Here is a 62454-nt window from a genome sequence, read left to right as displayed (position 1 = left end):
GCATGATAAATTTACAGCATGATGTTTTTAAATTAGTGTAGTGTATATAGTTTTAGTCTTGGACCTTACCTTGTCATAGATATTTTATTGTGTGCTGTACTGTATATGTGTTGTAACTGTAACTTTGAATGATCTGGATCCACAACGAATTTCAATTTGTATGTATCATTACAAATTGACTAAATAAAGTACTTATTATTATTATTATTATTATTATTATTATTATTATTATTATTATTATTATTATTATCATTATTATTATTATTATTATTATTATTATCATATTATTATTACTATTATTATTATTATTATTATTATTATAAAGGCAACGTTAATGATGGAAATGTTATTAAGAGTTAAGTAAGTAGAATTGATATTAGCATGGATGATAATGATAAATGGTTGTTACTGCTATGTTCTTTATTATCTATCGTTATTACTACTACTATTACTACCACTACAGCTATTATTATTATTATTATTATTATTATTATTATTATTATTATTAGTTATTATTATCATTATCATTATTATTATTATTATTATTATTATTATTATTATCATCATTGTTGTTGGTGTTGGTGTTGGTGTTGGTAATGGTGTTTGTTGGTGGTGTTTGTGTTTGCGTTTTTGGTGTTGATGTTGGGCGCGTATCATAGCCCAGTGTGATAGGGCCTTTTAAAGTGTCCACGTCGCTCCGTGGAGCGAATGATTCGTGCGTCTGGCAGGGCAGGTCTTTACTTCCCGTCTCGTCATGGTGGGACACTTCTTCATGCCACACCGGCGCCATTAGAGGGCAGTGGATGGAGGTCTTCCGTCACTGCCAAACGCACGAGGTGAGGTGCAGGCAGATCCACTCATTCCACTGATTACCACGCAGAGCTGCCAGATGCAGGGAGATATCCCTGTTGTAGGGAAATTTAGGTCTCAACAGGGAAACAGGGAAGAAAATTAAAAATGTTCCAAAATCTAGGGAAATTTTGACCAACAGACTCACACCCTTCATCCGCAGTCCCCACCCTTGTCCTCCTCCCATCCTCTTCACCCGTCATCCGTACAATAATTATTTGTATTAATTTTTATCAATTATTTATTGTTTCCTTTCCCTCTCAATTGAATTTCAATCCACTTCTGAGGTCTCTCTCGATCACTATATCCTTCCTCTACCGTTCACTCTTCCTTCCCTCATCCCCAAACAGCGTCATGACTTGTATGAGACCCGTATACCGTCCCTTCCCTTTCCTCCCTCGCCCTTGCTAGCTAGCTGAACCTGTTTTCTACGAGACCGATAGAGACCCATATTCACCCAAACAGTGTCATGACACGTATGAGATCCATATATCGTCCCTCCCCTTCCTTCCCTCGCCCCTGCTTGATAGCTGAACTTATGACAGCTATATTATATTCGTGTGTGTGTGTGTGTGTGTGTGTGTGTGTGTGTATATATATATATATATATATATATATATATATATATATATATATATATATATATATATATATACATAATATGTGTATGTACGTATGTAAGAAGTTAAAAATTACGACAGGGAAATGCTGCGCTAAATAGGGAAATATTTTTAGGCAAAACAGGGAACTTTTGGCAACTTGATCTGGCAGCACTGCTATCACGTCGGTAGTACCTAGACCATGTCCACACCGAGTACTAGTGGATATTGGTCACAAGACACTAGTACATTGATATATATATATAAATCACATGAATGTTTGTGGAATGTAAGGCATTTTGATTACAGAAATAGAGACAAACGTGCTGCAGCAATAAGAGATAGAGCACAGACAATAAGCAGGAGTGTTACAGAGCTACCCATTCTTTCACGTCTCTGCAACCACTCCCGGCACCAGACACGTCTCTGGTCTTTTTTCTTTTTAATGCAGGCACCAACTATGATAGAATAGAGTGCTTTCTTTCGAAGTATGGCGCACCATGGTGATCCTACCGTAGTGAACCACTCGCTCACAACTCCTGCTGGCGTCCGACTGCCCAGAGTATATACTTTGCGACTGCCCTCCAACCACCACAGACAGCCGTGTGGACACCTTACGCAGGCATAGTCAGCAGACTTTGTCGTGTCAGGCACAGCCTGCCAGGCACAGCCCGACCGTGTGGACGTGGCTATATAAGGAAGTGGAAGAGATAGAGATAGACAGAAAGGTGAAGTGTATTGGACTGAGCGAATGGAGGACTAGGATGGAACAAAAGAGTACTCTGGAGTGGTATAGGGAGAAAGAGGCCCCAATGTATGAAAAGTGGTATGATGGCAGCCTGGGGGGTGACCTCCTCTTCCAAGCTAGGGCACAGTGCATGAATATGAATGCAAGGAGTTACAGATGGTCAGAGTCCCACAGCAAGGTGTGTCAGATGTGTGACTAGGGAGAGGACGAGACGGTGGAGCATGTGATGCTGGGGTGTGTGAAGTATGCCAGAGACAGGAATGAGATGATGCAAGTGGTGCTGAGGGAATTGGGGGATGCCGGGGTGGAGAAGACTGGAAGGGAATGGATAGTGTTGCTGCTGGGACTGTGTGGAGACACGAGTGAAAGGATGATAGAAGCTGTCAAGGAGTTCCTGGAGAGAATGTGGTGTGCCAGATGCAGGAATTAGTAGTATTAAGGATGGTGTCTGGTTTAGGTTCTTGACGCCTTTATTCTTCTTTTTTTTTTTTCTTCTTCTTCTTCTTCTTTTTATCCCCTACAGGAGCTGCCGATACTAAGGCCTGCCTCGAGAAATCCTGACACCTGTAGAATCAAGATCAAGATCAAGTTATTGGTAGTTTCACAGCAGATAAAGTACTAAAAGGAAAATACAGAAGAAGGAACATTGGTGCAGAACGAAAACAAGAGGAACCAGTATGGTTCACGGACGAAATAAGAAGCCAGATTAAGGAACGGAAAACATACAACAGACTACGAAGGAAAGCAGGAAAAGAAGGAAACAAGGAAGAGGAAGAAAAGTGAAAGATGTACCTGGAACAAAAAATGAAAGCTCAAAAATCAATAAGGGCAGCAATGATCATGGACGAGGAAAATTTTAATATTACCTCATTGTTTTATGCTGATGATGGGTTGCTACTGGCAAGCAGTATAGAGGATGCTGAGAGAGTGGTGGAAGAGGTAGTAGCCATAGCAAGAGCATGGTACAATAACGAGAGTTATTGTACCATGAGCAAGAGAATGTGGACTTGAAATTAATAAAGAGAAAAGTACGGTTCTAATATTTAATATGAAGGATAAGCCACAGGAGATAACAGGAATAAGAACAAGTAACACAGTTAAATATCTGGGAATAACTATAAATGGCACTAAGAATCTATTTAAAGAACATAAAAGACTTATGATAAGGAAAGCACTAAGGATGGCCAACATCACCTACTCAGTGGTGGCAAGGAGCTGTGCCAGGATGATGATAGGGAAAACATACTGGAAAAGTATTGTCCTCCCAGCAGTCCTGTATGGAGCCAACATAATGGATTTTAAGAAGCAGGAAGTGGAAAAGCTCCAAAGAATAGAGAACAGCGTGGCAAGGAAAATACTGGGAGCACCAAGTTATGCACAATAGGCAGCATTGAGAGGAGAATTAGGAATATCAAGTATGAAGGCGCAGTTAATGGAAGGACAGTTAAAGTACCTGCAATATGTATTGAAAGATCAAGGAAATGAATTACTGAGCAGAGTGGTGGAGGAAATGAGAAACTCAAACAAGAAAAATAAATGGATATCAGGACTCCTAGAATACAGACAGCTAATCGGATTAAGAGGGGAGGCTGAGAGTTACTTGGATATCAGTAGGAAGGTGAAGGAATGGGACACAAAGATGTGGAAACAGGAGATGGAAGGGAAAGTAAGCCTGAAGATGTACAGGGAGATGAGGCAAAGTATAGGAGGGCAGGATAAGATCTATGACAACAGGGAGGCTACCATCATACTCTTTCGATGTAGGACCAACAATATGGATCTTGGAGATAGGCAAAGGTTTATAAATGCGGCAACAGAATGTATTATGTGTGGTGACCCAGTGGAAGACCTAAAACATTTTATTCTTTACTGTCCAGCCTACAACTTAGAAAGACAGAGACACCCAATCCTACAACGACCATACCAAGAAGACACAGATGCCATACTAGGAGAGTTGCTATATGAAAACAGTGAAATTGAAAATACCAAAGACATATTGTTAGAATTTTGGACAAAAAGACAAAAACAGAAAAGAAATATGCAAAACTGAAAAAAAAAAAAAAAAAAACCAGACGGTGAATATAACAACAGTAAATAAACAGCAATATAAAAAACCCGGACCGACAGGAAAACACATCAGGAAGTGCCGTTCCAAAAGGCATTACTTCCGACACCAACCAGATCAATGCTTGTGTTTACTTGTTATTAATATTGAAATATAGCTGTTAAATTATATACTGATTTTAAGGTATGCCTGGCTGTAGGAAATCAATGCTTGTGTTTACTTTTATTAATATTGAAATATAGCTGTTAAATCAGTCATTATATTTACATTGATTTCATTTCCATGTTAGTAACTACCATTCCTGTAAATCTTTTTAATACAGCCGCAACAAATAATTACAGGCATGGAACTCGCATATGTAGAATGGTCAGTGATCTTAGTGTAAACGCAGAGAAATTGCGTTGCACGTGTGTAGTATGCCTGTAATAACACTCGGTCGTGTGGCAGAAATTCGAGATTTTCTAAGTTTAGCGGTGGAATTTTTTAGGTGTTTTGTTAGGATGAATTTATGTTTGATTAGGTTAATGCCCTAGCCGAAAGTCGGGAGGGCGCAACCACCTGGCTAGGATTGGTTATTTTAGAAGAATTCTGAATACTAAGTGGTAGTTGGGGGAAGGCGGATAATTTCAAAATGGTCAATTCTAGAATTACATTATAATCATGCCATTCCCTCAACGAGCTTGGGAACATGTGGGACTGCATGTGAGGGAAGTGAAATGACAAAATTTGGTGATTAAATGTAGCTTAGAAATCTAACACATCAAGTAATGTTAATATTATTTTGCTTGCTCGTGGAATAACCGCTTTTTTCACAATTCATCAGATAGACCCTTTTGCTTTTTAGCATTTTCAAGTACAAACTATATATACATATATACCTCGGAAATTTATTTAAGTGCCGCCAGCAACTTTTAAAATTTCATTTGTTCTGCCTTTTGTGATGAAAATTGTCTATTAGTTCCTGGTAATCTACACTTCGTTTTTTTATTCCTTCCTTACCTTCACAAAACCCATAGTGTATACATGTATGATAGTATAAGGTGATGCAAAAATGCCATTAATCAATCCTCTTGATGCTACAGGTGACTTGAGATTTCTCTTAAGCCAGGTCTTTGTATCTACCCAAATGGATCCTGTTGGAAATTAAACATTTCTTGCCTGAAAAATGAATCATTACCATACTTTACATACTCTATCCTAACCTAGGCTGCATGCCACCAAGTTCTATCCTCCTCAGTAAGGTAAAATTACTTCTGCTGGTTACATTAATGTTAGGTTAGGTTTATGTTAGAGGTTACTTTTGAGTATGTAAAGCATTCTAGTAAAGCTTATGTTAAGTTGAGGTTAGAGATTGGAGTATTACAGGAGAAAACTGTCCGTCTCACTGACATGAAAAAGTAGTGCACCCCTGGAAAGTTGACATCTTTTTAAGAGATTTTTCTTGTATGTATTACTCATTTAGTTTTAATACTAATAAATAACTTTTGTGTAGAAAAAAATCCCTGCATTAAGTTGGGTTAGGTGTTAGCTTAGATGAGGATAAGTTAGGGTTAGGTTTGATTAGAATGCATCGACAATTGTAAAAGCGTAGAAGATGAAAATCTCTGCATTTAGAAAAAAATCCCTAAATATAGTTTTTTTTTTTTTTTTTTTAAATCTATGGTATTTTTTTGTGATAGTCATGTTCTAGGCATGAAATAAAATTGATGTAATCCTTATTACTTAATATCAGACTGACACCTTTCTCCATATTTACCAAGGTTAGGTCAGGTTAGAATATGTAAAGTATGGTAGTGATTTATTTTAAGAACATAAGAACATAAGATAAGAGGGAAACTGCAAGAGGCCGCCAGGCCTATACGAGCCAGTCCTTGTGTGTTTTTGCTACCTAATTCCATCTATCATCCCCATCCATGAACTTATCTAACCTTCTTTTAAAGCTCCCTATTGACTCAGCTCTGAGTACATGACCACTGAGACCATTCCACTCATCAACCAATCTGTTTGAAAACCAGTTTCTTCCCATATCTTTCCTAAACCTGAATTTTTCAAGTTTAAACCCATTATTTTTGGTTCTGTCCCTGCTACTGATCCTAAGTATTACATTCATGTTCCCTTTGTTAAAACCCTTATTCCGCTTAAATACTTCTATCAGGTCTCCTCTTAACCTATGTCTCTCTAAGGAATGCAGGTTGAGTTTTTTCTAGAGATGTACCGATACCATAATTTTGGCCGATTCCGATACCGATACCACCTAATTGGGCCGATACCGATACCACCGATACCGATACTACTACTTATAGTAATTACTGCACTGGACACCAGGATGAGTTGGTGGACGGCGAGCGTTATCAAATGGGAGGCTTTGTTTTTTGGGGATGCTGTAAGTCCTTCTGAGAAAGTTTGTGAAATAGGAGCAATTCTAGAAGCTTTTTGAAGACATTTGCAAAGGTAAATTACTCAGTAATTGGAATGAATATCTTCTCAGTCTTCTGATTCTTGTCAGTTATTTTAAATTCTTACTTCTTATTCCTTTAGCGACCATTTGGTCTTGTGCATTTTCATTATTAATTTTATTGACAATATTGTGGCGATCAAAAATATTTTTAAAATTATTAAAATTGTAAAACAGACACAAAATATTAGCAAAAGAAACTCATTTTGTTGTGTATGTTTCTCTTTAATTAAATCTGACATCCTTTGATATTAATTCATTAGACATTAGTAGACCAATTCAGAAAAATGAGCTTTCACCTAATCTTTTCAATTAAATAGAAAAAGTTTAGTTTATTCTAAATTTCTAGTGTATTGCTATGATCTTAAATAATTAATATGCAACAAATTATACACAATGCACATGATTACAAAACAGAATCGTTACTTTCTTAGTTATGGAATTTTTACATCCTTAGGTTAACACAAGTAACTCAAAAATTAAACTTGCATTAAAATTAATATACATATATAATTCGAGCTTCCACCTATTCCAGTATGATATCTTGGAAAAGGCTAGCACTAGCACTGTTAATTATAAATCAAATAAGAATATGCTGTTATTTACAATAATGCAAAATGCCTAACTATATATATATATATATATATATATATATATATATATATATATATATATATATATATATATATATATATACCAAATCATTTTGTTGGATTCTCAATATATGAAGTTTGACATTCTTAGATTGTAGCTCAAAAACATAAGCTTTTCACCTGTGTGAACTTTGTGTGGTTCGAGGAGCAACGTCTGACTGAGAGACAGTGAGAATGCGTGGTGACTCATGACCGACCGTGTGACAGGATGCCGGAGTTCAGCGTATACGCGTTTCATACACGTCCAATTTAGAGGTTGTGGCTTATTACCACAGAAAACAGTATTCTATGACATACGATAATCACCACGGAAACTCAATACGCCATATTATATTAATTTGGTATCATCAATATCTTATATCGAATATATCACTAAGTAGTAAATTCCTTTTAGGTATCGGAAGTATCGGCATAAAATAAGCCGATACCGACACCGAAACCCCCCAAAAATGGCCGATACCGTCGATTCCGATACCAATACTGATGCATCAGTACATCTCTAGTTTTTTCTGTCTTTCTTCATAGGGAATATCCCTCATTCCCTGTATCTTTTTAGTCGTCCTCCTTTGCAATGACTCCAACAGAGCTATATCCTTCCTAAAATGTGGGGACCAGAATTGAGGCGTGTTATGCCAGAGGGGCTTAATTTGAAAAAACCTGTTTTGCGTAAAATGCGTCTAAAGTTAGGCAGTAATAACTCGTATGGAAACGGAAAAAATGCATTACTATTATATATCTAATGATTTCTCTGCTCAAAATCTATTAATCTATGCACAATTTGAGTGTTTTTTGTGTTTTGCCTTTGTACGTTTGTCTTTCTATCACCCTATTGCGTAGCCAACCCCAAAATATTGGATGATTTTGATATTTTACTGTATGAATGAAAGTTGAAACTAGACTATAACATAAGTATTATGTCCAAATTTTATCCTTGTATGTGCGAATCCCAATTTTTTAATGATTTTATTGAATTAGAAAATATAATTTTTTTCATCTTTGGTGAGCTGAAAGTACTTGTAAAAGATAAGTTTTAAAATATTATGATTAGTTATAATAAAGTATACACACTCACCATATCTTTTCAAAGCACTTGTTTGGGCATGAGCATGGGGCACCAATAGAATGGGCATTAACCTGCCGTTTTGTAGTCATGCTTATGTAGCTCTCCCCAGAGTCTCTTTGTTTCTTTGCTAGTCTTCTTTCACAGCTCGGGCTTGGTCACATGTTTACGGGAGGTCGAAGGGGCCTCCCCCTCTACACTGCTATCACTATCACTCTTCGTCGATGTATATAATCCACGTAAATCCACAATAATATGGGGACTAAAGAAAGAGTAATATGGCACGTAAGTTTAAAGGGAGGCACTGAGCGCGATTGCGAAGCAGCATGGGCTGGCTGAGCTGTGATTGGACGGTACGGGGTGTGTGTGCCGGCTGTGCTCTGCTATTGGCTGCCAGTTCCGCCCTTCTGGCGTTCCAGGCCAAACCTAGTCAGTACTTTCTCACGCGTATAAACACAGGATTTTAAACTCTCGTATAGGCTTCATAGGGACTGATTTTGCCTGGGAAATCTCACCACAGGCTAAGTTAGGGCTTCTAGTGGCTGCATCCATAACTAACTCAAAAAGTCCAGATTGTCAGTTATGCCCCTCTGGCATAACACATCTCAATTGTACCGCATAAGCCACCTCTAGCCCTAGCCCTAAGAAGCACAATTTTCTGCCTTTCAAAGATAAACTTGCACTTATAAGAAAGTGTGAGGCAGTTATAGCTCACAGTGTGGTTGTAGCACAAATGGGTGTCCCTAGATCAACAGTATCATCAATTTTGAAGAAGAGGGACAAGTACCGCAAGACCACTGCAAGTGTTTTTATTTCCAAAAATGTACTGTACAGCACCCTAATGTGTTTAATAAAAAAAAAGTTAGATATAAATGAAGCCTTTAATAGTACTGATTTAGAGGTTATAGTGATGATTTTGGGGATCTAGGCTGGAGGTTGGTCCCTATCCCCCCTAATTCTTAAGTATCCTATGGAAAAAATTGCTTCACGATTTGAATAAACGCTGATTCAGCTGGTGAAAAACCGCCCTAACCCCGTTGAATTGCGAGGATCCCATATATATATATATATATATATATATATATATATATATATATATATATATATATATATATATATTTATATATATACAGTAAGTCCTCGTTATACAGTAGTTCTTTATCTGGTAAATTCACAGTTACGGTATTTGGAAATTACTACCCTCAATTCGATATATGGTAGGAAAAATTCACAGATACGGTATCCGCTCATGTCATCCAAGAGGGCCCAGCGTTGGGGAGCAGGGGTGATGACGTCATCCACGCCACACCTCCCGCCACTCACAGTACTGACTTTAACTTGACCACCCTTGGAGCTAATTATCTCTTCCCCCCCCTTTTTAACTGCATTACATATTACTTACATGCATTACTAATAAGATGAATAAATAGAATATTAAAGGGTCTATTGTAAGCACAAATATATTCATAATGATCATGGCAAACACTAAAAATCTACTACCAGCGGCCACTATCAGAGAATGGTGGAAGTCGTATAACATCAAGTCATCTTGGGACGAAGTGAAGACGTCTACCATGAACTTGGCGTGCCACTCACAGTACTGACTTTAACTTGACCACCCTTGGAGCCAATTATCTCTTCCCCTCCCCCCCTTTTTTTTTAACTGCATTACATATTACTTACATGCATTACTAATTAGATGAATAAATGGAATATTAAAGGGTCTATTGTAAGCACAAATATATTCATAATAACCATGGCAAACAGTAAAAGCCTACTACCAGCGGCAAACCATGCAGCAACTGATAAAGGGCACAGATGGGCCTGGCAAGCCCACTATCATTGAATGGTGGAAGTTGTATAACATCAAGCACGCCTTAGATAACATCAAGTCATCTTGGGACAAAGTGAAGACGTCTACCATGAACTTGGCGTGGAATAAAGTATGGCCAGAATGCGGGCATGACTTCCCAGGCTTCGCTGAAGATGACATGGGTGCGATCAGAAGTGACATAGTAAATCTGTGCCATAGGGCTGGCTTCGATGAAGTTGATGATGATGATGTTCAAGATCTTTTGGAAAGCCATGCTGAATCTCTCTCAAATTATGGAACTTACAGAGCTAGACAAGGCATCACAGGAGGCAGAAAAAGGGAGACAAGGAAGAACCTGTGTGTGGCCTGGACATCAAAATTCTTAGAGAATGTCTTGGTGGTATGATGGAAACCCTGAAGGAATGTAACCCAAATCCTGCCAGGAGTAGCAAAGTGGCTCATGACGCAGAGAAAAGTGTCAAGATTTATCAAGAAATCTATGATGAAAACACAAGAAAAACTAAACAGTCCTCCATCTATTCGTTCTTGAAGCCAGTCAGACTTGTCGTCCCTATCACACCTGCCGACCCTGCTACAGCTGGCCCTTCTAGCTCTCGATAGTGTAGACGACGACGTCTTATCCTTGTCTGCCCACTCGGCGGAAGATGAGTAAGGGCTGGAATCCCTACTGTTCTAGGACATCATCTGATAGAATACATGGCGATTGAAAGGTAAATAAAAACATTTTCTGTTTATTTCTTTTGCGCAGTGTAATAGCTTCAGCAGGGCGAAACAAAAACCAGGCAGCGACAGGTGAGGTGTATTAGAGCTGAGCGACAAACGGTGTATCCGCCTACATGGCTGTAGCTGAACTGAGCCAAAGTTCACAGGTTTTACAATTGTCAGCTAGCTTGAAACAACGAAAGTAATTCGAATAAAACAGTAAAACATTTGAAGCCTCGAATGCTTCATTAAGTTTACAACACTCCTTCCCCTTTAAAATCAAATCTGAATAAAACATGAAACATCTACTATTCATATTAAGATAACTAGCAACTTTATCCTTACACATGGAATTAAACTCTTATTTCAACATAAAACAATAAACATACAAACTAAAAAACGTAACACCCAAAAAAACAAGAATATGAGACAGATTAATCCCAAGTGATCTGCAGACGATCTGGTTCCTTGCGAAGTCTCTCTGACCGACGACATGTCACCTCCCCCGAGGGTTGCTCCAGAGCTGGCTGTCGGGGCTTCGATCCATGCCCGGGCTGTTGTTCCCAAACCTGAGTTGGCACATTGTTCGGTGTGCCAAAACAGGTTCCTTGACTTCTCCTGTACTATATGGTGGCCAGTCATTCGAGCGTCCCGAAACAGTTAGGGGTGGCACGGAACTAGATGGTTCCGAACCTTGTTCACTGGCTCCCGATGCTGAATTCACGATGTCCACAACTGGTGGAGATAAATCATCCGCGTTGCCCTCCTCTTCATCCAGTCTATCTCTTCTTCTTACGTAGTCCAGATGACGTCGCACCGTTCGTCCATCCAGCAATTTCACCTTAAATGAAACTGGACCAGATTGTTGAATAATTACTCCAGGTAACCACTTTGCACCTGGACTAAAATTGATAACATACACCTTATCCCCTACTCCCAGTTCTCTCGGTGTGCCTTCCTATCATGATAATTTTTCTGCATTTCCTGTTTCCTTAATACTCTCTGACTTATCCCTGGCATTAATAGGTCCAGACAAGTTCTTAATTTCCTTCCCACTAAAAGTTCCGCCGGCGAAACCCCTGTGGTAGTGTGTGGTGTGACCCGATAACGTAATAAAAATTTCATTAATCGCGACTCTAAGGAACCCGCTGTCTCTTTTGTCATGGCCCTTTTCAAAGTCTGCACTGCCTTTTCTGCTAATCCGTTGGAAGCTGGGTGATAAGGGGAGGTTTTGATATGAACGATGCCATTTTGTTTTAGAAATGTTTCAAATTCCTCACTGCAGAAGTTCGTGCCATTATCCGTCACTACAATCTCGGGTAAACCTTGTGACGCAAAAGTAACTTGTAATTTTTCAATGGTAGCAGATGAAGTAGCCGAATTTGTGGCGTGAACATCAATCCACTTAGAATGTGCATCAATTACCACCAGAAACATCTTGCCCATAAATGGCCCTGCATAATCTAGATGTAATCTGGACCACGGCTTCTCTGGCCATTCCCAAGGCTGCAAAGGGGCGTCGGGAGGTAGATTCCTCAACTGCTGACACTGTGCACACTGCTGAACTACAGTCTCTATATCATAATCCATATTTGGCCACCAAACATAGCTACGTGCAATGCTTTTCATGCGTGACGTCCCTGGGTGTGTCTCATGAAGTTCTGCTAGCACTCTCTTCCTTGCTACCTCTGGTACCACCACCCTTGATCCCCATAATATTACTCCATCCTGCACACTTAACTCCCACTTCCTTCTAAAGAAGGGTTTTGTGCTTCCACGGTGACGTTTTCAGGCCACCCGTACTGAACGTTCCTCCTGACTATAGACAGTATAGGGTCTCGCTCCGTCCACCGCCTGATGTCCTTCGCTGTTACTGTCGTCCTGTCCTGCCTCTCCAGCACACACACAACGTCCCCTGGCACCGGCGTATCCTTAGGAGCTTCAGGAAGAGGAAGACGACTCAAAGCATCCGCATTGGTTATATACTTTTCCTGGTTTGTGGGTGATAGTGTAATCATATGCAGATAAAGTCAAGGCCCAACGCTGAATACGACTTGAAGCCATCACAGGAACGGGGCGACTCTCATTGAATAAACTCTTGAGTGGATGATGGTCAGAAATAATCTCAAAATGACGGCCATACAAGTAATTATGAAACTTTTTTTTACTCCAAAAATAACAGCTAGTCCCTCTTTCTCAATTTGCGCATACTTGCGTTCAGCCGATCCCAATGTCCTTGAAGCAAATGCAATCGGTCTCTCTTCTCCCGACTCCAGACGATGTGAAAGTACTGCTCCCAGGCCGTGTGAAGAGGCGTCACAGGTGAGCAAGAGCGACTTGCTGCTGTCGTAGTGCACCAGTACTCGGGAGCTCCCTAACAGCTGCTTAGACAGGGACAGCGCTCGCTGCTCGTTGTGCCCCCACTGCCACTTGACTTCTTTTTGCAACAATCTGTATAATGGTGCAAACACAGTACATAGGTTAGGGATAAATCTGCCATAATAATTCACAAGTCCTAGATATGACTTAAGCTCCGTGGTGTTGCTAGGTGTAGGAGCATTGACAATAGCTTTAACTTTTTCATCCGTGGGTGTAGTCCCTCTGCATTTATTTTGTGTCCTAAATAATTAACCTCTGGTGCCTGGAAAATACACTTCTTCAATTTCAGTCTTACGCCTGCCTTGTCCATACGCCTCAAAACTTCCGTCAGGTTACTAAGGTGCTCCTTATCCGTTTTCCCGGTTACCAAGATATCATCTAAATATACAACTACATGGGGAATACCTTGAAGTAAATTTTCCATGACTCTTTGGAAAATTCCAGGAGCAGAAGATACACCATATGGTAGTCTGTTATAACGAAACAGACCCTTGTGGGTGTTAATTGTCACAAATTTCTTTGACTCCTCATCAAGTGGTAGTTGTGAATAAGCGTGCGAAAGGTCCAACTTTGAAAAGTCTTTCCTCCCGCCAAATTAGCTAACAAGTCCTCTATTTTTGGAATTGGGTAACTGTCCACTTTGCAAACTCTGTTTACGGTCAACTTATAATCACCACAAATGCGTATGGAATTATCCACCTTCACTATGGGGACGATAGGCGCCGCCCACTCCGAAAACTGCACAGGTTCAATCACACCTTGCTTCAAAAGTCGTTCCAGCTCGAACTCCACTTTCTCTTTCAAGGCGTAGGGAAGTGGACGAGCCTTGAAGAATCTGGGTGAGGCTTCCTTATCCACGTAGAAAACTGCATTAGTGCTCTTGATGAGACCCAGTTCATCCTTGAAAACTTTATCAAATTTTCGAATGACATTATCACAGTCCGTGCTACAATTATAAACCGCACCCCAGTCCAACTTTATTTTCCGTAGCCAGTTACGTCCCAACAAATTAGGGCCGTCTCCATCAACTACCACCAACGGCAGAGTCTCTAGCTGGTTACCATACTCCACCTCCACCTCCACTTCCCCGAGTACTTTCAACATACTACCACTGTACGTGCGCAACACCACTTCAGAAACTTTCAACACAGGTTTTGATTTTCCTTTCCAACTTTCCTCGTACGTTTCCTTATTCAAGACTGACACTGCAGCACCGGTATCTATTTCCATGGGCACCATAACTTTGTTTAACCTTGGGTGAACAACAACAGGTGGATCGCGAGACTTACTCACTGTATACATAGCATATTCCTCCACACAACAGTCTTCACTGTCATTACTGGCACCATGCTCGATCTTATGCATCTTATTGTTCTTGTTACTCTTGCTCCGACACACCCTTGCCAAGTGCCCCACCTTCTTGCATACGTAGCAGGTAGAGCGCGAAAACGACAGTCTGGATCCATATGTTGACCCCCACACCTGAAACACTGCCGCCGAGGTGCAAACCGCCTTCCCTGAGTGTCCTCGCTCCTTTCCTCATCGCGTCGCTCAGTAATCCTATTCACGTGGTTTCCTCGCTGCTCCCCCGCCAGCTGTAGGTCTTGAGTGTCCCTCGCTGCTGCCTCCATAGCCAGTGCCGTTGCTTCTGCCTTCTTAAAGTCCAAGTTCCCGTCAGCCAATAATCTTGCTTGTATTTTTCTATCGTCGATTCCACAAACCAGTCTGTCTCGAAGCATGTCAGTCAGCTGGTCTCCATATTCACAATACTCTGCTAATTTCCGAAGATCAGCGATAAAGGTTGACACAGACTCACTCTGTAGTTTGAAACGAGAGTTGAATTTGAAGCGTTTCATGATGACAGATGGCTTCGGGCACATGTGATTCTCCAAGAGTGTTTTCAATTCCTTGTAGGACTTGTCGGCTGCCTTATCTGGGAGGCACAGGGACCGAATCAGCTCGTAGGTTTTGGCCCCGCACACGGCCAACAGCGTGGATTTTTTTCTTCTCTTCTTCTATGTCGTTGGCCACGAAGAAATGTTCCAATCGCTCTACATACTGAGTCCATACTTCAGTATCTTGATTAAACTCTTCGAGTTTGCCAATGGTTGCCATGTTGCTTGGTAATCCTCGTCGCCAATGTAATAGCTTCAGCAGGGCGAAACAAAAACCAGGCAGCGACAGGTGAGGTGTATTAGAGCTGAGCGACAAAAGGTGTATCCGCCTACATGGCTGTAGCTGAACTGAGCCAAAGTTCACAGGTTTTACAATTGTCAGCTAGCTTGAAACAACGAAAGTAATTCGAATAAAACAGTAAAACATTTGAAGCCTCGAATGCTTCATTAAGTTTACAACACGCAGTACTTTACTTTTTCTATTTATTTTTTTTAATGATTATTTTCATGTATTTTCATTTCTGTAGGGGTGACTTTTGACGTGCTAGAACGCATTCCCTATTATTACATGTTATAATGGGTTCGGTATACGGTAAATTTGATATGCGGTAAGGTTTTCAGGAATACATATGTACCGTATAATGAGGACTTACTGTATATATACTGTCATACCTCGCCGAACACGAATCTCGCGTATACACGAATCGGTAAAATATACCATATTTCGCCAAGCACGACTTTGACTCGCGATTGCACGATTTGGTCTCCATTTGAATCTCCCGCTGGTAATGGTGGATGCATGCAACCTCCTCTCCCAGGCGTCTTGGACTCGCCCCGGGGCTGGCGGTAGCACACTGCCTCGTGCGACTCACTCTCTCCTTGTCGTGCTGTTGTTGTGTGCAGATTGGGTGAGGTATGACTATATATATATATATACAGGCAACCCCCGTTTAACGAAGGTTCACACCGAAATTTCGCTACAACGAAGGTTTTGTTTTACTACCATCTGCTCGTTTAACAAACATCAAACTCGCTTTAACAAAGTTTTATCCAGGTAATTTTTTCCAAATTTGAAACCCCCACTGTATCATGCAAGCTGACAGGCTTTTGAATACATCAGGAGCTGCTGGTACTAAGGCCTGCCTCAGGAGAAATCCTGAGACACCTGTAGAATAAAGATCAAGATCAAGCCTCTCGTTGACAACACAGGTGCTGCCGATACAAAGGCCTGACTCAGAAGAAATTCTGCGTCACCTGTAGCATCAAGATCAAGATCAAGATCACGCGCACCACTCACTCCCCAGTCAAAACATAACAGCGCTGTGTCACCAGCAGCTCATCTTCCCTAGTTCAACTTACCACCAAAATGCCCTGCAATGTGGCCTAACATTCCTAAGAACACCAGGAAGTGTCTTACTCTTGAAGTGAAGCTGGGTATTATTCACAGACAAAAGAGAGGCCAGAAAACTAATAACATTGCTTGCCACCATCTTGACTCCACCTACTGCCTACTATTTTCAAGTCAGCAGACTCTATTAACCCGAAAACTGCTGTACGCCTTCTGGGTGGCTTGGCGGCAAACTGCTGTACGCCTTCTGGAAGCGCTCTTTTTAAACAGGCACCATAAAGTTCCCGTGATTCGTATTTCTTTGAAATTATTTTTTTGTGTTCTAATAACCTTTCTTTTAGTAATTTATATCCTTCTAATAAGAATTTGGTTATTTATATCATATTTATAAAGGAAAACAATGAAACACTATGTTTTTATTTTATTTAGTCGACATTGCATTCCTTTCATAGATATTAGAGATTGAGTCTCATGTATGGTAAGAGGAAGCTATAATGTAGTAGTATAGAAGTTGTTTTTGTACAATAGAAAAGAGATAAAGCGAATAAGATTATGGAAACAAGACCATCTTCACTAGACGTTTGTAACACTGTCAGACGTGTCGGCCCGCCCGCATCGCGTCATGAGACATGACTCATCGTCTCTCTCTCTCTCTCTCTCTCTCTCTCTCTCTCTCTCTCTCACACACACACACACACACACACACACACACACACACACAGATATATAGTATGATATGTATGTTATTGTGGCTTACACGGAACTAATATTTCGTTACTTTATTTATTGTGAACCAAGCAAAAGAGTAGTATTTTAGTTTCACTTATTTATTTTGAACAAAGTGTGAGAGAGAGAGAGAGAGAGAGAGAGAGAGAGAGAGAGAGAGAGAGAGAGAGAGAGAGAGAGAGAGAGAGAAAAAATGTAAAACAATAGGGGCTAGAACAATAACCAGTGCATATGCATTTTACTTAACCAATTTATCCATTCCATATGTATGTTGTTTACTCAATATACTTTGATGCCATTTACTTCATTTGCGATTCAAAATATTAGTGTCAGAATAATGGAAAGAATATTACTTATACGGAAATTGCCATTATAGAAATAAAATACTTTTGTTTTATCATTTATTTCTCTTGAAGCAAGCAAGAGAGAGAGAGAGAGAGAGAGAGAGAGAGAGAGAGAGAGAGAGAGAGAGAGAGAGAGAGAGACATTCGAGCGTTGAAAACACTGTCCCGTCGACGAACAGTGGCAATAAGCGGTCTGTGTGTATCCTCCCTGCCTCCTCCCCCTACCTCCCCCCTCCCATCCCGCTCTCCACAATGCCTCTAGATCCTGCCAGAAATCCATTTTTGTGGCGAAAAATACTTAGAAATATGGTAGCTACAGTAAATTTTGAGTTACAGAATTGTGAAATGAAGTATCTGTGACACATCTTTATAAAGTATATATCTTTCAGTGAAAGTCAATCGTTCGCTGATTTAGCCGCACCAGGAGACACCCTCTGAATGTGAATGCCGCAGTTTACGGGTTAAGAAGGCTGGTGAGACCGCATCTTCCTTGAAAGCTAAAAGAACCACCTGAACTCGTGACTCTACAATGGATAAAATGGAAAGCCTTGTGGAAATGTGGTACATAAGTTTTGTATGCGGTACCATGATGCGCACTTTGTTTACATTCCATAGGTTGCCGGTTAGTGTATTTTCCGTTTCACTCTCCCTCCCTTCATAAAGTTAAGATCATCAACATTATAAAGTTACGTACATACATACATTAGTGTACATTATAATGACTTAAATTAAATTACCTAAATGTTTAACTTCATAATTTTTACTTTCATTAACCCGTACAGTGTCAGCAGATCTGAGACTTTGTGATTTTGCCAGTGCTGGCCACATCATGGATTTTTTTTTTTTTTTGCTAAACCAGTCTTAAATGATGTGAAACAAATGAAAATGACAGTCATTCCTCCCAGAAATGACTGGAAGTGGTATTAATTGGTGCGAGATGTTTTGCGCTAAGGTTAGCGACTTAGCAAAGCCTTATGTGACTATAGTTTATTTGCTTCCTCGTTTCTCACCAGTCGATCCCTGAGTTGGACACATGCATAATATCGTTCCTGAGTTGAAAGAAAACAATATGTCATGTTTTGCTGTTTGGGAGTGTTTGTGGCTAAAAATAGACACGAGATATCACGAGGGAGTGTTGCCTTCGTGGTGCATGTATCTTCTGAGTAATATGGACTTGTTTTTCCTTATAACAAAGCGATTGGAAAATTCTTATTTATGTCATACAAAGTTTTCACTACCACAATATAACAGTTACCAAAAACATCTGAAATGGTGAAAGTAAGTAATGGAAATTACGCTGCGTTCATATTAGTGGAGTTGAGGTGTCAGTTTACCACTACACCGAGCTGAAGGCAGCAGAAACTGCTAAAGTTCAGATATGTAATAAATAAATACAGGAAGCATTCATGTTAGCAGGGACGAAGAGGCAGCATGAGCAATATCTACAGTGCATGATGGCAGTATACTGGTAGGTTTTGAGGCCGCAATACCTCCGAAAACACAAGGAAGCTCGCCGACGTATCTCATACGTCTCTGACGCCCGGTTTGCTCAGAGTAGCCGACGTATCTCGTACGTCTCTGACGCTGTACGGGTTAACCCTTTTATTGTACTATGATGCTGTAACGTTATGGTGGTAAGTGAAAGCAGGATGTTCCCGTAACTGGAATTTATTTACAATACACCACGAGTCACTTGACACGAAGCACTAAAGCAGGGGGCCGCTGGGCTGTGGTGGTGAGTGGGGTGTGTTGGGTCCACGCGATGACAAGAAGGGCCGCCAGACTGGTAAGGGCGGCAGACAGTGAGGGAAGCTGGTGGTGAGCGACACGTGGGCCTTGGCGAGGGACAGGGCAAGAGGTGGTGGTGAGCCTGTCAGTGGTGGTTGGTGAACTGCCCAGCGTCCAGCCCTCAGTGTCGTGGTCGCCTCGCTTGGCGCTCCGATTACTTGCTTACTCCGTACCGAGCAGATAATTAACTATTGATGCACTATTCCAACAGCTACTCAGCACGTTCTCGTAACATCCCTCCCTCTCTACAAAGTAAAAATTTATATTAAACGATATACTACGAGTTACATCGATAGAGATTATACATAGACATGAAATAGTTAGCAGGCCGTGTATCGCTCTGGGGGGCTGCTTATGCGTGATGATCTGCGTGGAGGTGCAGCTGGAGGCAGATCCTGTGCCACAGATTCAGTTTTCGGTGACATCATCTGTTCCCCGCTGCCGTGATGCTGTTCTATCGTCTCCCCTATGCTGTCCATGTCGAATGAGAGGCGTCTGGGACAAAGATTACTATGCAGGTGAGAAGCAGGCGGGGTTGCTGGTGGAACTAATGTGGGACGTAGATGCCTCCTGTTTCTCCTGTAACACCCGCCTCCTGATTCCACTTCATAAGAGCGGTACGGCAACGATCGGATTACCGTTCCCAGTACCCACGACGTGCTGCCTGGTACTTGAAGTGCTACCTGGCTTCCTGTAGGTAATGGTGGTAAGGGTTTAGTAGTACGATTATAGTATTCCGCCTGTATTTTCCTTGCCTGTTGATGTTTATCATATGCGCGTCCTTCAATATCTGCTCTTGGTAACAACAGCTCCTGACTCACTGGTAGATGTGTGCGGCAGTGACGGGCGAACAAGCGTTGAGCTGGGGACACGCCTGTTTGTTCACTGGGTGTGTTTCGCCATTCCAGGATTGCTAGCATAGGATCTTGGTTGCCTAAATGGCACTTCTGCAAGATGCGTTTTACTGTCTTGACTGCATTTTCCGCTTTCCCATTAGATTGATGATAATGCGGACTAGATAAAACGATCTCAAAATTCCATTCCCTGGCAAACCTCGCAAACTCAGCCGACCGAAACTGTGTTCCACTGTCCGCCACGACTGTCAAGGGGACGCTGTGCCCACCAAACTGAAACCGGCACTGGTCAATCAGAGCGTGTGTAGTGATCCGATGCATGTCTGAAACCTCAAACCAGTTAGTGGAGTAGTCTGTCATAATAAAATAGTGTCTGCCTCTAAATTCAAAGATATCCATGCCCACCTTTGTCCACGGAGTTTTGGGACTCTTGTGAGATAATAATGGTTCACGCTGCTGTGATGGCTGGACTGCGGCGCAGATGGAGCAGCCCTTCACGAGATCGTTCACGTGTTGATTCATACGTGGCCAAAAATACAGATCCCAGGCTCTACGTCTGGTGGCTTCTATACCACAGTGTGTGGTATGTAAACTGCCTAGAATCTTGTGCCGAGCTCCCCAAGGTATAACTAATTTTGCCCCCTTGAAAACGAGCCCATTTTGCGTGGTGAGCTCATTCTTGGACGGCCTAAAATCTTCCACTATGGTAGAATCCCACTTGCCCGACTGAATAGCTGAAATTACAGCCTGAAGTTCCTCGTCGTTAGCAGTCTCATTCTGCAGATCTAGAAGGGATGCTGGTGTTACTGCTAAATCAAGTGCTAACTTGTGTTGTTCTAAACTGATGGTAAAAACTGACTGCTGTTTTTCAGTGCAACTTGGCAGTTGCCGGCTCAGTGTATGGGCTATGGGTACTGTTGTTTTCCTGAGACGTAGTGAGTGTCCAGGTTGTAACGTTGTAGTTTGAGCATCATACTCTGCAGATGCTTGTTGGGAGCATTGTTGATAGGGCGACATAGGATGCTCTCCAGAGGCTTATGGTCCGTCTGGACTTGAATTACTGGTAGGCTGTAAACGAGTTGATCGAAGCGTTGAGTAGCAAACACAATGGCGAGCATCTCCTTTTCTATCTGTGCGTAGTTCTTCTCAGCGGATGTCAAGGAGCGGGATGCGTACACGACAGGCTTTCCTTCTTGCAGTATGGCTGCTCCCAGTCCGTAGCCTGAAGCGTCACACTGAAGTGTGACAGGCAGCCGCGGATCATAGTGTTGCAGTACTGGGGCTGTCGTAATGAGCTTCTTAATTTCTTCAAAAGTCTTCTGTAATGCTGGAGACCACTGAAACTCCTTATTCTTTTTCTGTAGAGCACGAAGAGGTTCTGCCACAGCTGACAAACGGGGTAGGTATCTCGCTAAATACGCTACAGTGCTGAGAAATCCACGCAGTTGTGACACATCCTGCAGCGGTGGCATGTCCCTGATAGCTGTAATCTTCGAGGGATCCGGACTCATTCCTTGTGGCGTGAGTCTGTGACCCATGTAGATTATATCACGAGTCTTGAATTGAACTTTAGCGCTGTTAAGTCTAATATTTTTACTGCGACAGCGCTCGTGGAATGCACGACAGTGTTAAAGGTGTGTTAAAGGTGCACAGTAAACTGGATTCGTAATCGAGGCGAATATGGTGGAAGCCTTGCCGTGTATCAAACAGTGAAAACACGCGGGCACCTGCCAGGCGTGACGATACTTCCTGTTCAGTGGGTATGGTGTAGTGCTCCCTGCAAATCGCAGCGTTAAGCTCCTTTACATCCAAACATAATCGAACAGAACCATTTTTCTTGAGAACAATAACTGGCGAACCTATCCAATCAGTAGCCTCGTTTACCGGTGTGATGACCTCTTTTTTCACCAGTTCATCCAGATGAGCTCTAACTTTTTCATGTATCGGTTCTTGTACGCGTCGTTGAGCGTGGACTACCGGGTGCACGTCGGGCTTCAACTTGATGTGATGTGTCACTCCTAAGTCGCCTACAGTTGTGGAGTCAAACACATCCGGAAACTCTTCAGTTACGTCCTTAATTTCTTTCCATTTCTTTCTTGGTGTGACTATCATGTTGCTGATTACACACACACTCTTCCTTGTAGATTGCAGCTGGACGTCCAGGTTAAGTGTGATCAACCCTAATTCAAGGCTGGTGTTCAAGCCCATAATTGGCTCCGCAGGAGCACCTGAAGACCGTTCTGCAATATAGAACAAAATCAGTGGCTTGCGTGGGGCGTTGTGGAGACGAAGCTTCACAGTTCCATATGTGGGGACAACCGAACCTTCGTAGCCTCTGAGAACTGCTGCGTGGGTGGGGTTCACCTTTGTCATCATGCTATCACCTGTGGTGGCTTTGTAAATGTTCACTGGCATAACATTGACTTCAGCTCCACAATCAACTAAGAACTGAACACTCTTCTTATCCAGCTGATACTCACAAGTGGCGGCGTCCAGCCGACCGATGCTGTTGATGGCATTGACCCAGTTTGTTTTTCGTGGTGACGCATAATCCCTCGGCCATCGACCCCGACAAACACTGCTGAAGTGATTCCACTTCCCACAACTGAAACACTGCCTCCCACGGGCGGGACAAAACGTAAAGGAGTGCCTGTCTCCCCCACAGTTCGGACACTGAGTCCCAGAGTGAGGCGCCGAGGACTCATGGAGAGGTGTCATCACAGACTGTTTTACTACAGACACTTTTGTAGACACTGTACACTGTTCCACATTTTCCCCTTTGAGAACACGCGAGTGTTGAGCCACTTGCTTGGCACACTGAACTATGGTGATGGCCTTGTCCAAGGTCAAATTGTTACCTTCCTCCAACAAGCAATGACACACTGCACTGTCTGGTAAACCACACACCAACTTGCCGAGGATGAGCTCTTCGTTGATATTTTCAGGCGTCATCTTTTCAAACTGACAAGTGGAAGCGAGACGTCGCAAGGCCGCAACAAACTCGGCCACTGGTTCACCTTGTTGTTGCCGAGTGTTGAACACAAATCTCTCAATACACCTATTTTCAGTCGGCATCAACTCCTCCTCAAACTTCCTCAGGATCTTGTCAATGTCATGCTTGTCGTTTTCTTGTACCCAAGTAAACGATTTGTACCGTTCCTGAGCAGCAGCTCCACAAAACAACAAGAAGTAAGCAGCTTTCACTCGTGACGACTTCTCGGTGAGTTCTGCACCCTCCAAGTAGTTTTCCCATTCAAACTTAAACTTCTTCCAACCTTCAGCCGTTAGTAGCAGTGGTCCTTGTGGTGGTAGAGACGTTCGTGCCATGATGGTGACGAAGGCTCACTCAGGGCACCATGTAACGTTATGGTGGTAAGTGAAAGCAGGATGTTCCCGTAACTGGAATTTATTTACAATACACCACGAGTCACTTGACACGAAGCACTAAAGCAGGGGGCCGCTGGGCTGTGGTGATGAGTGGTGTGTGTTGGGTCCACGCGATGACAAGAAGGGCCGCCAGACTGGTAAGGGCGGCAGACATCGAGGGAAGCCGGTGGTGAGCGACACGTGGGCCTTGGCGAGGGACAGGGCAAGAGGTGGTGGTGAGCCTGTCAGTGGTGGTTGGTGAACTGCCCAGCGTCCAGCCCTCAGTGTCGTGGTCGCCTCGCTTGGCGCTCTGATTACTTGCTTACTCCGTACCGAGCAGATAATTAACTATTGATGCACTATTCCAACAGCTACTCAGCACGTTCTCGTAACAGATGCACTCTCGCTTTGCTTACTCGCAATGGAAGTTAAAATCAGGGGTTAAACTTGTTATAATCGGTTCCCTTAACGAAGTTTTGCATAACGAAGTGTTTTTTTAGGAACGTAACCCCTTTGTTAAGCGAGGGTTGCCTGTATATATATATATATATATATATATACACTCAACCCTCGATTTGCCGGACCTCCATTTGCCGGATTTCGGATTTGCCGGACAAGAGTCTGTGGGGAAAAAAAAAAAAGTCCGGGACAAGTCGATTTCAAACTACCGCGCCAGACAAAGTTCGCAAATCGGGCACTATAGATGGCAGCGCGGGCGGACATACACGTCTAGTACTGGACTGTAAACAAGTCTGCCGCGTCACACGAGTGTTGTGCTTACGTGCTTGTCGTGGATACACCTCTTCTTCACAACGATGCCACCCAAAAACCCACCAAAGAAAGTAACCAAGCGTACAGCTAAACCTGTGCACCTTTCTGTGTCGCAAAAACTGGAACTTTTACGTAAAATAGATGGAGGAATGAGTGTTGCCCAAGTCTGCGAGCTGTATGGGGTGAAAAAACAGACAGTTTCGGACATAAAAAAAGCTAGAGGAAAGTTAGAAAATTATGCAGTTAAATTTGCTGTGTCGGGAAAGGGTGATGCAACTAGAAAGCATATGAAAGACCGAAATGTGTTGAACTTGATTTGGCAGTGTACAAGTGGTATACCCAGGAGCGTGCATGTGGGGTGGAAGTGAGGGAGTGGAGTTGGCCGCTAGTGCTGCTAAGCTTGCTGCCCACATGGGTATTGAGTTCAAGGCCAGTGATGGGTGGCTCTGGCGCTTCCGCAGGCGCCATGGCATCCGCAATCTGGCTGTGACAGGTGAGGCTGAAAGTGCCGATGCTGAAATGATTGAACCTTTCCGTGATGAGTTGATGAAACTTATTAATGATGAAGATTTATCCATGTCACAAATATATAATGTTGATGAAACTGGTATGATGTGGCGGGCCTTACCAAGAAACACTCAGGCTGGGATGCATGAAAAGAAAGTGAAAGGAAAGAAGGTGAGTAAGGAACGCCTATCAGTGCTTTGCCGGAGGAAATGCGTCTGGTACTCATAGGCTTAAGTTGACAGTCGTGGGGAAGGCAGCTAAACCCCGGGCTCTCAAGGATATTATGGACAAGTTACCTGTCCATTATTATAACTCATCTAAGGCATGGTTCAACTCTCATATCTTTACTGATTATTTTCAACATCACTTAGTTCCGGAAGTGAAAAACTATCAAGAGAAAGTGCTCAAAATAAGACCGGATGACGTGAAGGCTTTAATATTGCTTGACAATGCTCCCGCCCACCCTTCCTCAGATGTGTTAAAAAGTGCTGACGGGAAGATAAAAGCTATGTTTCTGCCCAAGAACACTACCTCCTTGATCCAGCCTATGGATCAAGGAGTTATAAGTGCGTTCAAGAGGATTTACCTACGTAAATACCTGGATGACGTGTTGGTTGTGCTGGAGACAGAGGATGGTGCAGTTGAGGATACTAGAGGCAAGAGAACGTTGGCTAACATAAAAAACTACAACATAAGAGCTGCTATTTATAACATGTATGAGGCCTGGAGAGAAATGAAACACACAACATTTACTAATGCCTGGAAGAAACTTATGAAGGATGAAGATTACTGCGCCGATTTTGAAGGCTTCGAGGCTACAGACTTTCACCAGCTACTGAAAAAGTCTGGGGAAGAGGAAGTAACAGTGGATGACGTGGATGAGTGGTTGGAAGAAAATGATCAAACACAAGGAAATGAAATTCTCAACACTGAACAAATAGTAGCGGCTGTGACGGGTGAGGAGAGCGACAGTGAGGATAGTGACTCAGGTGAGGTGAAACCTACAGTAAAGATGAGCGTCGTTCGTGAATGTGCTGATGTCTTACTTAAGTTTGTTGAAGATTGCTCTCGGCAAGACATCCAGATTCACTATGATCAACTTCGCCTGCTTCGATCTAAAATCATTCGTATGCAACACGAGTCTGGCAGACAGACTTTGATAAAAGAGTTCTTCAAAGTGAGCAAGCCTGACACCACTGCCACCGCCACTGCCACCGCCACTACCACCACTGCCAACACTGCCACCGCCACTACCACCACTGCCACCGCCACTACCACCACTGCCACCACCACCACTACCACCTCTCCTCAACCAGGCCCTAGTGGTGAACATCTCAGGTCACATGACTCGAGTATGGAAGTCGTGTCTGATTCTGAGTAGACGAAACTACTGAAGCCGCCACTAGACCACACGGGATCAGATATCTACCATCAATATATCTACAGTAAGGTAAATGCTAATAAAAAAAACAGTACAGATGTGTGTCGGCGGCATTGGCATGTGTTACGGCCCCACGTGGTGAGATGATGATGATGATGATGATGATGGTCGTCGGAGGTTTTGCCTTTGCCTCGGCACCTCCTGTTACTTCTATTCTTCCTGATCCTGCCTTTCTTTTATTTTTCTTTCTCTTGTCTTCCACATCTGGTGCAAAGTCTCTTTCTTCTCCCTCAGTTTTGTTTTTCTGAACAAAAAACGTCTGATTTATTTTCCAACTTCCTGGTACAGCTGGTGCAGGTGCCGAAATGCCGTTAAAGACAACACTATGTTCCCACCGGAAATTTTTGCCGTTAAACACGGGATTCGTAAATCGCGTGCCGTTAAAGCGGGTTCAACCTGTATAGGGTAAAGTCCGGCAAGGGGTAGACCCCGGACATTTTCCATTGCCGGACATTTGCCATTCCCGGACAAGCCTTCCCCTTTTAGTCCGGCAAATCGAGGGTTGAGTGTATATATATATATATATATATATATATATATATATATATATATATATATATATATATATATATATATATATATATATATATATATATATATATATATATATATATATATATATATATATATATATATATATATATATATATATATATATATATATACACACAGGCTTAACGAAGGTTCACACAACGAAATTTCGCTACAACAAACGTTTCCTTTTACTACCATCTGCTCATTTAACGAACACGAAAGTCGCTTTAATGAAATTTTAACCAGGTAATTTTTTTCCAAGTTTGAAAGCCCCGCCGTATCATGCAAGCCAACAGGCTTTTGAATACACCAGCGCCTCTTGTCATGCACCACTCAATCCCCCTTGTTCAAAACTTCCCTCGATCAACATGCCACCAAAACACCTTGCAATGTCACCTAGCGTTGCTAAGAAGACCAGGAAGTCTCTTACGCTCGAAATGAAACTGGATATTATTCACAGACACAAGAGAGGCGAGAAAACTAATAGCACTGCTTACCACCATGGCTTGACTCCATGTACTTTTTACTATTTTCAAATCAGCAGACTCTATTAAGAAGGCTGGTGAGACCGTATCTTCCTTGCAAGCTAAAAGAACCACCTGAACTTGTGACACTGCAATGGATAAAATGGAAAGCCTTGTGGAAATAAGTTTTATATGCAGTACAATGATGTGCCCTTTGTTTACATTCCACAGGTTGCCGGTTAGTGTCTTTCTCGCTCCACTCTCCCTCCCTTCATAAATTTAACATCATCAAGATTATAAAGTTACTTACATACATAGATTAGTGTACATTATAATGACTTAAATTAAACTGCTTAAACGTTTAACTTCATAAGTTTTACTTTTATTAAACCTTTTAGTGTACTATGATGCACTCTCGCTTTGTTTACTCTCAATGGAAGTTCAAGTCAGGGGTTAAACTTGTTATAATTGGTTAAACGAAAATTAAACGAACGTTTTTTTAGGAATGTAACCCGTTCATTAAGTGAGGGTTGCCTGTATGTATATTTATATACAGTAAAAACTCAGCTCACGACCATAATTCGTTCCTAAATCCTGTTCGTCACCCGATTTTTCCCATAAGAATGTATTGAAATACCATTAATCTGTTCCAGACCAAAAAAAAAATCATACTTTTGTCCATAAAACCCATTAAAAAAAACCTGTAATGTATGCATGACATGAATGAAATAATTATAAAAAGCCTAAATTGTTTTACTTAACTAAATGCTATCAACATGATAATAAAATGAATAAAAAAGAAAAAGTTATTTACTTGAGAGACTGGATGTTGATGGCATGATGGAATGGAGGAGAGGAGGATGGGGAGGAAGACAGACAAGATCCGAGAAGACAGTCATGAGAGAAGACTTTGGATGTGCGCAGCGTGCCAGAGCTACACAACAGCTGTGTAGCGTCACAAGTCAGTGGCGCTATGTGGTGCCCCGTTATAGTGAACATTGGCGTGGGAAACATGGAAAGATTGCCGGTCTTTGTCTCTGCCTTGGAAGACCCTTGCCTGCTGGGGATTGACTTCCTCACGCATCTAGGAGCAAGTTTGGACTTTCAAGAAGGGAAGTTAAAGGCATGTGGCCAGGAAGTTCCTTTGACCCTCGGAGGTGATGCTCAGTGTGAGAGGAACAGGCAGTAGGGCGGTGTTCCTTGCCAGGCGAGCGAGGAAACAGCTGCGATGGATGTGCCACAATCTGCAGTACCTGGACTTGGCCAGGATGATGATGACAGCAACACTGAGAGCCACCAGAGCAGCGAGGATAACGCCGAGGAAGCTACAGTAGAGCGCGCCGGTAACATCACCATGCCCGGGAAAAACAGGAGAAAATCGTGGTGGCACGGAGAGTATGTTATGTAATATTTTTTGTATGTTCCTGTTTCTATTTTCTTTTGTGCTTATATTTTGTTTTGTTGTTGTGTGATAGAGGGGTTAGCTATCACACAAGCGGCTCGCCTGCCGGCTAGCCGTTTAACCGTGTTCGTCCCCCGAAATATCATTCGTCCCCTGGGTCGATATATTGACAAATTTTTTGGTCGTCTCCCGAATTGTTTGTCCCTAGAGACGTTAAATCAGCGAGGTTTTACTATATATATATATATATATATATATATATATATATATATATATATATATATATATATATATATATATGCAGGCAACCCCCGTTTAAAGAAGGTTCACACAACGAAATTTCGCTATATATATATATATATATATATATATATATATATATATATATATATATATATATATATATATATATATACAGGCAACCCCCGTTTAACGAAGGTTCACACAACGAAATTTCGCTATAATGAAGGTTTCAATTTACTACCATCTGCTCGTTTAACGAACACCAAACTCGCTTTAACGAAGTTTTATCCGGGTGATTTTTTTCCAGATTTGAAACCCCCACTGTATCATGCAAGCTGACAGGGTTTTGAATACATCAGGAGCTGCTGGTACTAAGGCCTGTCTCAGGAGAAATCCTGAGACACCTGTAGAATAAAGATCAAGATCAAGCCTCTCGTGGACAACACAGGCTCTGCCGATACAAAGGCCTGACTCAGAAGAAATTCTGTGTCACCTGTAGCATCAAGATCAATATCAAGATCACATGCACCACTCACTGCCCAGTCAAAACATAACGGGTCACCAGCAGCTCATCTTCCTTTGTTCAACTTACTACCAAAACACCCTGCAATGTGGCCTAACGTTCCTTAGAAGACCAGGAAGTGTCTTACTCTCGAAGTGAAGCTGGGTATTATTCACAGACAAGAGAAAGGCCAGAAAACTAATAACATTGCTTCCCACCATGGCTTTGACTCCATCTTCTGTCTACTTTTTTCAAGTCAAGAGACTCTATTAAGAAGGTTAGTGAGACCTCATCTTCCTTGCAAGCTAAAAGAACCACCAGAACTCGTGACCCTACAATGTATAAAATGGAAAGCCTTGTGGAAATGTGGTACATAAGTTTTGTATGCAGTACCATGATGCGCACTTTGTTTACATTCCACAGGTTGCCGGTTAGTGTATTTCCCGTTTCACTCTCCCTCCCTTCATAAAGTTAAGATCATCAACATTATAAAGTTACGTACATACATACATTAGTGTACATTATAATGACTTAAATTAAACTACCTAAATGTTTAACTTCATAATTTTTACTTTCATTAAACATTTTACTGTACTATGATGCACTCTCGCTTTGCTTACTCTCAATGGAAGTTCAAATCAGGGGTTAAACTTGTTATAATCGGTTTGCTTAACGAAGTTTCGCTTAACGAAGTGTTTTTTAGGAACGTAACCCCTTCGTTAAACGGGGGTTGCCTGTATATATATATATATATATATATATATATATATATATATATATATATATATATATATATATATATATATACAGGGTGTCTCACGAGTTGTAGTACTTACTCAGGGATATGATAGTTTGGATGATGCTGAGTAAAAAATACGCTATACACATATAGTGGTTTTTGCTTTGTTTTATCAAAAATGGTAAATGAAAATTAAGTATGGCGAGCGGCCAGGTATGTGTTGCGGGGACCGCTCTCTCAGGCGGGACACGAACTGTGTGGCATGATTATGCCTGTCTGTAGAGCATGGCATGCTGTGCTTTGCCTGTAGAGAGAAATTTTAACTGCATCAAAATCATTACAGCCAGTTGCTCTCTCTCTCTCTCTCTCTCTCTCTCTCTCTCTCTCTCTCTCTCTCTCTCTCTCTCTCTCTCTCTCTCTCTCTCTTTTGTGTGTGACAGGAGGCTGTATTAACAGTTTGCCTCACTAAGAAATCTACGACATAAGCCCTGTGAGTAATAAAATGGATGATTAGTAATTGCGGGAATACATTTTTCTCTGCTTTGTAATGGGATTGAAAGGCTTTAAAGTAGCTATCTAAGCAGTGAGATCATAATGAAATACAATTAAGCTAAGTGGCAACTCACCACAACGGGTAGAGAAGTGTTGATCAGCTGACAACTGTCATATCAGAATACTCTATGTTACTGTAAGTAAATGGCATCTTACAGTATGTAGCGTGGAGGATTAAACTTCGCTCACAGGCACGACACTGATGTTTGCGTTGAGTTGCCATGTAGTCTTTTGGGAGGATGTTGGGTGAATAAAGTGCTGACATGGTCCACGATTATTTGCCATGATTGTACTGTATTCTAAATGTTAATGAAATTATTGAAGCATTTTAGATGCAGCCTTTCTAAAGATTTCAAGTCCCATAGTGTATACTTTCAATTAATGTTTCTCTAGAGACATATCGCCGCACATGTTGTGTCCTGCCTGAGAGAGTGGTCCCCGCAACACATACTCGGCCGCTCGCCACACTTAATTTTCATTTACCATTTTTTATAAAACAAAGCAAAAACCACTATATGTGTATAGAGTATCCTTTACTCAGCATCACCCAAACTATCATATCCCTGAGTAATTACCACAACTCATGAAACACCCTGTATATATATATATATATATATATATATATATATATATATATATATATATATATATATATATATATATATATGTGTGTGTGTGTGTGTATATATATATATATATATATATATATATATATATATATATATATATATATATATATATATATATATATATATATATATACATCCTCATTATATGGTACATATGCCTTCCTGAAAATCTTACCACAAATTGAAATTACCATATACTGAACCCATTATAACATGTAATAATAGGGAATGCGTTCCAGCACGTCAAAAGTCACCCATACAGAAATGGAAATACATGAAAATAGTCATTAAAAAAAAAAAATGTAAAGTACTGCGCAAAAGAAATAAACTAAATGTTTTTATTTACCTTTCACTCACCATGTATTCTATCAGATGATGTTCTTCCAGAGGCTAAGGGACAGTAGGGATTTCAGCCCTTACACATCTTCTGCTGAGTGTGCAGACGAGGATAAGGTGTCATCGTAGATGGAGACTGTTTGGTTTTTCTTGTTCTTTCATCATAGATTTCTTGATAAATCTTGATGATTTTCTTTACGTCATGAGCCACTTTGGTACTCCTGGCAGAATTTGGGTCAAGCTCCTTCAGGGTATCCAGAGCTTTTTCGATACCACTGAGACATTCTCTAAAAATTTTGATGTCCAGGCCACGCACAAGTTCTTCTTCCTCGTCTCCCTCTTTTTCTGCCTCCTGTGATGCCTTGTCTTGCTCTATAAGTTCATCATTTGAGAGAGGTTCAGCATGGTTTTCCAAAAGATCTTGGACATCATCATCATCAACTTCATCGAAGCCAGCTCTATGGCACAGATTTACTATGTCATTTCTGATTGCACTAATGTCATCTTCAGCGAAGCCTGGGAAGTCATGTGCGCATTCTGGCTATACTTTATTCCATGCCAAGTTCATGGTAGATGTCTTCACTTCGTCCCAAGATGACTTGATGTTATCTAAGGTGTGCTTGATGTTATACGACTTCCACCATTCCTTGATGTTGTGCTTGCCAGGCCCATATGTGCTCTTTATCAGTTGTTGCATGGTTCGCTGCTGGTAGTAGGCTTTAAATGTTTGCCATAATTATTATGAATATATTTGTGTTTACAATAGACCCTTTAATATTCCATTTATTCATCTAATTAGTAATGCATGTAAGTAATATGTAATGTAGTTAAGAAAAAAAGGGGGAGGAGGGGAAGAGATAACAAGCTCCAAGGGTGGTCAAGTTTAAGTCAGTACTGTGAGGTTCGGGGAGGTATGGCGTGGATGACATCATCACCCCTGCTCTCCTGCTGTAGGCCCTCTCAGATGACATAAGCGGATACCATATCTGAATTTTTCTTACCATATATCGAATTGAGGGTAGTAATTTTCAAATACCTTAACTGTGAATTTACCGGATAAAGAACTACGTCTAACGAGAACTTTCTGTATACAGTGTTCCCTCGCTATTTCTCGGTTCGACTCTTGCGGCTTCACTGTTTCGCGGTTTTTATACATACTCGTAGATACGATCTGCAGATTTTTCGCTACATCACGGGGTCTCTGGCGTCACTTATTAATGCTGTACGTACAATAATTCAGTTAGTTGGTGTGTAATAGCGACGATAATGTACGTAAAGCACTGTACATGTATTGTTCATATACTCGTACATATGCAGCCTCACCCAACATCTTCCCTTGTTGTATCCAAGGCCCATAGAATAGAAGGTCGACCTACGCTCAGCTCTAAGGGGAAAGAGCTGGGGCTAGTGACGTCAGCGGGTTCACCAACAGGAGAGCTACCTCCCAGGACGTGTCTTTCTTGCATGGAAACATCATGCTCTCCCTCTGCCTCCTGAGCAAATCATAATTACCTGGCACAGGCGACAAGTTTTTTTAAGGTTCTGTGCCTCCTATTATTGCCCCACACCCTGTACTTGCCAGCAAGTCTCTCTCTCTCTCTCTCTCTCTCTCTCTCTCTCTCTCTCTCTCTCTCTCTCTCTCTCTCTCTCTCTCTCTCTCTCTCTCTCTCTCTCTCTCTCTTCTCTCTTATCTCTCTATCATATTTAATCATCTCAATACTCTTGCTCATTATTATTTAATGATTATTATTATTATTATTATTATTATTATTATTATTATTATTATTATTATTATTATTATTATTACTACTACTACTATTATTAAACTTTTGCTCTTAGTATTATTAATACTAATATAGTGTTGCTGTCTTCATTATTATTATTATTATTTTTATTATTATTATTATTTAATTTTTGTTACATATACAGTAATACCTCACTAAGTCGGACCCCAAATACTCGGATTTCGTATATACCCGGACGAATTTGGCAAAAAAAATTTTTTTTTATATCTAAAATTCATAAAATAAAGAAGGAATTTATACGTAAATGTTAAGTAGAACATCTTGTTTTCACTTAAAACACATTAAAAAACCATAAAACAAACTATATGAAACATAAAACAGCCAAAATAATTTTTTGAAATAGTATTTTTTTATGGGGGGAACCGCAAAAAAGACTTGCCACAACTCGCTCTCGAGTTCGGACTTTGGTTTGTTAACATCCAGTCATCCACTCACCGCCATAACACTCACTGGCTCCTGCAATCTCTACTGGAATATAGTGTCTGTGTGCCTCAACCATCATGCCTAAGCATAAACTTCAAAGGTTAACCATCAAGGAAAAGCTTGAAATAATTGAACAGCTTGGAAACGGAGTGAAACCTGCTGCGATTAGTCTTTAATATGGCATACCTAAGCAAACCATCAGTGACATAAAAAAGAGCAAAGAAAAGCTACTGAAATTCGTCTCAGAAAGTGATGATAATAGGGAAAGCACCAATTATAAGAAAACAGGGTTAGAAAGAAAACAAGTGCAGTATGGAAGATCGGAAAAACTTGAAGAAGCTGTAATGAAATGGCATCGGCAACAGGTGGGCGTTGGGGTTGCTGTTTGAGGGATTGAGATTCAGAATGCTGCAAAAAGGTTAAGTACACAAATGAGGATTACCAACTTTGCTGCAAGTGATGGGTGGCTTTTCCGATTTCGTACTTGGTATGGGTTGCCAGGCGTGTGATCATTGACCTCCAACACAGCTCAGAAAAACAGCTGAAAATTGATTATTTTTTTCGTCCAAAGACTCCTACACCTTCAACTCCAATTGCCAGTCCTACACCCTCCACATCATAAGCAGCCTTGGAACATCTTTCAGATTCCGATCTGGAATGACTCGATGGAGGTAAGAGAAAATATCATGTACTAATTGCAGTAGAGGGTGTAAAATGAATGACAGTGAAGTAAGGTACAAAAAAAAAAAAAAATGGTAAAAAAGGGTAAAAATGGGTTATTATCGCACAAATACCTTACTCGGACTGGTTTTCCCCCCATAATGTCCGACTAATTGAGCTTTTACTGTATAACAGAGGCAATTTATATCTACACAAGTAACTGAATGGGGACCTCTCAATAACTAGACATCAGAAATTTAGTCATCAATAACTAAACATCAGAAATTTACTAATGTCTTAAGATGCAGAATTACCAGGAAAAAAAAAATGATGGTTTTCATTTATCACATACTACTTACTACATATCATATACTACTGATAATAAAAGTCACGCACTGCACAACTCGGCATTGTGACCGATGTTGGCACGGAACAGAGAGAGAATGGGAGAGAGAGAAGCACATGAACACCTACCAGGCAGCTTGCTAGCTGAACCAATGTCCCCGCTCTGACCACTTGTGAACCCGCTGATGTCACGGATACACACATTAGACCCATTTTGAATGCCTCGTAGGTCGACCTTCTATTCCATGGGCCTTGGTTGTATCTTGCCAGTCTCGTCCATGCTGTAGACTGTCTTGCATACTGTATCTTAGTGTTGTGTTCGTGATAAAGTTTTTTGTTTAAGTAGTGATTCGTTAAGCCCTTACAATGCTGCCTAAGCCCTGTGCCCCTACGAAAGCTTCCTCTAGTTAGCCCAAGAGGAAGAGGAAGATGATGACCATCAGTGAAAAAGTGAAACTTTTACATATGATCAAAGAGGGCAGAAGAGGGTGAGTGTTACATATCGTGTGAGAGGGGCAGAGAGAGAGAGAGAGTAAATGTATACTACTGTATAAGGTTTTATAATTAAATAGATTTAAGTAAAATACTGTATATGTAAAGTATAAATACTGTTTACATATTTTAAACATTATGGTACCCACATACACAATCACCAAAATTCCTGGTGGGGGGAAGGGATGGGGAAACAAATCCTACTTCGTGGTTTTTCACCTTTCGCGGGGGTTCTGGTATCCATAATCCGCGATAAACAAGGGATCACTGTATATACATACAGGCAACCCCCGCTTAACGAAGGGGTTACGTTCCTAAAAAACACTTCGTTAAGCGAAACTTCGTTAAGCGAACCGTTTATAACAAGTTTAACCCCTGATTTGAACTTCCATTGAGAGTAAGCAAAGTGAGAGTGCATCATAGTACAGTAAAAGGTTTAATGAAAGTAAAAATTATGAAGTTAAACATTTAGGTAGTTTAATTTAAGTCATTATAATGTACAGTAATGTATGTATGTACGTAACTTTATAATGTTGATGATCTTAACTTTATGAAGGGAGGGAGAATGAAACGGGAAATACACTAACCGGCAACCAGTGGAATGTAAACAAAGTGCGCATCATGGTACCGCATACAAAACTTATGTACCACATTTCCACAAGGCTTTCCATTTTATCCATTGTAGAGTCACGAGTTCAGGGGGTTCTTTTAGCTTTCAAGGAAGATGCGGTCTCACCAGCCTTCTTAATAGAGTCTGCTGACTTGAAAATAGTAAACGGTAGATGGAGTCAAGATGGTGGCAAGCAATGTTATTAGTTTTCTGGCCTCTCTCTTGTCTGTGAATAATACCCAGCTTCACTTTGAGAGTAAGACACTTCCTGGTCTTCTTAAGAACATTAGGCCACATTGCAGGGGGTTTTGGTGGTAAGTTGAACTAGGGAAGATGAGCTGCTGGTGACGCTGTTATGTTTTGACTGGGGAGTGAGTGGTGCACGTGATCTTGATCTTGATCTTGATGATACAGGTGACGCAGAATTTCTTCTGAGTCAGGCCTTTGTATTGGCAGCGCCTTGATCTTGATCTTGATACTATAGGCGACTCGGGATCACTCCTGAGCCGGGCCTTTGGATCGGCAGCTCCTGTAGACGACAAAAAAAAAAGGCACACAGAAAAAGAAGGAAAAAAAAAAAAGAAAAAGGAAACAGGGTCCTTTGCTCTAACCGTCTGTACATCTGGCACACCACATTCTCTTCAGAAACTCCTTCACCGCCTCAATCATCCTTTCATTCGTTTCTCTACTCAGTCCCAGAAGCACCACCATCCACTCCCTCCCCGTCTTTTCCACTCTTTCGTTCCTATTATGCTCTAACTTAGTCAACACCACTTGCATCATCTCATACCTGTCTCTGGCATACTTCACACACTCCAGCATCACATGCTCCACCGTCTCGTCCTCTCCCGAGTCACACATCTGGCACATTTTGCTGCGGGACTCAGACCACCTGTAACTCCTTGCATTCACATCCATACACTGTGCCCTAGCTTTGAAGAGAAGATCACCACCCAGGCTTCCATCGTACCACCTCTCATACATGGGGGCCTCTTTCACCTTGTACCATTCCAGAGTAGTTTTTCGTTCCATCCCATTCCTCCACTCATTCAGTCCCATACTCTTCACATCTCTGTCTATCTCACTCTTCCACTTCCTCGCATCCCATTCTGTTCCCACTCTGCCTCCTTTTGTCACGACCCATTCCAGCTCATTCTGATTCACCCCAGCCATTCTCACTGCCCACCCAACCTGTAGACCATTCCTCTCTGTCATTCTCATACACCTTTTCCTCCATTTGCTTCCACTTTCACTCCTTCCTTGCTATTCTTGCATCATCCATTCTCTCAAGCCTAATCTTGTACCTAAGTGTCGCTTTTATAAGTCTTTCCCTAAAAGAGCTCCATCCCATATCCCCTCTTAAGGCTTCTACTGCCGTGTACCTCGGTGCATTCAGTGCCAGCCTAGCTACTCTACACTGCCCCACTTCTAACTTGTCAATTTCACTCTCGTTCCATGCAATCACATCCATACCATACATTATACTGGGGACAGCCACACTCTTCCACTCTTCTCTCAGCACGTCATACTTACTTGCTCTCATCCTTGCCGCGCTTTCTAAACGGCCCACCCACTGGTTCACCAAGCTTATTTTTTCATTCTTTGACTTTTCACACCCATTCGGACTCATCCATATCCCTAAGTACTTGTATTCTTGTGCCTGCTTCAACTCATTCTCTCCCAACCTCCATGCTGCATTACATTCATCCTCTGACCTATTCACAATCATCACCTTACTCTTCTCACTACTAAACCTAACTCCAAAATCTCTTCCATACCCATCAACCACATCCAGCAGACTTTGCAGCTCCTCTGCTGACTCACTCATAACCACTACGTCATCTGTATAAAGAAGCACACCTATCTTATCATTCCCCACACTCACTCCTGCATTCATCCTTCTCATTCTTGCTGCTAACTCCTCTGTGTACAGGCTGAAAAGGGTTGGTGACAAAATACATCTTTGCCTAACTCCTCTCTCACTCCTCACCCAGTCTGTTTCTATATCTCCTAAACTGTACTTAGCTCTGGTATCAACATACATGCTACGCACTATGTTGATTATCTTGGCACTCAACCCAATCTTTTCTAGGACTCTACCTAGCATTTTTCTATTCACCCTATCATAAGCTTTCTCTATATCCAGGTAACCCAAATACAATTTACCTCTATCCCTCTTTTTTTTCTCAATCATTTCATTCACCACAAACATGTTATCCTCAGCTCTCCTGTCCGCACGGAAACCATTCTGGTCCTCACCTAATACTCCAGCTCTTTCAATCCACTTACACAATCTGGCATTCAACACTGCACCGAACACTTTGCCTACTGTATTGACTAACGCGATCGGCCTGTAATTTTTCAACTCATTCTTACTCTTGTGTCTGCCCTTATGCAGCAAAGTCACCCTGCACTCATTCCACATTCTTGGCACCCTCTCCTCCTCCCACACCTGGTTAAAAAGCTCAGTCATCCTGTCAATCACAACATCACCTCCATTTTTGTACAGCTCATATGGTATTTCGTCCGGCCCTGCTGCCTTCCCATTCTTCTGCCATTTCACACACTTCTCCACCTCCTCCCTGCTGATCCTTTCATCCAGTTCATCTGCATTCCTTCTCTCCAGTGTCACACATCCTTCTCTCGCACCAAATACCTCACCTACACCACCCATTTCTTCCCAGAACTGTCTGATTGCCTCTCTCATTCCTTCCTTCTCTGTTACAACTTCACCATTCACCTTCAAACTCTCCACTCCAACACTGTTTGCCATATTCTCACCTCTCAAGAACTTGTACCATTCACGGCCACCTTCCATGCCTTTCTCTCTTAAAGATTCAATCACACTCCTTTCACACTTTACTTTGGCCTTCACTATCATTCGCTTTGTCACTCTCTGCTGCTTTACATACATTTCCCGTGCATTCTGGTACTCATTCTCTGCCTCATCACTTTCATGCCTCTTTTTCCTCAGCCACCTACATTGTCTACTCCTCTTTTGCTCCTTTCTAGCCTCTCTGATTTCATCATTCCACCATGGTTTACGTACTTTCTTTCTTCTTCCTACTCTCACATACCCTATCTTGCTCTCTGCAGCACTCCGCACATCCTCTTCTACCAGTCTCCTTTCACGTGCTTCACATCATGTACACCTCCATCATCCCAGCTTCTTGCACTCAGGTCCACCTGGAAGTTTTCCCACCCTACATCTCTCAGTCTCCACTTTCTCTTCTTACTCACCACTTTCACTTCTTTCCTACCATGCAACAGGCACTCCACAACCAGCATATTGTGATCAGACACAATATCCACCATACCATCCTCATCTATCCACACGTGTGACACAATTTCACGCATTCTTCCATTCACCAACACATTGTCTATCGCTGACTCCTGCTCCCTTGCACTCCAAGTCACACGTCCCTCAGCCAAAGTTACATTCAGATTCTCTAATTCCATTTCATCCACAAAATCCCCAAGCATCTCACCATTCCTGTTCACACGTTCTCCCAGAATTCTTACATGTGCATTCATATCATCCATCTCCAGCACTCTCTCCCCTCCATGTTCTCTCACAACTTTCTTCAATATGTCATACTTCCTCCCGTTCTCCCTCTCAGCTCTTTCACCCATGACAGTCATATACACCACCACCAGAACCATCTCCACTCTGTCCCGACCATTTGTGCACTCCACTCTCACTACCAACACATCTTCACTGCTCTCACACGTTCCCACACCAAGCTCCTCTACTTTCAGTCCACTTTCTTTCCTATAGAGAAAGGCTACGCCTCCTCCCTGTGTCTCCTGAGTCTTACGTCCCTTCCCAATCATAGCAAACTCACATCCTTCCATTTGTACCTCACCTCTCAGGTGCGTCTCTGTAAGCCCGACTATGTTGAACTTCCATTCCTGGAGCTCCCTGGAAATATTCTCAAACTTACCCACACCCCATCCTCTCACATTCATGCATCCAATCCTCACACTCTCACTTGCCTGGCTGGTGTCTTCTTCCTGGCGTGCTTTTGTCGTCTCCCGTCACTGGTCCATCGGCTGCAGCGACCTCGCCCTCACCCACTCACACAGCCGTTGACCCATCCTGGCAGTCCCTGCATCGTTCAGGTGCACGCCGTCCTTCTCATACAAGCTGAACCGGTCTACCACGCCGTCCATGTCGATGAAGCTCAGCTTGCCTTTTTCTTCTTCATCCACCCTATCTTCATTTTCAGCAGCTCCTCTTGCAGTCTTCTGTTGGTGGATCTTCTCAGACGCTCGTAGAACGGGCCTTCCCTGGGTCTCTGCATGACACCCACGACGGCCACACTCATGCCCTTGCCTTCCACACTCCTCACGGCATCCACAACATTCCTCACTCTCATCTTCACCAACATATTCTAGGCCGTTTCCACCTCCTTGGATGATCAGCATCCCATCCTCCATGCTGGCTGCTTCTTCCTTTACTTTCTTCCTGATGTCCGTGATCTTGGCACCACTCAGGCTGGTGCAGCCTCTCCCTCTCATCCTGCACTTCACTTGGCTGGACATCGTCTTCACCATGCTGTCTCCAATAATTCTTATGGGCGCCTTCATTTTCCTCATTTTCATGGTGTGCTGCTGTCTTGGTCCTTCCTCTTGTCTGCTGGGCTGGAGTCCCACAACGTCCTCTTCAGTCTGGCTGCTCTTCACTTCCTTGGAGTTCTCTTCGGTCTGAATACTTTTCTCGGTCTTCTCACTAGAATCTTCTGTCTGTACACTCTTCTCCTCTTTCTGGCGCCGGTAGCTCTTCCACATGTTTCTGGTAACCTCCTTGCCTGTGTTGTCCACGAGAGGCTTGATCTTGATCTTTATTGTACAGGTGTCTCAGGATTTCTCCTGAGGCAGGCCTTAGTACCAGCAGCTCATGGTGTATTCAAAAGCCTGTCAGCTTGCATAATACGGTGGGGCTTTCAAATTTAGAAAAAATTACCTGGATAAAACTTCGTTAAAGCGAGTTTGGTGTTTGTTAAACAAGCAGATGGTAGTAAAACGAAACCTTCGTTGTAGCGAAATTTCATAGTGTGAACCTACGTTAAATGGGGGTTGCCTGTATACTGTATTTTACGGCTTGGAAGACGCACCCTAATATTTGAAAGACATTTCTAAGAAAAAAAAGTCATTCTCATACAAGAACGCATTCACCATATACCCGACCACTGAACACAAAAACATCAGAAGCAAGGAGCCTGCAAGACACTATTGTTTCACCACTCATTACAAATTTGCTGGAGCACTCACCACTAATTTAAAACTATGTTAATAAAAACACCATAGGTAAATACATATACACAATGAAACAGTCCATCTCTTCTTGTTTTAGTGGCGGGCGATGGCATGTTTTGGACCTGTTGTTTACATTACGGAATCACTTGTCTGATCGCCGAAACTGAACACGTCAGTGCTGCAGTTTGTATTTATTTTATTTTGCAGTCGTGTTTCATAGGCTTTATCAATGTGAATACAATTCACAAGTGGAGTTTTGACGACTCTTGCTTGAATGAGTAAGCCACTTAGATGTTCTATTGATAAAGGTATAAAGGCACCTGGCATGATGTGTGTGCGTTCGTGTGTATGTATTTGTGAGTTGCAATGAGACGAGGGAGCGGCCCGTTTTCTCCACACGCTGAGTAGGCTGCAGGAAGGATTATGGTATTGTAAATACTTGTAACACCTAAGTACTGAGTTTACATGATATAAAAGGCTAAATTAAATAGTACTTAAGCTAACATCATAATGTGATGACTCAACATACAAATCCAGATCGCTATCTGTCAAGTGTCCAAGTTCACTTGAGGTTGGATGCTGCCTTACAATACAACATTCATCTTGGAAGACGCACTAGTATTTTTCAGGGTATTTTTTAGGAAAAAATACGTAAAATACGGTATATATATATATATATATATATATATATATATATATATATATATATATATATATATATATATATATATATATATATATATATATATATATATATATATATATATATATATATATACAGTAAAGTCCCGGGTTACGTTGGTCTCGAGTTACGTCAAACTCGTAGTTACGTCAGTCTACTATAAGGCAATTTAAGATTAAACAAATTGAAAATTTATAAATCGTAAAGTGCGGGATTTATTGTTATTGTTGGTGGTTGCCCGCCACACCGCCCGCCTCACGCTTGAATATAATAACACCCTGCCTCAGTTCCACCACACCGTCGCCCCTGGCAAGAGTGTTATCCTACTTCTGCGTTTACTGAATCAAGTTCTTAGTATCTTGCTCAATGGCACCAAAGAGAAAACTCCTTAGTGACAGCAGTGATGCTAAGAAAAGGAAAACCAGTACGCTACAAGAAAAAGAGGACATAATTAAAAGACATGAGAAGGGAGGCAGCAGCTGTGTGTGAGGGAGGGAAGAAGAAAATGGGAAGCCCGTTACCATGACAACAGGGAGGTTGACGACCTTGAGGGCTCACACAACCATCACAACAGTAACAACTCCGGAGCCTTCGCCTGGGCCACACGACACTTGCAGCTGACTTGCACCGTCTGCGCCTGTCTGCTGATCCCTATTGGACTTTCCTATTGCATTTCCTGCCCCGCTGCCCATGCTTCTACTCCCACCGCACTGCGCTACGCTCCCAGCTGTCCACCCTGGACGTCACAACATTCGACCTGCCCACCCTTCTGGCGGCCTCAGGCGTCCACCCCTCTCTGCAACCTGCAGTCCCTCGCATTCGTGGCCCTAATCAACAACAAAAACAAGCTTGTGTTTCATATTCCTACATAGTTGTAAATAATATAACAATATAACCTTTAACTTACCTGAATGACCATAAACAATGATTGGTTGAAAACATATATAATATATATATATATATATATATATATATATATATATATATATATATATATATATATATATATATATATATATATATATATATATATATATATATATATATATATATATATATATATATATATATATATATATATATATATATATATATATATATATATATATATATATATATATATATATATATATATATATATATATATATATATATATATATATATATATATATATATATATATATATATATATATATATATATATATATATATATATATATATATATATATATATATATATATATATATATATATACAGGCAACTCCGTTTAACGAAGGGTTACATTCTAAAAACACTTCGTTGCGAAACTTCGTTAAGCGAACCGATTATAACAAGTTTAACCCCTGATTTGAACTTCCATTGAGAGTAAGCAAAGCGAGAGTGCATCATAGTACAGTAAAATGTTTAATGAAAGTAAAAATTATGAAGTTAAACATTTAGGTAGTTTAATTTAAGTCATTATAATGTACACTAATGTATGTATGTACGTAACTTTATAATGTTGATGATCTTAACTTTATGAAGGGAGGGAGAGTGAAACGGACGGAAAATACATTAACTGGCAACCTGTGGAATGTAAAAAAGTGCGCATCATGGTACTGCATACAAAACTTATGTACCACATTTCCACAAGGCTTTCCATTTTATCCATTGTAGAGTCACGAGTTCTGGTGGTTCTTTTAGCTTGCAAGGAAGATGAGGTCTCACTAGCCTTCTTAATAGAGTCTCTTGACTTGAAAATAATAGACAGTAGATGGAGTCAAGCCATGGTGGGAAGCAATGTTATTAGTTTTCTGGCCTTTCTCTTGTCTGTGAATAATACCCAGCTTCACTTCGAGAATAAGACACTTCCTGGTCTTCTTAGGAACGTTAGGCCACATTGCAGGGTGTTTTGGTGGTAAGTTGAACTAAGGAAGATGAGCTGCTGGTGACGCTTTTATGTTTTGACTGGGCAGTGAGTGGTGTGTGTGACCTTGATCTTGATGCTACAGGTGACAGAGAATTTCTTCTGAGTCAGGCCTTTGTATCGGCAGAGCCTGTGTTGTCCACGAGAGGCTTGATCTTGATCTTTATTCTACAGGTGTCTCAGGATTTCTCCTGAGGCAGGCCTTAGTACCAGCAGCTCCTGATGTATTCAAAAGCCTGTCAGCTTGCATGATACAGTGGGGCTTTCAAATTTGGAAAAAAATTACCTGGATAAAACTTCATTAAAGCGGGTTTGGTTTTTGTTAAACGAGCAGATGGTAGTAAAATGAAACCTTCGTTATAGCGAAATTTCATTGTGTGAACCTTCGTTAAACGGGGGTTGCCTGTACTTACATACAGTAATACCTCGAGATATGAACACCCCAACATACAATTTTTTTGATATACAACGAAAAATTTCATATAATTTACGCCTTGAAATATGAAGATATATGATAGCCATTGGGAGGTGGCGCAGCGATCACTCGGCTACCCGCATCCACCCAAACATTCAGCCTGCGTTGTGTATCGTTGTTCATTGTTTGGGCATGTATATGTCTGTGCTTCTTAGCAGTGTGTATGTTTTCTTAAGTTTTGTAAACTCAAGACCCCATGATCTTGGGTCCCAAAAGTAAAAGTTTAGCGAGAAACACACAAAATAGCCTGTACAGGGGATCCTTGCGATTCTACCATTTGCAATTCGAATTATCGCCAATTCAAACTCAGTTAAATAATACCCAATCTTCAAGGTCCAACCGACTGACTTGCCAATTTGACATTAATACCTTGCGCGCCACCCACCCGGTCTAATATGCCACCACCCTAAATTTGTGTAAACCTGCCAGGCGAAAGTGCAAATCGACGCTACCCTGTGCGTCGCTAAGGCGGTGTCACACTAGCACTTTTCCATGAACTTTTTCTGGCAACTTTCTGAAGACTGTCAACTTTTGTCGACGTTGGTCATCACACACAAGCTCACTTCCGCTTTTGTGTCGTTTGTCAACTGTAAACAAACATGGCGGCCCCTTCACTGCCCAGCAAGTCGTTGCTATTTTTGGCCTTTCATGCTCCCAATGAGAGAAACTTCAGACAGCTTTGTCCACTCATAAACAACAGAGCTTCTCATCTTGGCCAGTTGTTCCTTGGAAGAGAAGCCTTGGAACGTCACAGTGCCAGAAAAATGTAAACGAAAAACTGAACTACTTTTCACTGCTAGGCTAGGACAAAAAATATGTTATATACAAATATATTTACATCTACTTATCAAGATTCTATTGATTTGAGATTATAGCATCATTGCAGTTGACAAGAAAATTAATTTTATTATAAAAGTGTTAATTAAAATCCATAGATCTTAATTTGACTAAAAATTGATGCTAGAGGAAAACGTGCATTTTGTCTGACTCAAGACGACGAAAAGCCACCTCCAGCCCCAGCCCTAAGAAGCACAATTTCCTGCCTTTCAAAGATAAGCTTGAGCTTATAAGAAAGTGTGAGGCAGGTATAGCTCACAGTGTCGTTGCAATGCAAATAAGTGTCCCTAGATCAACAGTATCAACAATTTGGAAGGACAGAGACAAGTACCATGAGACTGCTGCAAGTGTTTTTATTTCCAAAAATGTACTGTACAGCACCCTAATTTGTTTAATAAAAAAAGTTAGATATAAATGAAGCCTTTAATAGTACTGATTTAGTCTAAGTTAATGTTTTCTAGAGGTTATAGTGATGTTTTAAGGGGGTCTAGGCTGGAGGTTGGTCCCTATCCCCCCTAATTCTTAAGTATCTTGTGGGAAAAATTGCTTCACGATTCGAATAAACGCTGATTCGACCGATGAAAAACCGCTCTAACCCTGTCGAATTGCAAGGATCCCCTCTATTCACTTACTGGTTACACTTAGAAATTCAATAAACGAGTGAGTACAAATGGTGTTCTGCCCACAAGCAACTCTTCCTCTTTGCAGTGCAAAATACCAGAAGTCTCTAGATGTCATGGTTATCAAAATCTGACTGGTTGAATGAGGTGGTATCATCGGTTTACATGGCCTTGCGTCCGATCGGATTCAGTGGCCTTGGCTAGTGATAGAAAAAGGGTCCCTTGTACTCTCTCTTTCTGTATATATATATATATATATATATATATATATATATATATATATATATATATATATATATATATATATATATATAAATATATATATACAGGCAACCCCCGTTTAACGAAAGTTCACACAACGAAATTTCGCTACAACGAAGGTTTCATTTTACTACCATCTGCTCGTTTAACGAACACCAAACTCACTTTAACGAAGTTTTACCCAGATAATATTTTCCAAATTTGAAAGCCCCATCGTATCATGCAAGCTGACAGGCTTTTGAATACACCAGGAGCTGCTGGTGCTAAGGCCTGCCTCAGGAGAAATCCTGAGACACCTGTAGAATAAAGATCAAGATCAAGCCTCTCGTGGACAACACAGGCACTGCCGATACAAAGGCCTGACTCAGAAGAAATTCTGCGTCACCTGTAGCATCAAGATCAAGATCAAGATCATGCGCACCACTCACTCCCTAGTCAAAACATAACAGTGTCACCAGCAGCTCATCTTCCCTAGTTCAACTTACCACCAAAACGCCCTGCAATATGGCCTAACGTTCCTAAGAAGACCAGGAAGTGTCTTACTCTCGAAGTGAAGCTGGGTATTATTCACAGACAAGAGAGAGGCCAGAAAACTAATAACATTGCTTGCCACCATACATGACTCCATCAGCAAGTCAGCAGACTCTATTAAGAAGGCTGGTGAGACCGCATCTTCCTTGAAAGCTAAAAGAACCACCTGAACTCGTGACTCTACAATGGATAAAATGGAAAGCCTTGTGGAAATGTGGTACATAAGTTCTGTATGCGGTACAATGATGCGCACTTTGTTTACATTCCACAGGTTGCTGGTTAGTGTATTTCCCATTTCACTCTCCCTCCCTTCATAAAGTTAAGATCATCAACATTATAAAGTCACGTACAGACATACATTAGTGTACATTATAATGACTTAAATTAAACTACCTAAATGTTTAACTTCATAATTTTTACTTTCATTAAACCTTTTACTGTACTATGATGCACTCTCGCTTTGCTTACTCTCAATGGAAGTTCAAATCAGGGGTTAAACTTGTTATAATCGGTTCGCTTAATGAAGTTTCACTTAACGAAGTGTTTTTTTAGGAACGTAACCCCTTCATTAAGCGGGGGTTGCCTATATATATATATATATATATATATATATATATATATATATATATATATATATATATATATATATATATATATATATACATATATATATGCAGTGGTGCCTTGGAATACGAACTTAATCCGTTCAAAATTTTGTTCCTACTCCAAAACATCAAAATACATGTATTCATATGGAAGAAATTATAATTCATTCCAAACCACCTCCCAAGACCCAAAAAATTCTATTTTGCACCTAATTTCTTACTTTTTGCATACTATTACTATATATACTGCTATTACTATTATGCTATAACTATAAAAGATAGGAAAATAAAGCAGGAAAGTAAGCAAAATGTAATCTAATGAAAATTCAACTTGTCATAGTCAGAAACAAGCGTCACCAAATCCTCCCATGTGAATCCATCAAGCCAGCATCACACACACTTATATAAGCCAATAAGTTTTTCTTTGATATACTGCATTCATTATGGAAAATAAATCAGGCACAAATGCCTTGACACCTCCCTCAACTTTTTCTACATTAACTTCTGCAACATTCGCGGTCTTAGATCTAATTTTCAATCTGTGGAACACCACCTCTCCTCTACTAAACCTCATCTTCTTTTCCTCACCGAAACACAGCTATCTTAGGCAACTGACAGTAGCCCCTTCTCTGTTCCCTCCTACTTTCTCTATTCTCATTTTCATTCCAAAGCTGGATGTTGCGTCTATGTACGCAACGACTTAACTTGCTCTCGTGCCCACGCTCTTGAGTCTTTCGAATTTTCCACCATCTGGCTACGACTTAACAGTCACTCTCAAACTAAATTCATCTGTGCTGTTTATCTCTCCCCTAACTCTTCTGACTATAGTAATTTCTTTGACTACTTAACTTCTAAAGTGGAGCACATTCTGTCCCTCTACCCTTTCGCTGAGATTTCCATTCTTGGAGATTTCAATGTTCACCACCAGCTTTGGCTTTCCTCTCCTTCACTGACCACCCTGGTGAACTAGCCTTCAACTTTGCTATCCTCCATGACCTAGAGCAACTGGTGCAACACCCTACTCGTATTCCTGACCGTCTTGGAGACACGCCCAACATTCTTGATCTCTTCCTCACCTCTAACCCTTCTGCTTATGCTGTCACCCTTTCATCTCCGTTGGGCTCCTCCGATCACAATCTCATTTCTGTATCTTGTCCCATTTTTCCAATCCCTCCGCAGGATCCCCAAAGCGAAGGTGCCTCTGGCGTTTGCCTCTGCCAGTTGGGGGACCTGAGGAGGTATTATGCTGATTTTCCCTGGAATGATTATTGCTTCCGTGTCAGAGACCCATCTCTTTGTGCGGAACGCATAACAGAGGTGTTAGTATCTGGCATGGAGGCGTACATTCCTCATTCTTTTTCTCAACCTAAACCTTCTAAACCTTGGTTTAACTCAGCCTGTTTTCATGCTATACATGATACAGAGGTTGCCCACAAAAGGTACTTAAGGTTTCCATCTCCTGAATCTCATGCACTTTATATCTCTGCCCGGAATCATGCCAAGTCTGTTCTTCAACTTGCCAAACACTCTTTCATAAATAGGAAATGTCAAAATCTTTCAAACTCAAACTCTCTTCGTGACTTCTGGCATCTAGCCAAAAACATCTCAAATAACTTCACTTCTTCATCTTTCCCTCCTTTATTTCATCCTGATGGCACCACTGCCATCTCTTCTGTCTCTAAAGCTGAACTTTTTTCTCAAACCTTTGCTCACAACTCCACCTTGGACGATTCTGGGCTTGTCCTCCCTCTCCTCCTCCCTCTGACTATTTCATGTCTACAATCAAAATTCTTCGTAATGATGTTTTCCATGCCCTTGCTGGCCTAAACCCTCGGAAGGCTTATGGACCTGATGGGGTCCCTCCTATTGTTCTCAAAAACTGTGCTTCTGTGCTTGCACCTTGCCTGGCCAAACTCTTCCAACTTTGTCTATCGACTTGTACCTTTCCTTCCTGCTGGAAGTTCGCCTACATTCAGCCTGTTCCTAAAAAGGGTGACCGTTCTAACCCCTCAAACTACCGTCCTATAGCTTTAATCTCTTGCTTGTCTGAAGTTTTTGAAGCTATCCTGAATAGGAAGATTCTCAAACATCTGTCACTTCACAATCTTCTGTCTGATTGCCAGTATGGTTTCCGTCAAGGTCACTCTACTGGTGATCTTCTGGCTTTCCTTACTGAGTCTTGGTCATCCTCTTTCAGAGACTTCGGTGAAACTTTTGCTGTTGCGTTAGACATATCAAAAGCTTTTGATAGAGTCTGGCATAAAGCTTTGATTTCAAAACTGCCCTCCTACGGCTTCTATCCTTCTCTCTGCAACTTTATCTCAAGTTTCCTTTCCGACCGCTCTATTGCTGCTGTGGTAGACGGCTACTGTTCTTCTCCTAAACCTATTAATAGTGGTGTTCCTCAGGGTTCTGTCCTGTCACCCACTCTCTATCTATTATTCATTAATGACTTTCTTAACCAAACTTCTTGCCCTATCCACTCCTATGCTGATGATACCACCCTACATCTTTCCACGTTCTTTCAGAGACGTCCAAACCTTCAGGAAATCAACAGTTCCCGCGGGGACGCCACGGAACGCCTGACTTCCGATCTTTCCGATTGGGGCAGAGAAAATCTAGTAGTTTTCAATGCCTCAAAGACTCAATTCCTCTATCTATCAACTCGACACAACCTTCCAGACAACTATCCCCTCTTCTTCAATGACACTCAACTGTCTCCCCTCTTCCACAATGAATATCCTCGGTCTGTCCTTTGCTCATAATCTTAACTGGAAACTTCACATCTCATCTCTTGCTAAAACAGCTTCTATGAAGTTAGGTGTTCTGAGGCGTCTCTGACAGTTTTTCTCGCCCCTCCAACTGCTTACTCTGTAAAAGGGCCTTATCCGTCCCTGTATGGAGTACTCTTCGCATGTTTGGGGGGATTCCAGTCACACAGCTTTGCTTGATAGGATGGAATCGAAAGCTCTTCGTCTCATCAACTCTTACTCCTCTGACTAGCTGTCTTCAGTCTCTTTCTCACCGCCGAAATGTCGCATCCCTTTCTATATTTTATCGCTATTTTCATGGTAACTGTTCTACTGATCTTGCTAACTGCATGCCTCCCCTCCTCCAGCAGCCACACTGTGCAAGGCTTTCTTCTTCTTATCCCTATTCTGTCCAACTCTCTAATGCAAGAGTTAACCAGTACGCTCAATCATTCATCCCTTTCACTGGTAAACTCTGGAACTCCCTCCCTGCATCTGTATCTCCGAATTCCTACAACTTGTTTTCTTTTAAGAGGGAGGTATCGAGGCATTTGCTCCCCTAATTCTGGCTGACGGTTTTGGCACTTTTTGAAGTCTTTGGAGAGCCAGCGTTCAAGTGGGCCTTTTTCTAACTTTCTTTTTTTTGCCCTCTTCCCTACGTAAAAAAAAAAAAAAAAAAAAAAAGAAAACTGTATTATGAAAATTCAACTTCTTCACTGTCAGAAACAAGTGTCAACATATCCTTCTCAGCCAACTCCATCAAACCAGCACTACATACTTTTATCTAAACCATAAAACGAAATTAAAATAATGATTCCAATATTATCATGCATCATAATGTGTTTCTGAATTGTTTACTTATCCATGGAATTACATGTATATCTTATATCTCACTAAGAAATACATAAAAAATGATCAAATACAGCATACTGACATAGTTCTCTCACCATCCGCACACTTGGCGCCCTCACACGTACACAATCATATCCTTGTAAAAGCTGATACATGATTGGCTAAAGGGGCTATCACACTGGCCTATGATACGCGGAACGCGGGCCATGGTTCTTGGTACGAAACCAGGTACACTATCACACACAAGCTGCCCGTGTTCTTGCTATGCTTGGCAAACGGCCCACCAACCAAGACAAAGCCTAATCAAAATAAACCAGAACAAAACTATGCCGCTTATACCTCAGCCTGTGCTTTGTCCTGGAACTGCATTTGCACTTTCTCTTGTTGAAGAAAAGTAAGTAAAAGAAACTAGAGAAAAGCTGAGACGTGCACGACGGCAACTTTAGAGTCAGAGGTGGCTGCCATGAGCCCAAACTATCGACATGAAATATATATATTTTACCTTTCTAAATTGATGAAATATTATTTGATATTCCAATATGAAAAATTTAGTCACGTTCTTTTTAGTTCAAATAAAAGGTTTTTATTATATATATTATGTTTACTTTTCCATTGGGATAGCATACGAAGAACCGGGATGGATATGAAGCCATCCCAACTTGGTTCCGCTAATCCCGGGCAAGTTCCAGCTATCTGGAGCGGATGTTCCTGGTTCCGCATATCATAGGCCAGTGTGATAGGGCCTTAAGTGTCCACCATCTTGAAAACAATGGGCCAATGACAGGCCTCGATATATGACAGATAGCCTCAAGCATAAACAAACTGTGTGGCATAAAGGAGTACGCATGGTCCAGATATAAGATATATCTGGACCGTGGGAGTGTGGCTTCTGAAAAGCACCATGATCATGCCTGATGGGCTCTGATGTAAGAGCCATGATCGTGCCTGACGGGATATAAGGGTTAAGGCTTTTAATTCATGAGCTGGATACTCTCTCTTCCCCTCAGATCTTCTAGAATCTTCCATATGTCTGTCTGTATGTCTCGTGACCATGTGTGCTGCTACGCTAGGCAATGATCTTAATAACTAAAAAAACTTCATATTATTATCCCTGGCACTACAAAACAACAACCAAACAACTGCAAACAACACTCCTGAGGCACTGAGGCAGCGTGGTGCCCCAGCATGCAGTCAGCTGATCGCGCAGTGCTGCGCGCAATCTGTTGACTGTGTTTGTTATTGTTCACACTCCAAAGCAAAGTTTGTCCTCCAATGCAAAAAAAACACAATTCTTTTGTTTGTACTCCAAGTTGTTCATACTCAAAAGCATTCATACTCCAAGGTACCACTGTGTATATATATATATATATATATATATATATATATATATATATATATATATATATATATATATATATATATATATATATATATATATATATATACATACACATATATATATAGTTATCTTTAGTATTCAATACTAACAATGAGCTTCAAGCACTGTGAGAAGGGATAGCATGTTGTCAATGCACATGGGGAATAGCTGGTGGCCACATCATGGTACTAAACCAGTTGGGCAACATTATTTTCTTGATATTGTATTATTCTAAATAGTATTTATAATCTAAAAAAATTGCCAGCTGTTTTACCTCATGTTATTCCAAAATTGCATACTACTCTAAACATCCATAAATCAAGAAATTCCTGTGTATATATATATATATATATATATATATATATATATATATATATATATATATATATATATATATATATATTTATATATATTTATTGACTTTTTTTTTCAGAACTGAAATCAATAAAGATACCAATAAAGATACCAAGGACACCTCTACTTTTCCTCCACCTGTGGATAATACTTATGAGGCTTTCTATAAAAGACTAGCTTCATTTGGGCCTGGAAGTTGGGGAGTGAAAGAGGTTACCCCATTGGAATTTGCACTTTATGGATGGAAAATAATTCAACCAGATGTTGTACAGTGTGGCACATGCAGACAGGTAGTCTGTGCTACCCTTCCTCTCCCCACTGACAGACATGCATGTAAGTACAAATAATTTAAATTTAGAATACACTGGAGACTCAATACTCGAACTTAATTCGTTCCAAATGGCTGTTCAAGTATTAAAAAGTTCGACTATTGATACCTATAAATCAGGTAATTTGTTCTGTTCCAACCATTGCCAAACCCAAGTTTAGAAAAAAGCAGCGGTTTAATTTTGCAGTCACCGCTAGCATAAGCGCACAGAAGCAGGGTTAGTCTGTCTTTCATGGGCTTGTGTCCTGGCAAACACTTCTCATCCTTTGTTATATAGATCATGTTTGGTATGGTAGTTTTTTTTTTTTTTTCCAAAACAGGCCAGTTTCATCACAATTAACCCCTAAAACTAGGGGATGTTGGGTAATTCGGGAGGTTTGGCGAGAAACACACAAAATAGCCTGTATTCACATACTGATTACACTTGGAAATTCAATAAACGAGTGAGAACAAATGGTGTTCTGCCCACAAACAACTCTTCCTCTTTGCAATGCAAAAAAATTTTAAGTCTCTTGATGCTATGGTTACCAAAATATCACAGGTTTAATGAGATGGTATCATTGGTGTACGTGGCCTTGCGTCCGATCGGGTCCAGCGGCCTTGGCTAGAGTGATAGGAAACAGGCTCTTCTATTCTCTCTCTCTCTCTCTCTCTCTCTCTCTCTCTCTCTCTCTCTCTCTCTCTCTCTCTCTCTCTCTCTCTCTCTCTCTCTCTCTCTCTCTCTCTCTCTCTCTCTCTCTCTCTCTCTCTCTCTCTCTCTCTCTCTCTCTCTCTCTCTCTCTCTCTCTCTCAATCAAAATGTTCACAAAGTGATCTAATTTGTATATTTTTTGCAAAAACATATATAAAATACATACAATAGGAGTTGCTGGTGGTGGTGGTGGAATGTCCTCTCCCCTTGGTGGTTGAACCTCCTATATCCGTATCAGAGCCCAGAACATCACTGTCGTCGCTCTCTATTATTGTATAAAGTGTTAATTCCAAAGCCCTTCTGATACCACTCTCATTCAAAAGTTGTCTCCCAGCAACATGGCAAGAGACCCGAGGTGTAGAAGTAAAGTGCGCAGGAGAGGTGACGGAACAGGACACCGTGAAATCACTGTTGCTCCCACCTATCCATCGTGGGAGTTGATGACACAGTGACGTATAGCATTATGTTTACTCCTGACCTGGGGGCTTGCTGTGCCTCACAACAGAATGAATTCCAATTCTTTTCTTGAAATTCACAAACCACCCTTTACTTGCTTTAAAATAATTATTGGAGGCAGATGTAGTACCAGAAATAAGATCACGATCCAGCAGCCTAGCCTCTGACAAAGAATCACCAGCCATCTGCCTTTGGTTTATCCAATTAACAATTTTTCTATTTCTTCACTTAAATTGCCTTTTCAGACCAATTGCCACATTAGCTCTTTTAATGAGCTTACTTCTTCAGTATTGTGGCTACTGTAGATTTAGCCATATAGTACTCAGCTGTAAGATCTGTTATTTTTCCTCCTTTTTCGTATATATCAATAATCTCCTTTTTCCTTTCGATGTTTGTCACTACATTTTTTCTTGTATTGTAGGCTTGTTTTCACCACTTCTTCGGTGCCATTTTAAGCTTCTAAATGCAAAGAAAAAAAAGCGAAGAGAAAGCACAGGACAATGTTATTCTTACGACAGCGAAGGATAAACTGGCTGTAGTGCAGCGGTGTACCAGTGGGGCATGCTGGGTAGCGTGAAGGGAGAGACCCTTTGTTTACAGCCACGTAGATGGACGTTCGACTAATAGGTATTTTTTTTAGTATTAAGTCGAACTTTTGCGTTCGACTATTGAAAAGTTTGACTATTTAGATGTTCGAGTATTGAGTCTCCATTGTATTTATAAAAAAGAATTTGCATTGGAATAAAAAGGTTACCTCAATGTCAAATGAAATGTACTGAGTCATGAGAAGTTTATCAACTAGCTAATTCCTTCACTTCTCTGTACTGAATTATGAAAAATAAGTTAGATTCTTTCTATCTGATCATCAAAATTCTGATTGCCAGGTGTGCCTTGTATAATGCATTTTTCATTTACACATTCATTGCTCATGTTCTTTAACTGATTGAATGTTCAGTGTTATGATGTGACTATTAACCTCTTCAGTAATGAGACATACTTTTACCATGAGTTTTGGATTCATCAATTTTATTTACATTAGCAAGGATCAATGGAGGACCCTTGGAGGAGAATAATGGCCTTCACTATTCTAATCCCTACATAAGTTTCTGAAGCTGTATAAAATTGCCAAATTCTAAGCAGAATGAATATGAAAACACATCATGGTACTGAAGAGGTTAAGAAAGAGCAAAAGGAAAATATATACAGGTAACTCGATTTACGCGTGTTTGATTTACGCGTTTTTGTTATAACGGGACAGAAAAAAATATTATAATTAATTTAATTAACACGATCGGTTTGCTTATGAGCAATTTAGCCCAACTGCATTTTCAAACTGAGAGCCAGACGCAATTTCAAACTGCGCGCCAGAGAGTTCCACAGCTGGCCGATAGGTGGGAGTTCCGGGGTCGGATCCAAGAAGCAGGTTGTTGTTTATGTTAGTACAGAGAACCTCCATAGCAACCTCCTGCTCACATACCAACCTTCGTAAAAAAGCATCTGCAAAGATTTGTTGCTGTTGGTGGGTGGAGGCTGGTAGCTCGCCTAAAAGTGCTCATTGGCTGCCAGGAGCTGGATCCAGGAAACTTTAACAACGTCAAAGCAACCTCCTGCCGCAAAATGACATCCATGAACGCTTGGAGGGACGGTAATGAGGTTGCTATCAGGTTACTCTCAGGTTGCTGGAAACACCACCTCTTGAGGTGGTGTTACTGTCTTATATATGCATTTATGTTCACAAAACAACATTTCTATTAGCTTTTACAAACCTTGAAGAAAGGATTGTTTTGTAATGCATAAAGTGAAATCTTACATGGAATACCAGAAAATAAAGCAGAGATGAGATCGGCCACAGACGAGGTGGAGACTCGCGGCGACTCGGCCGCTTCTTCTTCTTGTGACCCTTTTTAGCTTGAGTGTTGCTTTCACCACGATATTTACGTTTCCACTCCTCTATTGCCTGCTATAATGGATATCACATCTTAGTATTCATATACGCTCATGCCATGAGGATAACCTGGACTCTGTGGCACTGAGTGATAGTTAATTACTAATGAAATACCGCGGTATTTCATTAGTAATTCACTATCACTCAGTGCCACAGAGTCCAGGTTATCCTCATGGCATGAGCGTATATGAATACTAAGATGTGATATCCATTATAGCAGGCAATAGAGGAGTGGAAACGTAAATATCATGGTGAAAGCAACACACAAGCTAAAAGGGTCACAAGAAGAAGAAGAAGCGGCCTAGTCACCGCGAGTCTCCGTCTCATTTGTGGCCCATCTCATCTCTGCTTTTTTTTTTTTTTTGGTATTCCATGTAAGATTTCAGTTTATGCATTACAAAACAATCCTTTCTTTGGGGCAAGGTTTGTAAAAAGCTAATAGAAATCTTGTTTTGTGAACATACATGCATATATAAGACAGTAACACCACCTCGAGAGGTGTTCCCAGCAACCTGAGAGCAACCTGCTAGCAACCTCATTACCGTCCCTCCAAACGTTCATGGATGCCATTTCGCGGAAGGAGATTGCTCTGACGTTGTTAAAGAATCTTGGATCCAGCTCCTGCTCTTCTCGTGCCTCATTTGCAGTCTGCCAGCACTGAGTATAGACGGAATCTCTTCAATCTGCCTATAATTCACCAAGATGGCCCCAAAACGTCCTTCATCTTCTTCTGCATGTGAGGTTATTTTTGATAAGTGGATTTTTGATAAAGCTGTAAAGCTCAGAGGGAGATGGTGACTGACTGTGGTGTGAGTGGTGAAGGCAGTGACGCAGTGAGTGTTTTGTTTGCGTATTTTTTGTTTTGTTGTTTTCTCTTATTTTTTTTATTTCTCTTATTCTTGCTTTTCCCTTTACTTTAAATACACTTCTAGTATTTAGAATGGTAAATAATAAAAACATGTTAATTTAGCCAAATAAATAACAGTATTTTGTAAAAAAAAATTTTGGACCACATCCCGCATCCCCCTATTATCTATTGTTTCTTATGAGAATTATATGTTTGTTTTACTCAAATTTTGATATACATGATGCCTCTTGGAACACATCTATCACGTAAATCGAGTTACCTGTACTTAACCCTTTTGTTCCGGTGATTAAACTATTTTCCATCATCCCATGACAGGTAAATATGGTAAACCTAGAAATTGTCAGAAGACTATTTGAATACAATTGATTATTTTCTCTTTGTTATTCTGAATACAATGATGTACTTTCTAGCTCGATGTGACCTCTGAAAGTTTAGTTATTGCCTTATCAAGGATTCCTCCTCCGCCCGCTGTGTGATCCGTCAAGTAGAAACGGCTCGGTGAGCGATGACACCGCACAAACACACACACACTCTCTCTCTCTCATCTTGGAAGAGAAATTGTACACTTCCAATGAGAGAGAAAGAGAGAGAGAGAGAGAGAATATTCTTTCACCCCTTTTCATATCAAGTTTCAAGCAAATAACATGTAGGTATCATCTCTCTCTCTCTCTCTCTCTCTCTCTCTCTCTCTCTCTCTCTCACACACACACACACACACACACACACACACACACACACACACACACACACACACACACACACACACACACACACACACACACACACACACTGCAATGATAAGACCGAGGCTTGAATATGCAACAATACAGTGGGCTCCGAACTTAAAGAAACACATAAGGAAACTAGAGAAAGTACAGAGGGCTGCAACGAAAATGGTGCCTGACTTAAGAGATTTGACTTATGAAGACAGACTGAAAAGAATGCAACTTCCGACCCTGGAAAACAGAAGAGAAAGGGGAGACCTGATAGCAATATACAGAGTGATGATTGGCATGGAAAAAATGGATAGGGAAGATCTGTGTATGTGGAATGAAAGAATGTCGAGAGGGCATGGGAAAAACTAAAATGGCCACTTATAGGAGAGATGTGAAAAAATATAGCTTCCCTCATAGAAGGGTGGAAGCATGGAATAGTTTAGACGTGGAAGTGGTCAACGCAAGGAATATTCATGATTTTAAGAAAAAGCTGGACATTAATAGATATGGAGACGGGACAACACGAGCATAGCTCTTTTCCCGTATGTTACAATTAGGTAAATACAATTAGGTAAATACACACACACACACACACACACACACACGGGACACCGTCGATGGCGGATGTGGTCGCTGAGCTCCAGAGCAATCATCTCTAATTCTACAGTTACCATTGCCTAAGAGTAACCAAGGGTGGAAAGGAGCTTGTAATGTTTGTCCCGTCTCCATATAGTCATGTTAACTGTTGATTAGCAAAATAATGTCCAGGGAAGGTGAATATAAACTGTAGCCTGCGTTTGAGCCATCAGCTGAAGATTGTTTACATCAGCGCAACATGGCGGCCGTGAACTCGAAGGATGAATCAGACTTCACAGGATTTCAAGGAATAATGGAGAAGAGCGTTTATGTGAAGAAAATTCTGGAGTTGGAAGGTAAAATTGAAAACTGTTTGAAAAGTATGGGGCCTGGAAACGAGTTATGACAATGTAATGAAAGAGTGCCGATATGAAGAAAGAAAATGCAGTACTGAAAGAGGAAGTTAAGTTAATTAAAGTGAATTGCGACAAATGTGGAGAATCTTTAGGAAAAGTGATGGAGAAGCAGGCTGAATGGAAAAAAAGTCAGGAAGTGGAAAGAAAGGAGGTAAATTACAAAGTTGCAAGTCTGGAAAAGGAAATCAAAGAGTCTGGGGAGAAAACTTTGGGCCTTGCTGAAATTATAGATCAACAGATCATAGAAGAGAAGATTGCTGAGAAAGTGGTGAAGGTTATTAAGTCAAATGAGACATTGGTGAGGGAAACTGTAGACAAAAAGAGATGTGTGGTGATATTTGGTGTGGAGGAGGATAAGACACCGAGTAAAATGGAGAGAGAGAAAACATAAAAAGGTGATAAATAATATCATTAATGTGGTGCAGGAGGAGGAAAAGACCTAGTACAAGAAATAGAGGACTTCCATAGAATTGGAAAGTTCACAGGAGAAGGTATGAGGCCAATAAGAATCAAACTTAAGTCACAAAAGGATGTAGATGAATTGGTGGAGAAGTCATGGAGGCTAGCCCAGCAGGAAACAACAAGGAAGATTTGGTTGAGAAGAGATCTCGGTGAAAAGGAAAGAGAAATGTTAAATGAGTTGAGAAAGGAGGCTTTGAAAAAAATGAAGAGAGGACAGAAGAGGAGAAGAAAGAGTTTTTCTGGAGAATCTTGGATATGAGACTGAGGAAGTGGTTCATAACCCAGAAAAGTACAGCAAGAAAGGACTAAAGAAACTTACGTATGAGCGAATGTAATGTATTCCAACATAAATGGAGTGATATCGGGATTTTAGAACTCAACGATTACTTGAGGGACAAGAACCCAGATATTGTGGGTCTTACTGAAACAAAACTGAGAGAGGGAGAAGACCTGATGATGGTTGGAGAAGGAAATATAATGTTTGGAAAAGAAATAGAGTAGGTAAGATGGGAGGAGGAGTGATGTTGCTGGTTAAAAAGATATAAAGGTGGATCAAGTGAAAGAAGGTATGGGAAAGGCAGAAGTGCTAAAGATCAGAGCAGAAACTAATGAAGGAAAAAGAGGCACTACATAGTGGTGTACGTACCACCTAAGACAAATGCATGGTCAGTACAGGAATATGAAGAAATGATAAGTGATACAGGAACATGTCTGGAAGAAATGTTGGGTGGCTGTGAACGAACTATAATGATGGGAGATTTTAATTGTAAAGAGGTGTGTTGGGAGGACTGGTCAATGGAAGGATCAGAGACAACATGGGGAAATACACTATTGACACTGGCAATGGAAAATGTGTTAACTCAGTGGGTCAAAGAAGATACTAGGTTTGGAGGAGAGGGAGCATCGTCAAGACTGGACTTGGTCTTTAGTACAGAGCCAATGGTCATTGAGGAGATGAGGGTGGAGTGCCCTTTAGCAAAGAGTGATCATGCAGTTTTGGAGTTCAAGGTGATAGATGAAGAGAAATCTAGAAGAAATGAAGAATATAAAGTGGGAAGATGGAATTATGCCAAGACAGATTTTGGAAACCTAAAGAAATTCTTTCAAGAGACAAATTGGATGAAATTCAAGAGTGCTAAGGAGCAAATGAAAAGTGGAAGGAATTTATAAAAATATACAAAGAAGGTGAGAAAAATTTGTACCAATAAGACAACATAGAGAAGTTGGAAAGCAGGACTGGTTTAACGATAGATGTGAAAAGGCTAGAACAAGAAAAGAGGATGCATGGAAGAGGTGGAGAAGGAAAAGACGGATTAAGCAGTGGGAAAGTTACAAAAGAGCAAGAAATGAATATGTGTTGATTAGAAGAGAAGAAAGAAAGAAACAAGAAAAGGATATAATTGATAAATGTAAAGACCAACCAAGGCTTTTTACAGACATGTGAACAACAACATCAAAAATAGAGAAAGTATTGAAAGTTTAGAAGTAAATGGAGTATGCAGTGAGGATCCCAGGAAATGGCAGAGGCTATGAATGGATGCTTTCGGAAGGTATTCACAAAGGAGACTGCTTTTGACAAACCACTGGTAATGGAACAGAAAGGGATTATGAAGGAGTTTCAAGTAACTGTGGAGGAGATCAAGAATATGATGGGGAGTTTAGAAGTGAGAAAAGCTGTGGGACCTGATGGGGTATCAGGATGGATTTTAAGAGAATGCAGGAGCAACTGGCAGAAAAAGTTTGTGAAGTAATTGATGCCTCATTAAGGGAAGGTGTAGTGCCCCAAGACTGGAAAAGAGCTAACATTGTCCCAATTTATAAATCAGGTAACAAGAGAGACCCATTGAACTATAGACCAGTGTCACTTACAAGTGTGGTAGCTAAGATGTGTGAGAGGGTGGTGAAGAATAGATGGACAGACTTCTTGGAGAAAATGACATACTTTGTGAGTGTCAATTTGGTTTTAGAAAAGGGCGTTCATGCACGACAAACCTGATATGTTACTATTCGAGGGTGATAGATGTAATACAGGAAAGAGATGGTTGGGCTGATGGAATATATCTGGATTTAAAAAAGGCCTTTGATAAGGTACCACACCGGAGACTGATCTGGAAACTTGAAATGGTAGGAGGAGTGCATGGCAGTTTACTAAAATGGATGGAAGACTTTTGGTAGGAAGAGAAATGAGAACAATAATTAAGGACAGACCATCAGAATGGGGCTTGGTGGAGAGTGGAGTTCCACAGGGATCAGTGTTGGCACCAGTAATGTTCGCGGTCTACATAAATGACATGGTGGATGGGGTGTCCAGTTATGTGAGCCTATTTGCAGATGATGCAAAATTGTTAAGAAAAGTGAGATGTGACAAAGATTGCGAACTACTCCAGGAAGACTTGGACAGAATATGGAAATGGAGCTGTACATGGCAAATGGAGTTCAACACGACAAAATGCAAGAAATTAGAGTTTGGCAAGAGTGAAAGAAGAATCAGGAGTATGTACAAGATAGGAAATGAAGACATAAAACCAGTCATGAAGAAAAGACCTTGGGGTGACAATTACCAATGACCTATCGCCAGAGAGACATATAAACAAAATAATTGGAGAAGTATTGAACTTATTGAGGAACATAAGAGTGGCGTCAGATATTTAGATGAAGAAATGATGAAGAAAATAATTACTGCAATGATAAGACCGAGGCTTGAATATGCAACAATACAGTGGGCTCGAACTTAAAGAAACATATAAGGAAACTAGAGAAAGTACAGAGGGCTGCAACAAAATGGTGCCTGACTTAAGAGATTTGACTTATGAAGACAGACTGAACAGAATGCAACTTCCGACCCTGGAAAACAGAAGAGAAAGGGAGACCTGATAGCAATATACAGAGTGATGATTGGCATGGAAAAATGGATAGGGAAGATCTGTGTATGTGGAATGAAAGAATGTCGAGAGGGCATGGGAAAAACTAAAATGGCCACTTATAGGAGAGATGTGAAAAAATATAGCTTCCTTCATAGAAGGGTGGAAGCATGGAATAGTTTAGACGTGGAAGTGGTCAACGCAAGGAATATTCATGATTTTAAGAAAAAGCTGGACATTAGTAGATATGGAGACGGGACAGTACGAGCATAGCTCTTTTCCCGTATGTTACAATTAGGTAAATACAATTAGGTAAATACACACAAACACACACACACAGAAGCAATGGATTGAGTTTCTTGAAGACAACAAAATATTATCAAATAGCCAATTTGGTTTTAGAAAAGGTCAGTCATGTGTAAAAAATTTGTTGAGTTTCTACTCTAGAATAGTTGATAAAGTACAAGAGAGAGAGGGATGGGTTGACTGTATTTATTTAGATC

The 62454-nt window shown here is 41.0% G+C and overlaps 3 protein-coding genes across 3 annotated transcripts; 1 reads left to right on the top strand and 2 right to left on the bottom strand.

Annotated features, from left to right (window-relative positions):
- Window positions 1-19765: 19765 nt before the first annotated feature.
- LOC123499952 (uncharacterized protein K02A2.6-like) lies at window positions 19766-20821 on the bottom strand. Its single transcript, XM_045248483.1, has one exon. It carries the CDS (start codon window positions 20819-20821, stop codon window positions 19766-19768), a length of 1056 nt encoding a protein of 351 aa, XP_045104418.1.
- Window positions 20822-21892: 1071 nt separating this feature from the next.
- LOC123499950 lies at window positions 21893-23626 on the bottom strand. Its single transcript, XM_045248482.1, has one exon. It carries the CDS (start codon window positions 23624-23626, stop codon window positions 21893-21895), a length of 1734 nt encoding a protein of 577 aa, XP_045104417.1.
- An 854-nt stretch (window positions 23627-24480) lies between these two features.
- Window positions 24481-32775, top strand: LOC123499949 (tigger transposable element-derived protein 7-like). Its single transcript, XM_045248481.1, has 4 exons — window positions 24481-24611; window positions 24760-25043; window positions 25315-26120; window positions 32740-32775. Exons 1-4 carry the CDS (start codon window positions 24481-24483, stop codon window positions 32773-32775), a joined length of 1257 nt encoding a protein of 418 aa, XP_045104416.1.
- The last annotated feature ends 29679 nt before the right edge of the window (window positions 32776-62454 follow it).

This window comes from Portunus trituberculatus, chromosome 50, assembly GCF_017591435.1.
Source record: "Portunus trituberculatus isolate SZX2019 chromosome 50, ASM1759143v1, whole genome shotgun sequence".
NCBI lineage: Eukaryota > Metazoa > Arthropoda > Malacostraca > Decapoda > Portunidae > Portunus > Portunus trituberculatus.
This window is presented reverse-complemented; position numbering and strand designations above follow the sequence as displayed.

What these genes read in the sequence shown, in the direction of transcription:
- LOC123499949 (XM_045248481.1), top strand. Translation starts at nt 24,481, where the DNA reads ATGCCACCCAAAAACCCACCAAAGAAAGTAACCAAGCGTACAGCTAAA. An exon ending in GTTGCCCAAGTCTGCGAGCT is followed by an intron (nt 24,612 to 24,759) that starts GTATGGGGTGAA and finishes TTGATTTGGCAG; the next exon opens with TGTACAAGTGGTATACCCAG. An exon ending in ATATAATGTTGATGAAACTG is followed by an intron (nt 25,044 to 25,314) that starts GTATGATGTGGC and finishes AACATCACTTAG; the next exon opens with TTCCGGAAGTGAAAAACTAT.
- LOC123499952 (XM_045248483.1), bottom strand. Translation starts at nt 20,821, where the DNA reads ATGAATCAACACGTGAACGATCTCGTGAAGGGCTGCTCCATCTGCGCC.
- LOC123499950 (XM_045248482.1), bottom strand. Translation starts at nt 23,626, where the DNA reads ATGGCACGAACGTCTCTACCACCACAAGGACCACTGCTACTAACGGCT.